At 38.7% G+C, this 72,089-nt stretch overlaps 3 protein-coding genes and 2 long non-coding RNA genes across 8 annotated transcripts in view; 1 reads left to right on the top strand and 4 right to left on the bottom strand.

The window, feature by feature from the left end:
- LOC147502356 (receptor-like protein kinase BRI1-like 3) overlaps positions 1-894 on the bottom strand; it is a 4,030-nt gene extending 3,136 nt beyond the window's left edge. The window contains exon 1 of the mRNA XM_086603872.1: positions 279-894. Coding sequence (XP_086459998.1) covers positions 279-684 — 406 coding nt within the window. The 5' untranslated portion in view covers positions 685-894. The remainder of the gene's footprint in view (positions 1-278) is intronic.
- A 17,279-nt stretch (positions 895-18,173) lies between these two features.
- Positions 18,174-24,808, top strand: LOC147502355 (uncharacterized). Of its 3 annotated transcripts, XR_015219978.1 has the most exons (6): positions 18,177-19,230; positions 20,435-20,462; positions 20,647-20,731; positions 20,997-21,163; positions 23,441-23,556; positions 23,918-24,808. It is a non-coding gene; the product is annotated as an uncharacterized LOC147502355 (long non-coding RNA). The 3 variants fall into 3 exon arrangements; XR_015219979.1 differs by having other exon boundaries at positions 18,174-19,230; positions 21,000-21,163; positions 23,441-24,808; XR_015219977.1 differs by having other exon boundaries at positions 18,175-19,230; positions 23,441-24,808.
- Positions 24,809-26,485: 1,677 nt separating this feature from the next.
- Positions 26,486-31,607, bottom strand: LOC147502354 (gamma-soluble NSF attachment protein-like). Its single transcript, XM_086604516.1, has 9 exons — positions 31,288-31,607; positions 30,459-30,526; positions 30,270-30,367; positions 28,133-28,202; positions 27,921-28,036; positions 27,302-27,373; positions 27,074-27,232; positions 26,658-26,733; positions 26,486-26,581 (listed from the first exon to the last, which is right to left on the bottom strand). Exons 6-9 carry the CDS (start codon positions 27,343-27,345, stop codon positions 26,486-26,488), a joined length of 375 nt encoding a protein of 124 aa, XP_086460642.1. The 5' UTR covers positions 27,346-27,373; positions 27,921-28,036; positions 28,133-28,202; positions 30,270-30,367; positions 30,459-30,526; positions 31,288-31,607.
- Positions 31,608-52,265: 20,658 nt separating this feature from the next.
- LOC147502353 (uncharacterized) lies at positions 52,266-55,303 on the bottom strand. 2 transcript variants are annotated; one of them, XR_015221672.1, is made up of 3 exons: positions 55,109-55,303; positions 52,998-53,179; positions 52,266-52,921 (listed from the first exon to the last, which is right to left on the bottom strand). It is a non-coding gene; the product is annotated as an uncharacterized LOC147502353 (long non-coding RNA). The 2 variants fall into 2 exon arrangements; XR_015221671.1 differs by having other exon boundaries at positions 52,998-55,303.
- A 1,031-nt stretch (positions 55,304-56,334) lies between these two features.
- LOC147502352 (NAD(P)-binding Rossmann-fold superfamily protein) lies at positions 56,335-59,635 on the bottom strand. The gene is made up of 3 exons (XM_086607188.1): positions 58,994-59,635; positions 57,188-57,347; positions 56,335-56,865 (listed from the first exon to the last, which is right to left on the bottom strand). Exons 1-3 carry the CDS (start codon positions 59,328-59,330, stop codon positions 56,529-56,531), a joined length of 834 nt encoding a protein of 277 aa, XP_086463314.1. The 5' UTR covers positions 59,331-59,635; the 3' UTR covers positions 56,335-56,528.
- Positions 59,636-72,089: the final 12,454 nt, after the last annotated feature.

Here is a 72,089-nt window from a genome sequence, read left to right as displayed (position 1 = left end):
ATTAAACATTTAGTTCACTATCCTGTCGATAACTATTAAAAATAGGAACCAATTCTAGTTTTCGATTCACTACACCAAATGCTAATTTCATAGTAAAAAGTAGGACCATATGCTTAATAATCCTAACATAAATGTTATGTTAATTCTAAGCAAGTGGGTTGTGACTACTGAGTACTGACTGGACACGTATGTGCCGAGCTTAATTTCTCTAACATATAAATATATGTACTTTCCTATTTGTTGCTATAGATTTTATGAAATTCAAAATAAATATTTACCTGAGAACCTATTCGAACTGAGGTCCAAGGACTCTAAACTCCAAAAGCTGGGTGCGCCTACTCCAAGGAATGGCTGTCCACTCAGCTGGTTCCTAGCCATGCTTAAACTCCTAAGCATTCTCAACCCAGTAAGTGCGCTCAAGTTTACCTCCCCCACCAAACCCAGACCTTCCAATGTGACCCCAATTACTGAGAAGTTCCCATAGTTACAGTCGATTCCGTGCCAACTGTATGGACACCGAGTGAAGTTCCCAACCCAAGTATCAAATACTTGAGGGGCGTTTTGGATGTCTCGTTTAAATGCCAAGAGACATCCAATGTCTGATTCTCCCTCCTTCACAAGAATTGAACCACTAAATGAAATGGTGAACAACAAAAATAAAAATATAATAAATTTAAGAGCCATATCGGCTTCAGCTACCGTGGTAAAATGGAAAGCCGGCAGATTGAGTGGAACGTTGTGTAACAAAGTTTGGATCTTTTTTGTTGTTGGTGGTGATGGTGAAGAAGAAGAGTGTTGAAGGAGTAGAGAGAGAGATTAATAAATGAAGTGAAGAAGAAGTGAAGAAAAGAGTAGAGAGAACTTACTTAAGGTGCAACGTTTGAATTAACACTGTGCATTCAATAAACATATATGTATTGAGGGAGTGGTAACAAAATCCACATAATTATCCCCATAGTCTACATGGCCAATTAAAAGTTTCAACGGTTTGTTTTAGTTTCTAATTAATGAACACTTCTGTCACCAAGTTTTTGTTTTTATATATTTGATTTGTTGGGTAAAATACATATTAGTTGTTAAAAGTTAGTCAATTATAGACTTAAGTTTTGATGCGTAAGGATTTAGAAGTCTTTCCTATATACTTAGATTTTTGGATTTTAGTAAAGACTGTTAGTAAATTAAAGACTATGTATAGGTTAGAAATTTAACTTACATACTACTATTTCGATGGTATTATTGTTTAGAAGGTGATATATATTGGCACCAAGGCTTTTTGTTTTATGTGTAGCTATGTTTGTATAACTAGGCATGTGTAGTGATACCTGTTGGTTTTTGTTTGACTTGGTCTGACTTTATATGTCAGAATTTGGGCGGGCTTTTATGTTCAGAATGAAGTTATAAACTTAAGCTTAAGGTTTAATAGCTTCAAGCATTTTTCGGTCATTAATGATATTTGATATAGCTTCGTATCATCAAAAAAAAACAAAAAATGGAATAGCAGGTAACTTGATTTGAGCAAAGCGTATGACTTCAATTGTACGTGGAGGAAAATGCATTGCATACCTAAGATATGATGATCTTGTTCAGTGTATTTGTAACCAATTCATATAAATCGGGCCACTGGAATTTTTGAAAACAGAGAAAGAAGAGCAGGAAGAAGGCGTGCCTAGCTACGCAAACAAGTGATTTATCGTTGGAGTTTGGTTAGTCATCAATCGTTGTCTTGCCACGCTGACATGATTTTGACCGTCGGGTTATGGAGTATGTGTGTATAACACTCCTATTTTTATTCTCTTCTTTAATTAAATATATATAAAATTAAATAATAATAATAATAATAATAATAATAATAATAATAAAATTAAAAAATTAAAAAAAAAATAGAAACATAAAAACCTACAAAGTGGGATGAGTAGTTGCTGGAAGGATAAGTAGTTGCTAGAAATAAGAGAGGGGGTACGGTTAAAACCTTTTCCTATTGTTGGGGGTTTGGATATACAAAAGAAATGAAGAAAAGAGAGACGTACGCTTGAGAGGGTTGAGGAGGAAAAGAAAAAGGAAAAAGAAAAAGAAAAAGAAAAAAATGGGAGAAGATGGCTCGATCACTTAACGCGCCGACGGTCGATTTTCTTTTTGGATTAACAAAGTGAGTAGCCTAAACTCTAAACAGTATTTTTATCTTGATATTAATTAAAATATATTTTTATTAACAAATTGGTTCTTTGATTTTACTGGAAATCTGACGAAACAAGAATGTTAGTTATCTGGATCGCCATAAAGAGCATGCGTTACTAATGAACTTCTGTCACCAAATTTTTGTTTTTATATATTTGATTTGTTGGGTAAAATACATATTAGTTGTTAACAGTTAGTCATCATAGACTTGAAGTTTTGATGCGTAAGGATTTAGAAGTCTTTCTTATATACTTAGATTTTGGATTTTAGTAAAGACTGTTAGTAAATTAAAGACTGTATGGGTTAGAAATTTAACTTACATACTACTATTTTGATGGTATTATTGTTAAGAAGGTGATATATATTGGCACCAAGGCTTTTTGTTTTATGTGTAGGTATGTTTGTATAGCTAGGCATGTGTAGTGATACCTGTTGGTTTTTGTTTGACTTGGTTCGACTTTATATGTCAGAATTTGGGCGGGCTTTTATGTTCAGAATGAAGTTATAACCTTAAGCTTAAGGTTTAATAGCTTCAAGCATTTTTCGGTCATTAATGATATTTGATATATTGGTAGCTTCAAGACTTTTCTGAGACTGATGATATTAGATACTTGGTACTGTTTGATTTACTTGATGGCTACAGGTGGAATAACATACTATTCAAATAATGAAAGGTGAGCATAAATGGACTGTCATAATATAGATTCTACAAAAGTACAAAACAGTTATAAAATCCAAGAAAAAGTGTGTCCATATAGATCCAAGGAATGGATTACATGTGAGTATAGTTTTACTTCTGGTCTGACATGGATTCTCTTTACACTCTGGTATATATGGGTTTGCTTGTATTGTCGTTGGTGGTCTGTAGGGCATTGATTATTTGGAAGCCCTTAATATATATTTAAATCTTTGATTCTTATGAGTATGTAAAAGTTCGGTATAGCTATAACTGGTGTGAAAACATTATTGAATGTAAGAATAGATTTGCTGAAATTTTAAGAAAAGTTAGCGCTGGTATGATTTCGAGCTCAATTTTGGTTTAGTTAGAGTTTGAACTAGTTTTTTTTTTGAAAACACGAAAAAGTAAGGTCTGAAAGTCTGCTTTTCAACCCAATTGACCTCGTTGCATTGCGAGGTTTGTGGATATGGTTACGGTGTTCGTAAGTTAGCCTGTCAAAATTTTCTGATTGCAGAAATCCAGTCTGTGTCTGGTTTGGAATCGAGTTTTCACATAGTTAGAGTTAGATTCAAACTCTCGTCAAAACATGAAAAAATAAGTTTTATGTGTCTGTTTTCCAACCCAATTGGCCTTGTCGCATTCCGAGGTCTGTGGTGGTAGATATAATGTTTGGAAGTTTGGTTGACAGAAAACAGTGCGTCAGAAATCAGTTTCTGTGCACTGTGTTCAAGTCCAGTTTTAAAATAGTTAAGGTGAGAGTTAGATTTTTTTATAAAACATAAAAGAGTAAGATTTGGAAGTCTTCTTTCTATTCCAATTAGCCTCATCGCATTCGAGGCCTGTGGAATTAATTATGACGTCCCGGAAGTTTGGTGGCAGAAAGCAGGTCGTCAGAAATGAGTTTAAATGCGGTGTGTTCTAACCTAGTTTTCGTTCACTTAGAATGAGATTGAGTATTTTTGTAAAACATAAAAAGTAAGTTCTGTGTGTTATCTTTTCAAAACAAAAATTTGGGGTGTGACGGTGTGGTTGTCCATGCGAAAGTGAAAGTTGAAAGTTGAAAGATAGATCCAATGCAGATATCCAAATGAACAATCGGTGATCATCCATTCATAACTCAAAATATGCATATAAGATGAATACACAATTCAACTTGTCGGCTTATGTTAATTCAATAATCTGATTGTGATTTATGAACCAATTTTCTTCCTTTTGCATTTTATGGTAGGTACAAAATATGCATACCAAACAATCTATTTAAAATTGCACTACACACTGATAGCCAATCAAGTTTCCACTGGTAAACTTTCAAGATGCTACCAAAGAAATTAACTACTTGCACTTTCCCAAAAACCATAGATACAAGTATATAACACTTCTTAGGATGTTCTAATACATAAAAGAAATAAAATCAAGTACTAAATAAAACGCATGAACTTATTTTGTAATTAAACGACCATTTAGAAACTATAAAGCTTAACCTTCGCTTTAGGCGACAAACCGAGGGAGGCTTTAACATTTCATAGCCTTGCTAAGGATAAAATCTCTTATAGAAAGTGGCAGGTGATCTGGGGATAGCGAAACTGTGGAATCTTGACCATCGTGAACCATGCCGATGGATTTTTTTTGAGCAGCGTCAACTGTCTTTTAGCGAACTCTTCAATTGTGGTAGCATTCACATTATTGTGTGACAGGGTGGCTCTTGAATGAATGACATCATTAAATGGTTTATAAAGCCTCCACTCAGGCATCCGCTTGTATCTAGCTCGCGGAAGTAGTAGCTAAATTTGTTTTACTGCCCCGAGAACCACACTAATTACATCGATTCCAAAAGTTCAAGGTTCAATCTGCAAACATATGTTTGTGCAACCTATATCGATCTAAAAATTCAAGAATAGAAAAGATTTTTGGACTACAAAGATAAACTATAGACTAGACAAAGTTCATAATCTTGAGAACATCTCAAAAGATAAGATCCTATATCTGCAAACAGAATTGGTGGGACCTTACATGGACCAATTAGTCGAGGAGGATGAGAGGACTGTTATGAATTGAGGGAAAATAAGTATGAAGATACTGCTGAGAGAAGTTAATAAATACAACCACATGAGATATATTTAAAATCTTTTGAGGTAAAGAATAAACAAGGGAGAAAGCATTGAAACCTTAAGTTTGTCGATTAAGGCATGAAGAGCGACTTTGGAAGCAGAGTAAGCACCCGCCCGTGGTCCAGGAGCCAAAGCTAACACTTCCAATATTTACTATCTTTCCCTTTCTCCTAGTCGCCATGTGAGGCACGGCGGCCTGAATTAACCTCATTGGACCTGTAAAACATAAATGTAAATCTAAAGCGAGGATTTGAACACCATCCGCAATGTGTTATAGAAAGTTAGAAACACACATCATGTTCCTAAACAACTTTGTTTTGCATCATCATAGTCTCTCAAGTAACTTCGGGATTCATCACATTCATATGTTTTTCGACCTGTACATTCTCTCAATGTGATTCATACCTCTACGGACTACCAAACCAAGTTATCTTTCAGTCTTTTACTATGCTCACGGATGCCCTTTTAAAGACCTTGCACCAACCCACTTTTTCGATGTTGCAAATTCACATAACTACATAACTTCATATGTAGTTATTATTTTGATCGAATCTATGTTATATCCTATGGGGAAAAACATCTACACCGGGGAGGGTCGGCCCAAGGGTGAGTGGTGGTTCGGTTAGATTCCCCATTTTGCTTCGGAATGTTACTTCCTAGTGGTGATTCCAACAATTGACTCAGAGGGTGTTAGGAACCTTATTAGATGGAAGTCTACCAATCTATTTCCAATTTCAAGCTCTAAGTTGTTGGAATCTTCATGTGTATTTCAAATACTTGTGTGTTGTTTAGTCCCACATTGGTGAACCACCACTAGGTAGTGAGGTATTTGAGGTGAACCTCTAGCATAAGGGCGTGCCCTTAGGGTACAAATGCTTTTGTGTTAGGAGGGAGGACTCACCCAAAGCCACACACGCGCGCGCCCGCCCGCCCCGCAACCGAACCGAGCCGAGTCGTGTCGTGACGTGGGCTTGGGCTTGGGCTGGTTGTCTAGTGGGTAGTGGTTTACCTATTCCCTAAACTGGTTTTTTAGTGTTGCAGCAAGTTTCGGTTTGCTAGAGTTCTACTCCAAGTTGGTTTTGTGAAACCGACTTTGTGAGGTTTCCTTCTCCCATCTGGTAACCGGATCACCTCTATATAAACACTGCTGTGTCTATAGAGGGGATCAATTACAGAGAGAGAGAGAGGACGCAGAGAGATAGAACTTGTGTCTTTGCTCTTGCCTCGATATCAAGCCGAGGGAAGTCGTGCATCTTTGCCACTATAGAACCAGCAAAACAGAAGTTGTTGAAGTCGTGCTACACCCTTCTCTAACCTACACGAAACAGATAAGTCTTTATTGCTTCAATCTTCTTCTCTTCTTCCTGTCAGCCGCCAGAGAGAGTTATATTGCTGTTCTAGAGGGTAGTCTATTCTAGTGCAAAGTTAGACTGCTGTTAACCATTGAATCCTGTGAGGAAGACGCATGCTTGTTGCCTTTCTGCACCATTGGAAGGGGCGAAATCTTTCCTTAAGGACAGCCTAATCCGCGCCTTGGTTATTACCTGTTATTCTGTCCTTGTCTTCTATTGTTTTCTTTTATCTGCATACAACATAAGTATCATGTCAGATATGTAAAGAAGCTGATAAGAATTAATGGACATACTAAGGTAAGCAAACCGCACAATTCACGATGGGAACGTTCAACTAGATGTGTTTGTAACTCCTTGCAACAATGAGTACAAAACCAAGGACCACGAAAAAGCGTAATATCTAAGCTATCACGGAATGCAATGTCGGAGATCATCTTGCGGGGAAGCAGACGTCTAGAGCAAAAGAAATCAGCATAGGTGACAATTATTGATGTTGAATATATATTAGGCATGACCAAGGCTTGAAAGAGGTTGTTATAGTAGTATAACACTGCACTGGATATATTAATTATCGCCTCATCCCAACTGAAAGCGATGTGTAAGTAATAAAAGAGGATTTCTTTTGCTATATAAATGGGAAAATAAAATTATTTTCCTCATTCTTTGTCTAGAGTCTAGATAGCTCAAGATGCTACTTGTTATTATTGGTTTTGAACCTTGCTTATGACCAATATGCCATTAGAGAGTGGCCCCGTATTTGAGGCCTCTGCCCCGCTCGGAAGTCGAAATAACAAAATGAGAAGTTTCTTGGCCACCTTCCCTACTTAGTAGTACACAACAATGTGACATACAACTTAAGGAAGAAGGTTCCTCAACAATAGAAAATAGCATTGTAAAAAATCAAAACAGATGCTTCTCACGAAAGATTGTTCAGATTACTTCTTTCATATATGTTCCTTCATTCCACATACTTGGAAAAGGTTATAAACAAATTAAATTTTTTTGTAAGCTAAATACTAGAGTCTACTCTCACAAAAAAAAAACTAGAGACCAGTGTTAGGTCATTCATAATTCCTAGTTCAGGTTTGGACAACAAGGAAGACCAGGTTTGGACACTCGATCAGTTGTTGTACTGTAGGAAGTTCATAGTTTCATGGAGATATGTGTGCTTAATTAACCAGATATGTGTGCTTAATTTAGAAGGTATACTTGTAACAACCAAGGCTCTTAATTAGGTGAAGTTCATTAGTATATATTTGATTAAGTGCATTACTAAAAGAGAAACAGAATGTATACTTTGGCAATACTTACACGGGAGAGCGGGAGGCGCGGGCATCTTGCCTATATAAAGAGGATGAGGAACTGTTGGAATCTTTTGTATTTCGAATGACTATGCAAATGGAGGAGATGAACAAAGAGTGTTTTCTCCACTTTAGTGCATAGAAGATAGTCCCACATTGGTTATCCACCACTAGCAAGTGGAGTATATGAGGAATTCCTCTACCATAAGGGCGTGCCCTTAGGGTACAAATGATTTTGTGTTAGGAGGGAGGACTCACCCAAAACCACACCCGCCCGCTCCGAGCCGGCTCGGGTTCGGGACTGGCTTACAGTGTGTGGGTAGTGGCTTGACCAATTTCCTAAACTTGTTTTTGCTTTAGCAGCAAGAAACCGACTGCTGTCATTGTCACTTCATTGTTTTCTTTATTCACATACTTCAATCTTAAGGAAAGAATCGAGATGTCTACACCAACAGACACGCCGAACAAAGAAACCAATTCAGGAGTCATGGAGGTTACTTCGAATATGAGGGATGTTGTACTGAATGCTTGCAACTTACCCAATGTGTTAAAGATTGAACAAAAAATACATAATAGAGGATGCTAGTACTCAAAAATATGTTGTGGGGACTTTTCTAAAGTTCCAGATGAGAGAGGATAGAGATGTAACGTCTTAAATCCATGATTTTCATGTGCTAGTTAATGATTTGAAAACTGAGGGTATTGATTTACCCGAGACCTTTGTTGCTAGATGTTTGATTGAGAAACTCCTCGAGTCTTGGAAATACTATAAGAATAGTATGAAGCATAAACGCAAACAGATGACTCTTGAGGATGTGATCATTCACATTCACATATAGGGAAAGAACAAGACTCGAGATGAGGTGTTGTCTAAGGAATTATATTCAAAAGCCAATATCATTGAAGGTAATCCCAGCAAATCCAACAAACACTCTAAAAACAGAAATACAACAAAAATAAGAATTTCAAGGTCAAAGGCACTTCTTTTAAAAGGAGTGGTACTGGCAATGGTAATTGTTATGTTTGTGGTAAACCGGGACATAGGGTTTTTTAGTGCAGGCACAAGAAGGACACTGATGATCATCCCAATGCTAATTTAGTTGAGGGAGATGATATAATTGCTGTTGTAGTGTCACAAGTGTTCATGGCCACTGGGAAGAAGAACTGGGTACTAGATTCTGGTGCCACCCGCCACGTCTGTGGTGATGTTTGAAGCCTTCTCAGACTACATACTAATGAAAGATGAAAAGGTCTATATGGGTGACTCAAGGTCTGTTCCTGTTGAGGGAACATGCAAGATTCTTCTAAAGTTAACTTCAGGAAAAACGCTTTCACTTAGTAATGTTCCTGAGATTCGTCAGAATCTGATTTCTGTGTCATTACTAGGAAAAGCTGGCGTCAAAGTGACTTTTGAAAGTGACAAGTTCGTTCTGAGTAAGAATGAAAGTTTTGTTGGGAAAGGTTATTGTAATAACAGTGGTCTTTTTATGTTAAATGTACTTAACAACATTATTATTAATGAGAATGAATCTGCTTCTGCTTACTTGCTTGACTCTTTTAATATATGGCACGGTAGACTAGGACATGTGAATTTTCAGTATATGAAACTGATGAAAGCATGTGGTTTATTGTCGAATATTTCTAATTTTTCTAATGATAAATGTGAGATATGTGCTGAGACTAAAGCCACAAAGAAATCTTGCAGAACTGTTTCTAGAGATAAAATTGGATTACTAACCCGTATTCATACGGATTTTGGTGAATTCAGAAATACCATGTCTAGAGAGGGGAAGTTTTATTATATTACATTCATAGATGACTTCTCTAAGTACACCATGGTATATTTACTTAGAAACAAGCATGAGATAGGTGAGATGTTTCTCAAGTACAAAGCTGAAGTTGAAAACCAGCTTAACTATAAGATTAAAAGACTTCGGTTTGATAGGAGTGGGGAATATGAGTCTAACCCCACCCCTTCCAGGACTTTTTTTTGACAATAATGACTTTATTCATGAGACTACTCCACCATACTCTCCTGAGTCTAATGAAATAGCAGAACGGAAAAATAAAACATTAAAAGAGATAATGAATGCTATGCTTGTAAGTTCTGGAGTTTCCCTAAACTTGTAGGGGGAAGCAATCTTATCTGCTTGCCATATACAAAATAGGATACTCAATAAGAAAATAAGGAATAAGACACCATATGAATTATGGAAAGGTCATGTACCTAACCTGAAATACTTCAAAATGTGGGGGTGTCTTGCAAAGGTTCTCGTGACCGAACCTAAAAAGAAAAAATTGGGACCTAGAACTGTTGATTGTATGTTCATTGGTTATGCTCATAATAGTGCTGCATATAGATTTTTAGTAGTAAAATCTGATAATAACCTTATCGATGCTAACATTATTATATAGAGTAAAAATGTTGATTTGTTTGAGAATATGTTTCCTTTGAAAATTGGCATTGAGAGGTTGGTTGCTCCTAGTGAACAACAATCAACAGATCCCGATATTTCTGAACAAGAAATTCGGAAGAGTAAAAGAGAGAAAATCCACCAATTTTAGTGATGACTTTTACACGTTTCTCGTTGATGATGATCCTGTGACGTATAATGAGGCAATCAGTTCTAGAGATGCACCTTTATGGAAAGATGTTATAAACTCAGAACTATATTCGATTATATCTAATCACACATGGGAGATAGTTGATCTACCTCTTGGGACGAAACCTATATGTTACAAGTGGATCTTCAAAAAGAAACTGAAACTAGATGGTTCCATTGATAAATACAAGGCTAGACTAGTAATCAAGGGATTCTCCCAGAAAAAAGGCATTGACTATTTTGATACTTATGCTCCTGTAACTAGGATTTCTTCTATAAGAGTTCTAATGGCTCTAGCTGCTATTCATAATTTATTTATTCATCAAATGGATGTAAAAACTGTATTTTTGAATGTTGATCTTGATAAAGAAATATAGATGCAGCCTGAGGGTACTATAGTACCAGGGAATGAGCAAAAGGTATGCAAATTAGTTAAGTCTTTATATGGGTTGAAACAAGCGCCAAAACAATAGCATGCAAAGTTTGACAGTGTCATGATGTCCAATGGATATCAAATAAATAATGCTGATAATTGTATTTACTTTAGATTTTTTGAAGTGAATACATATGTGATTATCTGTCTATATGTAGATGACATGTTAATCATGAGTCCTAGCATTGATATTGTGAGAAACACCAAGATGTTCTTATCCTCCCAATTTGAAATGAAGGATTTGGGAGAAGCTGATGTGATTCTTGGAATCAAAATCATCATAAACAGTGATGGATATACGCTTTCACAAGAGCATTATGTTGAGAAGTTTTTGAAGAAGTTTAACTATGATGATAGTAAGCCTGTGTCGACACCTTATGAGGCAAATAATGAACTTAAGAAAAATAATCAGCATAGTGTCCTTCAGTCTAAATATGCCCAAATTATTGGTAGTCTCATTTACTTGATGAATTGCACTAGACCTGACATTGCTTATGCAGTTAGCAGGTTAAATAGATGCACTCATTGTCCTAGCAAGGAACATTAGAGTGCGTTAGATAGACTAGCCAAGTACTTGAGAGGAACAATGAATTATAACATACGTTTTAGACAAACTCCACCTTTGATAGAGGGTTATTGTGATGCAAACTAGATATTTGATTCTCATGATATCAAGTCCACTAGTGGTTATATATTCAAGGGTGGAGGTGCAGTCGTTTGGAAATCTTCTAAGCAAACCTTGATAGCTCGTTTAACCATGGAGTCCGAGCTTATTGCTTTAGATAAAACAAGTGCTGAGGCTGAATGGCTTAGAAACCTCTTGGCAAATCTTCCTATTGGTACAAAACTGCCGCCAGCTGTACCTATGCATTGTAACTGTCAGGCCGCAATAGTAAAGGCAAAGAGCAAATTGTATAAGCAGACATATACGTCTAAGATTACAGTCTATAAAGCAGCTGCTAGAATTTGGAGTTGTGGCTCTAGATTATGTGAGGTTAGAGTTAAATTTGGCTGATCCTCTGACCAAACCACTTAGCAGGAGGCAAGTGGTTGAAACATCAAGGGGGATGAGACTTTTGCCTAAGATAGAGGGCGACACTGACGGCAACCCCACCTTATGTGATTGGAGATCCCATGAAGTAGGTTCAAAGGAAAAACAAGTCACCTAGTCGCTCTGGTATACTATCGTCTTTTTTTAGACGTCCCACCCTATGACGAGATAGTATTTTTGTATACGTTGTATAACTTGAATTGCAATGAGTAAGGATGAGTTATTTTACTCTTATTGGTATCCATAGTCCATTTTATAATGAGATAGTGTATTTTAACTGCAATGTACACTTGATGGATATCCACCTATATGAATGTAGAACTAGGTCGGTTCTTATGAATATTTAGGCTTGTATCCTAGAGCATTCATGAAACACAGGTAGCGCAAGGCCAAAAAGCCCAACACCGCAGAACTGACATATAATGAAAGAGTAGTGTGGGTGCATGTGATCTATTTTACTATAAGGGAATGTTGGTTCAAAGATTTTTTAATCCACCACTTTCACGTATTATAAGACATGTTACCCTATGACTGGTTCAAGCCCGTAAAGCACCAGTATTTTAGGCATTACTTTTTCGATTCTCTCTGGCATTTCGTTAACCTATTTCTTTTGTAATATCCTATTCCAAAATAGTGGGGGACTATTAGTATTTTGAAATAGTGGGGGTTTGTTGGAATCTCTTGTATTTCAAATGGCTAAGAGTATGTATGCAAAGTGGAGGAGATGAACAAAGAGTGTTCTCTCCACTTTAGTGTATAGAAGATTGTCCCACATTGGTTATCCACCACTAGCAAGTGAAGTATATGAGGAATTCCTCTGCCATAAGGGCGTGCCCTTAGGGTACAAATGTTTTTGTGTTAGGAGGGAGGACTCACCTAAAGCCACACACGCACGCGCCCGCCCGCCCCGAGTCGCGTCGTGTCGGGCTTGGGCTTGGGCTTATTGTGTGTGGGTAGTGGCTTGACCAATTGCCTAAACTTAGCCTCTTCTCTTCCTCTTCTTACTATAGCCGTCAAAGAGAGTTATACTGTCATTCTAGAGAGCAGCCTATTCGAGTGCAAGTCAGTTTGCTAAACTATTGTATCCTGTGAGGAAGACGCCACTGCTACCTTTCTGCACCACTAGAAGGGGCGAAATCTTTCCTTAAGGACAGCCTAATCCGCACCTTGATTGGTTGTTCCCTGTTACTGCTGTCCTTGTCACTTCATTGTTTTCTTTATTCGCATCCTTCAGGAACTACGTTTGACCTCATTTAAGTTCCCCTGAGAGAGAGCTGAGCTTGATACGTAGGCAGCTCATCCATACGAACTCAATCAATTTAATCCACAAACTGCCTATATTGGTAAGGTTTACCAAAAACAACCTTTACAACCTGTATAACTGTATTTCGTAAGTTCATTTCATTTAAGAAAAGTAGTGCACTTATAGGAGTAGTAAACAATGTGTACAAATGTGTGGATGCTGATTAGAGGCTCAAAAACGATGTTGATGGCAATTGCAATACTGCATACTTACTCAGGTATACATGGAAGATTGAATTTGTTTCCTCGAATGCCACAAAACCATCAGAAGAAGGCCCTATCCAGAATTTGTAAAAAGAAAAATTGTACTCAGAGACTCAGAGTGACACTAATGGTGGTTGCGTACGATTGAAGCAGTAAGAGAGCTCGTTTGGTAATAGCTCTGTTCCTTGCTAGCTCAAAAGTGACAAAATTCCTTTGTGTGCTTCCTTTCGAGTTCAAAAGTGTTATAAAATTGACACTAATGACAATCTCCCCTTCCTGCTGTCACACCCCGAATTTTGACAGAATTCAGAAAAACATTATTTGTTCCCAACTCTTCAATCTCCGAGGTGCGACGCACTCTCCACTTCCAAAAACCCATAAACAATTTAAATATGCGGATAATTAAAAACCAATAAAATTTTAACTTAAACAAAAGTCCTCTTCATTACAAAAATTCACAAATAAGATTAGGTTACAAATCTCTTTTCAATAACTCTTTAATTAAATTTACAAATGAAAATAAATACAAAAACATTGTCTAGATTGAAAATCTATATCACCTCAAGGAAAAACAAAACATATCCTGAAATGCAACGCTAACGCAAACCACAAGCAGCAACCAATCTTCTTCAATACTAAACCTGTCAAGACTTATCAACTATGTTCATTTAATGAACACACCCGATAAGCAAACATGCAAATCGGGTCAGCATTATAAACAATGCTGGTGTGAGTAGCCCTAAAATACAAATTATACTTATACATATATTTATACAATAAATAAGGCAGTTAGTTCCTCCACCGAGGCGCCTTAACTTTCAACGACTAATACAACATCCTTAAGTACAATAATTAAGGCAAGTAGTTCCTCCACTGAGGCACCTTAACTTTCCACTAACCACACAACAAACTATTCGCATAATAAATAAGACATGTAGTTCCTCCATCGAGGCTCCTTAGGTTCTAACTAAACAAATAACCAACCAAGCATATTATACGTACCGCATTTCATGCTCAATTACAGAGTGGGTCGTCTCTGCCCAAGTAATTAGTTTGACCCACCCTTCTGCAAAACCAAATACAATCATCTAGCTAAAGATATATCATTACCCAACATATTACCATAATTATATTAATTAAGGCTTTCTTTGCGTGTCTCTAAAATCACGTCGTATCTATGTCTTACCTAGTTTCCCTGGCTACCATAATCGCTTCCCAACGCCGAACATGTACATCCACAGGCCTCCCCTTACATAATGAACCACTCCGTGCGTAACTACCCTGAGCGGGATGCCGCACACCAGGTAACCCTCACACGAAAGCCATATATGTAAAAATCGCCCACTATTCGGCATAAAATATCGCCAAGATCTCGTTCTATTTTGTGAACGGAATAATCAAGCCACCATTCGGTTATGCCAGAAGGGCCATTCAGCTTTACTGAAACGCCAGAAGGGCCAATCACATTACTTACGCTAGAAGGGCTATTCAGATTCACTGAAACGCCAGAAGGGCCAATCAAATTGCACACACCCACACAGGGCAAATCACATGAGTTGTGGTAGCTAGGTTCTAGGATTTTTAAGATTCGTAGTTTATTCAAGTGTCATACATTTATGACTCATAATCATTCCACTATATCACGTGCAGGTCAATTACCTTATTGCACTAAGCCACAATATTTAGAAATATCTCAATTATATCTCATAACCACTTTCATTCTTTCACGTGCCAATATATTATTGCACTTCGCCACACTCCCGTGGAAAATATCCACAAATATTCTACTACCTCCTAGTAGCATTTCACAGATAAAATGATGGAGTGTTTATACATTTATTTCTCCAAAACTATTGCATTTAATATATATATCCCAACATATTATACTATGTCACAATTGCTCCAAACGTATCGCATAATATTTTTATTATAGCGTTTTAGGAATATAATGTCTCATAACATTTCAATATCGTCACGTGTCAAAAATACCCAACATCAACGTCAAATCTTTCCTAGATACTGACAACCAAATTTATACAAGCTTCCACAGTATTTTAGCATTTGATTTGTCCATACAATTTAATATATAAAAACGTAACACAATTAAACAGTCAACAGTCCATAATCAAAGTCCATGAATCTAAGTCCGTATATAATTTAATGCTCATAAAAATATATATATCAAATTCTTATTATCAGAATTCCCCTCCAATTACGTGCCAAATATTTATATGCCTTACGTATTACTCACGTCAAATCTTAATTAGATAATGACAAACCAGGTTATACAATTTTCGACAATATTTTATTACTATATTTGTCCATATAATCAAATATGTGAAAATCTAGAAAAAGTCAAAGTCAAAGGTCAATGGTCAACGATCAAAGTTAACGGTCAATGGTCAAAGGTCAAAGTCAACACATCATTGTCAAAGTCAAACTGTCATTTCCAGGTTCGACAGGTTCAGGGTCATAGCCATGGTTCATGGCTAAGGTCAATGTGCATGGCTCATTGGCTCATGACTAAGGTAATGGTTCGGACCCAACTGGCCAAGCCCAAACCTTAGAACCCGAAAGTCTAAATGTTGAAAAACCCAAATAGTTCTATTTTAAGTCCTATGGACAGGCCCCAAGAAATATTAGAAACTGGCCCAAAAACTTTAGACTGAACTGGCCCAAAACACAACTGAGTTCGGCCCGAAAATTTGAACTGAAACCGGCCCAATCAAAACAAATGAAACTGACCCAACAAAACAAATAGAAAAGGGCCCAAACAAAACACTCTAAACTAGCTAAGGCCCAACCACTTAAATTAGATTTCGGCCCAGCAAGAAATAGAACCGGCCCAATATAAATATAAAGTTTTGGCCCAACCAATTTAAACTTGCTAAGGCCCAAGCCCAACCCAAAATTACTGTTCATCTTCTCCAACAGCCTCCACCACCAGCCCAAATTTCGGCCACCACAAGCTCTCCTCCTCCTCCAACTTCATCACATCGGTTTGACTCACAAACAAAAACCCTATAACTTTAATTAAGGCATAAACCTCAATTCCTTAAATCTAAACTTCCCCAAAACTAGATCTGGACATAAATTTCGGCCACCATTAATGGTTCTTCAAGCTCCACTCGACAGCCCCCACCCAATCCAACATCAAACCAAGAAATACAAAGTCATGGCACAAGAGTTCAACCACCAAAATCGACCAAAAATAGTTCAAACTATATTACTGCAGTGTTTGGGCAAGCCACCATTAACAACTGTTCAAGCTTTCTCCAAGCTTCAACAGCCTACCCAACTCTCCAACACCAAATCGACAGCCCTCATTCCAAACTCAAATCAACAAAGATAACACAAACTAATAGTTCAAATAAAATCATAACGCCCCCACAGTATCACAGTACGCATACAGAGGAGGATTCTTTTCTTTGGGGCTTTAGCCGCCATTAACGGGCCCAACCAGTTCCTTCGACAGTTCAATTACAATTCCGATATTTCACTAAAGTTTTAACAACACGACGAACACGACGCCGAATAAAACCAGATAATGAGCAGTATAAAAACAGAAACCTATACACCGATACACGAAAACTATAACTTCGGTGAAATAGCAAAAATAGCTACTCACCTATAATAAAACTCAACTCGACGAATTTCTCTGGTCTGAGGCGTCGGCTCCAACGCTCGAGCAAACAAGCTTCTAGCTCTACCTCCATTTTTATTATTTTTTTATTCTCTAAAAACCCTATTCTCTAGAACAATGTGATTATATACTTGGGTTTGAAACCCAAGCCCAACACAGACTCGGGCTCAGAAATCAGACCCACATGTCCTGAGTCCAATCCAACTAATTTTAAATAATAATTAAATTAATAAATTAATAACTAAATACGTATTTTAAATACGGGCGTTACACCTGCATTGCTCCTAAGAAACGAAAGTTATATAATAAAAAGGCTTAACCTGGAGACAGAGCGCCTCAACAAATTGAGAACCATCTAGTGATAGGTTTCTTTTATAAATTGAGGTGTAATAAATTATTGAATTTGTATGGATAGTTGAATATGTCAACCTTGCACATGAGCTTGTGGGTCACTAGTGCGGGTTTGAAACTCAACGATATCTATGGAGTTTGCATTTTGTGCGCACTCGTGCAATTATTTTAAACATTCTTCGGCCACGGTGGCTATAGCTTTTCAGTCAAATTTCTCTATGGTGGGTTCTTGACTTCTTGCTCCTTGCTCGATTAGGACGATTAACCTTCACAATTTGGTAATGATGGATTTCGGGCCAGGTGGACACAAAACGCGTGGCAACTTAGGTGGACGGTCCAAAGCGAAAACAAGTCTTCGTGTAGGTGTCTCTTTTGTATGATGTAGAGGTCATAAAACTTTAGATATCGACGTGATTCATTCTGAGGTCTTGGACCTATTTCCTAACTCCTAAGCAACATCCCTCGTCCCCTGATATATAGAGGCTTTAAATTTATTCAATGAAAATAGATTATATCTACACAAAACATAGATAATTTTATCATTTATAACACATTGGAACGTACCAAATATAGGCGGTTGATTTTCATAGATTATTATCAACCTAACAAAACAAAGTTGTTTTCGACTCGGCTGGGATTGAGTTTAGGGGTATAAATCAAGGGTTGCCATGTTGCCCGCGTTGGATTAGGAATTAATTAGAGAGGTTAATTGTGAAAACTCATCGTCTCTTGGTTCTCACTTAAGAAAAAAGAAAAAAAAACCCAAAGGTTTTTCAAAACAGCGAAAACATTATGGTTTTCCTTCGTTCTCTCTTCGTCCACCTCTTATCCGTGGGTGTTCTCAATTCTCAACTCTTCATTTTCGTGCACCGAACCAGGTACCTTCTCCATATCTCTTCGAAATCATCTTGCTTAATCATCTTATTCCGTTTTTTTTTTATTGTTCTTTTGTGTGTTTGTGTGTTTGCAAATTCAATCATATTATTTAGCAAATTATTATTATTATTATTCCATATTCACATTTTTAACGATTTGAGAATTATCTGGCCAGAAGAAAAGATTTAAAAGAGTTCACAGATGAGGTTTTTCTCCCTTTGATAGATCTGACAAAGCTTTCGTGGAGCATTTATTGACGTTGCTTAAATGAAGTCTTGCTTCTCCATACAAAACGGATGGGACCCCTCCACTGATTCGTTCGAATACATCATATAATAAACAAGGGTAGATTGGTTGAAAACACCTCCAAGCAAGAGGGACTGGGCCAGAACCAATTACCGCCGATCAAATGAGTGAACTTTCTCTTCTTGGGTCTATTCATTTGGCATTGTCCTAGGAGCAGAAAGTCTTTCCTTTTCTGTCTCACTACTTGATGGAAGAAGATTCAGTAACTGGATTAGATAACTTTACAATAGATATGGAACCTCCATCTCTTTCTTCATTCACCACCTTTAACCGATTTTACGTGGGTATATCATATCGATTGCCCCTTGCTGCACCACCTATCTTTCAGAAGTGAGACGCACAAAGATCTACACTGATTTAAGAATCGTAGCACGATGAGTGAGCACATCCAAGTCCGGAATTGAACCTGCTGATATCGCATCGGCGGAGTGCCCACAGCCGGACGAGAACCAGAACATTCTTTTTCAGAACCATCACTTGCCCGGATTGAGATGATCTTACAAGGCTGCTACATTGGGAGTGGAATCAGCCAGTTGTTTACTAATGCTATTGGTCTAAAGTTCTTTTTGTCAATTGTTCCACTGAGGGCCGATATGTTATTCACTATTAGGTCTTCGAAAATATATGATTTTCGTCATCTTAGAATATGGCTACTTAAACGCTAACACGTAAATTTGTCTTCTTCTTCTTATTTATTGAATTATCAAACTTCCATTGTTTTTTATTTTTGACTTATCACATTGTTTGCATTCTTAGCTTACTCTGCGGATGAAGTGGATTCAATCACCAAGGATATTCGTAATTTTGTCAAGCAGAAGAAAAACCAAAGATGCTTCTTCTCTCGAGGTAAGTCTCTTAAGCTGTTTACTTTCCTTTAGGTGTATGTTTGATTTCTCTTCAAAGTAATCAAATCTAATGGAGAATTTCAGAAAAAATAAAAATAAAAATTGGTGGAAGTTTTATGACGGATTTTCTTCTTCCTCGGGTCAATTTGTAAGATGGGGAGGGGGTTGATCTGGACAAATCCATAGGGTAAGATTCTCTATGATTGGACTCCTCTTCTCCCATCGCCTCTTAGATTAACTCTAAATTTTGTTATAGTATTCCATGTATCAAACATACCATTGAATTAGTTAAATCTTAATAGTATGTGATGGTTTTGAAATTATAGTTGGTTGGGACTGTTTCTGCCATTGTCTACCAAGTATTTTTGTCTAAATGAAAACTTAGATTGGAGGAGCCATTGTCTACCAATGTTTGGTAGAGTTTGTTGGCTTACTCAAGCTCAAGAAAGGTTGGTGTACTCTTTCATAATTATGAACTTCAGTGAGTGATTTCCAAATGGTGTTATTGGCAAGTGGAGTGATTTCCAAATGGTATTATTGGCATTGGTGAGGTCAAACATTGGGAGAAATCACATGAATGGAAATATTAGCTTCTGCTTTCGTGTGTGAGTGTGTGTGTGTAGGGGACCGTGAGCATTTGAACAAAGAGGAATTTGTGTGTGTGTGTGGGGGACCGTGAGCATTTGAACAGCGAGAGGAATTTACCTGACGAATAAAAGCAACTTAATTCTATGTTAGGTGAAATCAAATTCTGTTTCCTTAGTGTAAACTCTTTGGGTATGATTGATCTACGGAACAAGTCATATGGAAGAGGGATAGAAAGAGTCGAACAAAAAAAAAAAAAGGTTGTGTGTACTTAGAGATTTGTATTATCCCCGACTTATATATATCAAGTCCGATGGAATCATGGAAGAGGGTGGGTAGTAAATGTCTAGCAAAAAAGAATGTATCTGGAGAGTAATCATTACTTTGTGTGCGCTTTTTTGAAGACAGTGTCTACTGTTGAAATTGTAATTTGTAATTAAGGCTATCAATAATATTTCTTATCAATAAAAATTATCAATAAGGCTATCAATAATTCATGAATTATCAATAAGGTTATCATAAAAAATTTAATCATGAATTACAGTTATCAATAATATTTCAATGATTTTCTTTGGTTTGGAGAATTGTTCAAAGTGGGTTTTCTTGGTCTGATTTTTCAGGAAAATTCAACCTCTTCTTCATCACCAGGTATTCAAACCTCTTATTGCCCTCTTTTTTACTATTCAGTCATCTAATTAATATGTTTTTTTGGTTTTATGAATTGTTGTGGTAACCTCCCAAAAATTATACGAATAAATTTGATAAATTAGTGGTTGATTCATCTCTCATAACTTCTCTCTTAATGCGCATCATTTATGGCTGCCATTCCCAGTTGAAGCCCCATTTTCGGTGCACTTTCTCTCCAGCAATCTATCTCCCTCCATCTTCCTCTTTGTCTTAGAGCTCACTTATTCAAGGTAACTTTCAATTTAACTGTTTGTTCATTTCTACAACCTATAATTCACTTATGAAAGCAAATTTAGTTTGCTACATAGAACCAAAAAATTATAGTTTACGCCGAATAGCTATTAATAGTCAAATTTCTGTTCCTGCTGAATTAGGACAATGAATTATAGTTTAGGCCGAATAGATAATATCATTGAGATGCAACAATCCAGTTGTTAATAGCACGTTTCTGTTTGTGCCGGTCGTCCTCACTTTAGTACTTCATCTGTCGCCCAGCAGCTACTCCTACATTGGCAATGCAACCTTACCAATACCTTGATAAGCTATGCAGAGGCTCCAACAACTGGAAGGCAAGGGGTCCTTTGACAAGACTGTGGAAATCAAACAATTTGAGAAATTCAAAGCAGCTTCTTGGCATGGAATTTTTGTTTCTGGATTCTAAGGTAACCACAACGACTTTATTGCACGTATTCACATGGTGTTCATACAGATTAGGGATTCCAGAAATATAACCAACTACATATTTAATCTAGAAATATGTAGTTAAACGAGACATTCCAGAAATTTGGTGTTCATACATTATACCAGATATAAAACCTCCACAATTAATTCATATGTAAAAGAAGGTGTTGTGGTATAATGATTTCTAGAATATGTATAATTTTATATCACACTGATTTCATGGCATCATATGTTTCTTTCATACCAACAATTTCCTGACTCGCGGCTGGGATTCAATTTCCTGACTCGCGGTAGAGATCCAGGGTTAAGACTCAAGACACGTGTGGGAAAGAAAAAAAAAACTTAATGACGTAATTAAGCAATTAATTCGGTTCCAATAATCTTTCTCTTTTCCAATAAACCTTTCGGATAAATCAAGGGTCTGGCCATTCACTCGCCATTGAGAGAAAATAGTCATTAATTGTGAGAATTATGAAAGAAACGCATTCGCTCCCTATCCCCTTTCCCCACACCCCGAGAGCTTCCTCTCCCATAAAATTTTCTTTTCTCCAATCTTTTCGGTTCTTTCTTGGGTCTCTTAATATAGATCAAACTTTATGGTTCTATCCCCTGACAATGTCTTCAGTCTTCTGAACTTAAATTTATCCTTAGCAAAATTGATTTGACTTACATCAAGCGCCTAAATATATACACCATGTTATTTACTTTGTAAGGAACGTTCAAAGTTGTTGTCATGTGAGTTGACGTGACTTTTTGTTTGATGGGAATAACACTTGAAATAGAACTATACAACTACTAATTATAAACCAAAATGTCCCCATGAGTTTTGGATACAGCTTTGTGTGGATTGATCAACTAAACTAACCAAACCTTTGTATAAAGTAGCACTAAATTGCTATTGATTGAGATGTAGTTAAGTTTTGCCAAAGGTGTAAGCTGCTCCATACAGTGAACCAAAAAGGTATAATAGAACATGCCTAAATTACTTGAAAAAAATAGCTACACATGTTTCTTTAATTGCAACTCTTCATTTGTTAGTTGGGTACTGGGACCTCTACTCTCTATGCAGTTGAAGGAGTAAGTTAGGGTTTGTGAGTGGTGATATTTAAGTTGTTAATTATCTGTACATATCCTTATATAAGCCCAAATCCATTTAAATTATGTTTCTTTTTATGTATATATGGATGTTGTGGCATGAGAAAAAGGAATAGGGTCAGGTCAACAAATCTTCTAGCATCTGTAGTACCTTATATTCTAAACTACAATCCAAAGTAAATCATACTGAGATAACAAACTTGACTTATATAGAGAATTAGCTAGAGTTGTAAATGACGGATTATGTGTTGATATGATCATTCATTGATACGTGGTATCCATGCTTTTCGTTCTTTCTTTTGTTATTTATTCCACCTTTACATTCAAATGCTACTGTGGAACTACCAAATTGTTCGTCTTGGACATGGGTCTAAGCATCAGGATTAGTATAAATATGCATGTTCATATACCTTTGTAAACTTTGGCACATATTCATTTCTTTACAAGCTATAATCTACTATGCATGTTTGTTGTCTATTGTGACGAGCAAGAAGCAATGAAAACCACAAGCATAGTCTATCGTGCATGTTCGCATTGCTTTATAAACTTTGGCTGCCATCTCTCATGGATGAGCTTTTGTATGCTGCGGGCCTTAATTTCTAAGTTTATATGCATACCGTATTTTGAAAGTAAATTATGCATATCTTCTCAATCAGGCAATTAGCACAGTTGACGAGGTTTTTTGTTCCCTGTTTGAATTTAATTGTTAAGTAGTAGATACAGTCATATTTTAGATGTTCCTAACCTTATTATTAGCGAGTCTATCAGTCTATGTCATCTTTTTTACTTACACCGCACTTCACTTCTCTTAAATGTTTTCATTTGGTTTGATGGCTATTAGATTCACTATCTGATGATTCTGAATGGACGAATGTTTTTTGCACCTTGCCATAAATGTACATGTGCCATAGTTTATTTGATTCAATCCAGACCCTTGGTATTAAATCTTGATTACCGTTACTTTCTTTGATTTTATGGGATCGTGATTTTTGTAATAGAGGAATGGTTTCTTCTCCTTTTCCATCCATTGGTCTGCGTCTTATTTTATTCTATTTCTTTGTTTAACTCTTTGTTGATTTTTTGAAGAGGAGTGGGTAATTGGTGATTTTGTATAGCTAGTTGTTTGACTTTTTGTTTATCTAACACGATTCAACTTTTCCTAGCTTGGCATTTCAATTAAAAAGCTATGATATCCATCATGGAACAACAAACGGATGTAGAAAATGATCGCGCTAAAGTACAAAACAAGTTGGAACTCAGATTGTGGTTGAAGCCTCAGGTATGCAAAGTTGGTTTTCTTTTGTTCCCAGAAGTTTGGTAATAATATGCAGATTTCTTGCTACATTTTCAATCTCTGATTTCCATGATATGCATCCTAGAGTGTCACAGGTTGATATGCAGATACCCTTTGTAACTTTAAACTTTGTGCATGATAAACCACCATATCCATGATCTTTTTATGTTTAGCTATCTAGGAGTATTTACTAACCTTTAGCTTTTTACATGTTGCGACCAAGCTTAAATGTAGTCAAAACATACTAGGATCTAAAATTTTCAGTTGATTTTCCGTCAATACACCCTAGAATCCAAATCTTGCACAATTGGTTAATAGTCATGTCATGGATGGTCTTCATATGCAGATTAACAACTCAGTTTCAGTCAAATGAGTTCTTGGCTAATACTTCGGTGTCATCGCTCAAACACTTGATGTCACGAATTGAACCTCCTTACTTATCTATCTCTTGCTCTCATCTAACGGTTTATTACTTATAGAATATGTTGTAATGGGATTCCATTGTATTCGGGTACTTTGATTTTTCCTTTTCAGGGGTTCTCGGATCCTTAGACTTGGTATATTACCCTAAAAGTTATAATCACCAATTTGTGAGTTTGTGCAATACGGTAAAGGGATCCGTATGACCAATTTCTTAGTCTTGCAATTGCAATTGTTTCAAGTATTTGAGGGTATATAGGAATTGCCTCCATGAGCCTTGGCAGCTGATAGTCCCCACATAGTACTGAATCCAAATCCATCACCATTCAACTTCAGAAGGGTACAAGTCCAAGTTCCTACTAAAGCAATAGCTGACATAGCATTGGATGCCCCTTTTGTCAAGGACATTGACCCCCAAGACATGGGCGGTTTTGGGGTTTGTCTCGAGGGTTGTACCTTTACCTGTTTCAAGTCCTACTGAATTGCCAAAGGCCGAGAGATTCAAGCTTGCATTTGTAGAGAGAGATGAGAGGTTGGCGCCAAAAAGAGCAAAAAATGTGAGGCAACATCGTCGTCGAGCGGAGAGAGAATTGGTGATGAGTAGTACTGAAGCAAAGGCAGTCACTCTTGCCTCAAGACAAGGCAAGCTTCTACAAGGTCAGACCTGATCATGGGGTTTGTCTGTACATTAATCATTCAATAAGTACTTCATATGTGTTGTATTATAAACCACGATCTAGCTCTCTTTTTGTCTCATATTTTCAATAGTGTTATATTATAAACCTTAAGCCAATTTGGTGTGTAATGAAAAGAAGAAACTGCAGTTCTTTAGACTTAGATTCTATGTTAAGTAGTTGAATTTTTTTTACCATCATTCTCATTGTTAATCGACGATCCTGTAGGACGTTGTTCCGATTATGGTTTTAGCCCTTTAGGACTGTCAATTTCTTCCCCAATATGCATCCTCCAAAGAGAGGATTTTTATGGTAGTATCCTTAAATTTATTGGACTGTCTTTTACCAAAAACAAAGCAAATAGTCACGGCTACCAAATTGACTCATAAAGTTAAATACATAGGGGTTTTTCCACTTCCAAGCTTACTGGCGTACCTGCAACAAACAATACTCCACCTTCCAAAACCAACACTTCAAGTTGTTATTATTCTTCAGTATAATGAAACTCATTTGTACTGATGGTAATAGTAACTCATTTGATATGGGGTTACACTTTTAATTATAACGTTACGCTTTGTCCACCTCTATAAATTGCATGGTCCACAAAAATCAAGTGAATTGGTCTGAAATGTATGGTTCTCTATTAATTTTTTTTTTCTACTACTGTAAAGCATCTTCTCTTCAATCTAACTTTTATTTATGTACTGTTGTGCAGAATTTAGATGCACTTCATCACAATTCCAACATAATCAATTCAATAACTTCCTTCATCCTAACAAAGCCAATGGTTTTCCATTTTCTTATGTCTTTTTTTTTTTCTTCTTATCATACATATTGCGTACAATATATATACCTTATCAATTTACACTACACCATAACAGGCTATTTGCAACGGCAAAAAAGCGTTGCTAATAATTTTTGCAACGCTTTTTAAGCGTTGCAAAAATATGGCGTCGGTAAAGTGTTGGAAATTTCTATTTGCAACGCTTTTTAAGCGTTAAATAGAAATTTCCAACACTTAAAAAGCGTTGCAAACAGAAATTTCCGACGCTTAAAAAGCGTTGCAAATAGAAATTCAAAGCGTTGCAAACAGAAATTTCCAACGCTTAAAAAGCGTTGCAAACAGAAATTTCACAAACACTTTTTAAGCGTTGGTAATTTGTTAAAATTTTTACCAACGGTTTGTAACCGTTGCAAAGTTGTTAGTTAATTTAAAAAAAAATAATTTAAAATTCATTTGTAACGGTTATAAACCGTTGCTGATGGGTTGCTAATAAAAAAATAATAATTTCTCATATTTTGTAGCGAGACCAGCTAAACCTACAATAACCAATGAATACAAGAATCCAATGAATACAAGAATGGTTTAGACAAATATATATATAGCTACAAACTCACTCCAAACTGAAGCAAACAAAATTAAGGACAGAAAGCAAACTTCCCACGAAACAAACCACCCTTGCTTTCAAAATCTTCCTTTCACTCTAGGAAGTCCTTGGCATCTTCAAACCCAAAAAGCTCAACGCCTTCGCATTCCCCTTCCACGGCCACAGAAACCTACCCCGCCACGCCCTCAACCCATCGCTCTAGCAGTAGCATCTCCTTGTGCACTCTCCATTTGGATTATCAATACAATGAATAGCCATTAGAAAATAACAATGCAAAGAAAAATTAAAAACACTTGTGACTACCAAGGATGGCGCGGTGGAATGAAAAAAAAAGAAATACCGTATGAACAACTGAACTCTTCGGATATGAAGACAGCGAACTTTTGGTCGAGTGTAACATGTTTGATAGATAACACTACAAACGCCATACAACTAATTTGGAGAAAACCTTACCTTTGGGTTCTTCACGGTCTCGTCCACACTTAGAATTAGGCAAGCTGCCTCTGTTGTCGCATTTATAGCATTTATCTGAGACATTTGCAATCACGACCAATGTAGGTAAAAAGAAACTGAACAAAGCAACATGAGAAAGAACATTGAATACCTTAACAACAGTAGGTTCCCATACAAAGTTGGCAAATGTATTTATGATTCCACCAGTGTTTATATCGACCCCGTAGCTGTTGCAACTTTTAATTTCTATTAAAATCACAAATACCTAATCTAGCAACATGTAATGAAAGCAGTAAAACAAGATAAATGCTATTTTGTTATGATAGACAAAATCAACTTTTAACATAGGGGATAGATCATGTTGTGGCACACATCTTCTCAGTGAAAATACTGACAATATAAAACCTCTCTATAAATAGAGAGAGATAACTTAAAAGACGTCATTTTTCAGTGATGTGGGATAAAATCCGCTAATAAACTAAATACAAACATCTAACCAAAAAAAAATGTAGTAAAGTTAGCAAATGTAATTCAGACTTCAGACCAAAAAAAAACTAGTGTGCATACCGAGCACCCTTTGCAAGAGAATCTGATGCAGGTTGACTTCTTCCACATTCGTTGTACAACTCAGATGCCCTTCTGTAATAGTCAAGAACATGACCCCATTTTCCTAGCTCCTTGGATATATTACCACAAGTCTCCATATGCTTAGCAGCATCCCATGGTCTGTTAAGCATGTAAAGGATACATCCACAAAACATGTAAACACTATCATTTCAAAGTATAAAAGGATACGATGACTGCATTTCATGTCCTTTGGAAGCCTTTTCTAATGCCATCAATGCTTTCTCATTATCTCTTTTGTTCCTGTACTCACATCATAATAGTCACTGACTAGAGTTTATACTGAATAGTAAGTAGTTCTTTGCTCAAAAGCTGTTAACATGAATTTAGATCCAAATGAAATTGCATTTATGTAGCAGTGATGTCAATCGATATAATTGGGTGATTTGTGGTACCGCCTTTAGTATTTGATTACTGCATCTTTTTCTACAGCATGCCATGGTTAAGTCAATTCTAGAAAAAAGTCATTTCCAGTTTGAAATTTGAAGGGTGCAATTGCAGTAGAAAATGCATTGAGTTGCAAATTTATAGAGACATACCACTTTTTTTTTTTTTTTTGGTAAGCCTGTTTTAAATGAGATCAGTAACTCTTTGATGCTGGCGGGATTCGAACCCCAGACCTCTGGTATCATCACCCAAAGGTTTTACCGACTTTGCTAGTCGACACCTGCACATACCAACTTATATACATTACACGTTTATCATCAGACACAAGTTTAGCAGACCTTAATTCTAACTAGCACAAACATATTAGAAGTTTAAAGGCTCTACATCTTTCATCATCTGGTACCTCCATATGCAAAATTAACTTCAACTAAGAGACGATATCTTTAATCCAATATCAACGTTGGCTGCCTCAAGCAGAATTCATCTTTTGTAACTTAGCTTTGTCAGAATCAAGATATCCTGGTCATTAACAGCACCAATGAAATAAATAAATTATCATTACACGAGTAATACATGAACAAGTAGGATATAAAATACACAGAAGAGATTTCTTACTCTGTTCACTTGCAGTTGCTTTCTGGATACTCGTACGGAAGTAGATATTCCCATTTTTCTGGTAGACTGGCTGCATAAAAGCGAAAAACAACATATTTTTTTTACTGAAACAGTAGTGATTTTTCTTAGCAAACACTGATAGTTGCTGGATAGAGTTAAGGTCTCCAGGAAAGAGATCGCACGCTGTTGAACCCCATTATTATGGGTAGGTGGTGGGGGAGTGTCTGGGTAGAGCCGGGGAAGGAATTTTCCATCAGCTTCATTGCAATAAAGAACTTAACAGAAACATTTCTGCATCCCTACAGTCTTTCATTACATGTTGCTTATTAACATGTGAATGGGTCTTTAAGCAATGGCCATGTGCTGTCTATAGAGTAGGCGATAAGCAGTAAAATCTTAATCACAAAGTCACAATTTTCCTTTCTCCATAGCTACTACTTTCTTTTCAAATAGTTGTAGACAAAATGTTTGAACTAATACCTGAAAATTCTTACAAGCCTGTAACTAAAAGGCATCCAAACACAGCCCTCCTCTCCTATTCTTTGCACTGAGTTACTATAACCGTACAGAAAGAACACAACACATATTATGTGTTTGTGAATGTTAACTTTACTATATGTCTTTATCGAAGGAACTATATCCTAAATCATATAATTCAAAGATGTTTGAGAGACTCAGTGCAAGGAAGCTATATCCAAGAGTCAAAAGGTACTACTATTTCTTATCTATTTCCAATATAGATATATTACCCCATATTCACCAACCACATAATCGATAATGCCGATAAGAGGATTTCATCTTCTAAAGATAGTATCAGACACTATCTTTTAGTATTTTAGAATCGCGTGTTATGAATGAAAGTATGAAACTAATCTCCGTATTACTTAGGTAACATAGTAAGCCAAAAATGTCAATGAAGTAGATTTTTAACCAAAATCAATATAAATCTATCTTCCTAGGGTTCAGGTTCAGCCATGGATTCTTGTAATTCCAAATAACTTTCAAACTTAAATATGTAATCCAAAGCATAGGAAACTTACAAGTGGGGTGTACACAAACAGAATATGGACAGCTCCTATACACCAGTTGGACAATGGAGAGATGCGGAAGTATAAAAAAGTTCAGAAACAATCAAACACGAGACTTACACACAAGACCAACAAAGGAGGAACTGGTAAAGGTCCAAAAACTCCAAACGACTTATTACAAGTCAGTCAAAGAAAATGACAAGTATCTCTAATATTAGCTTAATAACATTATTTCTTAACCAATAAAATAAAACAAAAAAAAAATAACCTTACTTCCTGAATAAATCTACTCAACTCTAGAATCCCCATGAGAAGATGACATCAGTATACATGTCCATAACGTTATATGTACATTAGTATACCTATTTCGTCAACTGCTAATGGTGACTCATTCCAGTAAAGGAACAAACTTCCCTTGGTCCCTTCATTTTAAACATGATAAAGGCTGTCAAATGAGACCTTGGAGACAAAATTAAGGGCCACTGAATATCTGACTTCTCATCCACTGTTCCTCTGGATAGTTTTTTCCAGTACATCAAAATGTCAATTGTTTGTATATGCTAAAGTTTGGAGTTGTTGGTCACAACAAAAAGATAGAAATACTGCAGTAAATGGAGTCAAGGGGTACCAAAGAAAAATTGACGGAATAACACAAAGCCTTGCACCTCGCCCCTGACTACAGAGCTCCATTGCTATGTAGTCAGGGGCGATCATCCCTCACTAGTCACCAATGCTTTAAGAAAATTCGAATCTAATTGGCCATGCATATTTTAGTGGATACAAATCTACTGATTGTTACTGACGTTCTCCTATAACACAGTCCCACTTGAAAGAGAAGAAGAAAAATTAGGCAGCCAACAAAAACACCAACCACCGGATCAAAGAAGAGGAATTAGATACCAAGTGACGCTGCAACTTGAGACAAAATATGGGCTGTGGACACTAACTAAAACAACCACTAGCTAAACATCCATTTCTAAGACACCCATTTCTTAGAAATATCGCTAAGAAAGGAATGAAAAAAACGGAATTCATCCATTTCTTGCAATGTCGATAATCAGGACTAGTTAATTAAGTTAGTAACTAGAAAGAAAATGAAAGATTATTACCTCAAACTGCAAGAAAATACGACTGTGTCAAAACGGACTTCCAATGTCAGACGGGTCTCACCAAAGCTGGCTGACACCAATCGCCCATAGTCAGCCACCTGAAAATAAAATGATCCAAGACCCTCAGATGACAAAGTAACAAAAGTAATAAGAGCTGCACTAAATCACTAATGCCGAAATATAACTGACCTGCTGAAGTCATTACTGCCTAAGCTCCGATCTTCTTGCCTAGCTGCTACTAGATCATCTTCTATTATCTGAAAATTTGGAAACAGGATTTACGCTTACAATCACTTCCAAATATCAATCACAATGAAGGTCCCAGTATTCATATAATGTTTTTCACAATTCCACCAAAACTGGGAGCAAAGCTAACTTCACTGTTTCTATGTTAATTAGAGTCATGAATTTTGTCCAAACTGTTTCTATGGTGTGAGATACGGTCGTTGACATCCACACTTCATTCTACAAACGTGTGTGTGTGTGTAGATATAGTTTTTGGAGGATAGTGTCATTTTCAATCAAATCAAAGGAGAACAATTCAAAAGTGCCAGCAAATAAATCTTCATGAATGCCCCCCGCCATCACTTGCATACTGCAACTACATCCAAACTTTCATTTTCCTTAAACAGAACAAAAGCTTAATTATATGTAGTCAGCATTGTTTACAGGTGAGTTAAAGCTACCATTCCAACTTTCTCTTCTTCTTCTTCTGGGTATGGTATTGCTACTTCTTCTTCCCCTTGATTTTCATCTTCTATTATTATAGCAGCTATAATAATAGTTAAATAATAGTTAGGAGCAATTCCAAATTCCTTTGGTAACATTCCGGAATTGATTGTGATTAGATAATAGTTAGGAGCAATTCCAAATTCCTTTAGTTCAAAGAATATTGATTTTCGCCAATTTTCGAACCCAATTTAATAAAAAAACGCACAAAAACAATTTGGGTTTTTGAAAAACGATATCATGCCAATTCACAAATGAAACAAAGAAGAACAAAAGAATAAGCAATTACCTGTAGCTGTTGTTAATTTCTGTTTTTCTTCTTTGGGGTTTGTTTGTTTGGATGTGTTGAGACAAAAAACCAACTAAGGACGAATTTTGTGGATCTGGAAGGTATTTTTTTGTTTTTGGATCTGTTGTACAACAACACCGCGATACCATATGGAGGAAATGAGTTGGATTTCAAGTATGTGGTCTAAAGAATATTATGATTTCTGGGTCGAGGATGCATGTCAACAATCCATTTCTTGTTTTCTTTGATTGAGGAGTGCGAAAATTAGGGATCTTGAGATAATGCGGCGGTGAGAGAGAGAGAGGAGAGAAAAAAAAAATTATGTTTTATATTTCGATATTTTTGGTTTTTCTCTGTTTGCAAAATTTTTCGAGAAATTTTTAAGTTTGTAACACTTCTCCAACGTTTTTTAAGCGTTAGCAATTAATTCCGGAAATTCACCCAAATAAAGCAACGCTTTACAACATTACCAACGCTTATTTAACGTTGGAAACTTACTAACGCTAAATAAGCGTTGCAAATAAAAAAAGGTGCGTGTTGCAAATATCCTATTATGGTGTAGTGTTAAAGAACATTACACAATTTGTTTTTTCTTTATTCAAATAATCCATACCATACTTAATAACAATGCTCAGGTTTGTACAATATTTACTTACTTTTTTTGTTCAATCTCAACCTAATAAATCCTTCCTTTGTATATTGTATATATCATTTCCCAATGTAACTATGTTGCTTCCACTATAGTTAATATTGCTTATTTATTTATTTTATTTATTATTTATTCTTTTTGCAGAAATGGATAGTCTGTCAAACACCTCTAGAGTTACAAACAAGACAACCACAACATCTTTTGAAGATAGATTTCCAATTTATATTACTCAAAACACCTCAAAACATAAAGTGTTTCTATATCTTTATGACTACATCTACAAGTCCCACCTAAAACCAAAACTCGCCATTAGAGAAAACCCTAAAAAAAAGACGGATACTAAATTATATTCGAACTGTGTGGACGATATAGATTAAGTTGTTGTACATCACAGAGTTAACATCACCTCGGTAGTCGCTTACCACAATTCCTACATGAATAATTTAGTTATTATTACATTTTCAAATCATTTTGTATTGTACATTTCCCTTTTCAAAATGTTACACATTACTATCCTACTTCAAAATGCTTTCAATTAATTTGGCACAAAAATGATTAGAGTTACCTAATCTACATCATTCAATCATTTTTTGTTCTGTTTTTTTTTTTAATTATTTATTTATTTTTTTTGTGCGCATTAATTAGACTTCTTCATCGAGTTGGCCTACTTATCAATTTTTTTCCCCCTTACAATTAGGGAAATAGTCAATAGCATGTGGAATTTTAAATCACATTATTAATGATACTTCTTTATGGAATCCGTGCCGAAAGCAACTAGTCAATATAACAAAATAGAGCTATTTCATGACTCGCGGCTGGGATTCAATTTCAGCGAGTATAAATCGAAGGTCGCCATGCCACCACGTTGAATTAGGAATTAATTAGAGTTTAAATTATGAAAATGAACAAAAAAAAACCCTTTGTTTTCCAAACTTCAAAAATCCTTCGCCTAGGTCTGTCGTTCCAAGTTCCCATCAAAAAAAAAAAAAAAAAAAAACTTATTCTCCCCATTAGCATGAAGGCAATCTTCACTCCTTTCACTCCTACGTCTTCTTCTTTCTCTTCGAATAGTGTTTTTTAATATGTTCTCCAAAATGGGGTTAGGAGACTGCCATTGTTCATGTTAACAGTTTTAGCCTGGCTTACTTCTCCTCATTAATTAAGAAAAAAATAAAAGAAAACTTACTTCTCCCAGCGGTGGACTTCACATTTTGAACAATGAAGAAGAAAACAATTGCAGTCGGCCTAATTTGACAGGTATCAACTCCTTCGTCTTCTTCTTTAAATTGCATTTTTTTTACTTATGGGTAAATCATAGTTTAAAAAAAGAGAAGAAAACTTCAGTTATTGAAAATCATGTATCTCTGTTAAATCTCTCAATAAAGGAGCAAGTTTTACAAAGTTGATTATTAATACATTTAGTCATCATTGAACCCAACATGATAGATAATGACCCAACATGTTGATTACTTAGTCATTTGTTGATGGTTAGTAGTTCATCTGAATAAAGACCCTTTGGACCAACGTGTAATCCATACCAAATGGGCTTCAAAGCTTCTCCTAATTGGTAAGGAATTTTTAGGCTTTGCTTTGTACTATTTTCTCATTGAATTTCAGTTATATTTCAGAGTTCCATTTTTTAAGTTCTATTTCCAACTTCAATTTGTTTCTTCATTCATTCTTATTTTTCACTGCCTCAATGTTTGGTTCTTTTAAGTTCATTCTTATTTTGTTACTCCTCATACAAGTATGCCGGAGCAAGCTGAAGCGCACAAGGTGGCTGAAGTCGAGGTATGCATATAATTGTTGACTGATGTTAAAGTGTGCACATATTTTTAAATGTGTTGTATATTCGGACAAATTTATCACTTAATGTTTTTTAAGGTTGTCATTTCATTTTACTATGCAGAGAAATTAATGTAGAAATTCATCGGGCGACAATGCTTAACAAAGTTCGAACTTAAATGGTCAAAGAAGTTGAGGTACGCATATTATTCTTATCTCGAAAACTTTGTGGGGTATAAATCGAGGGTCGGGACACGTGTGTGCAAGCTTAGAAAATGTGAGGCAGCCACAGCTAGAATTTATTGCTAAACAGTTACACCAAAATTCAAATCTCTTCGTCTCCCCACTCTTCCTCTCTAATTTTCCCTTTACATTCATTCATTGGTTTATTTGCCAAACGAAATAAAGATGGCAGAAAATTGGAAGTTACAATCTCTCTCTCTCTCTTTCATTTTCCCCAAGCAGATAAAATTAACTTCATCTCCCTTTGCTCTTTCTCTTAGCATTCATGGTCAGCAAGTCAATTGAAGAAAAACAACACAGTCATAAACAAAAGAAAAAATAATAATAGAAGCCAATTAGAAGAACTTCTAAACCGTCTTAGATTCTCCCTTTGCTTCTTTTTCTGTTTGTAAAATAAAAGTCAAAATTATTGTGTAGAATTTTTATTTCTTTTAACTTTCCTTCCATGTCCAGTTTTTTTCTCCAATTTCGATCAACGAAAGCTACGCAAGTATGCCCTCTTCTCCGTTCATTGCTACTAATGAAGTTTTCATCTATCGTAGTTTAGTTGTTAAGTATTTCCTATCTTGATTAAGTTTTTCATTTTGTAAGAATCAGATTTTTTTTTTGTGATTTAGTTTTTATTAAAATTTCATTTAGGTTCATTTACCCCTTACTGCTTGAATTATACTGCTTGATTTGGCGGGTTTTGAAAATCCTATGACAATGATGTCATACCACATGAGGTTTGTTTCCTCCCTGATGTATATGTGGTATATTTAGCAAAAAAAAAGATGCATTTTCTTTGGTTTATCTGATACTTTTTGCTTAACATTACATATAGAGAGAGAGGGCAACATAAGCAAGCAGGTGAGCATTTGCAATTTTCGAATCTCTTCTTAGTGTTTGATTTTATTTTATTTTTTACTATTTTCATTTATTTATTTATTTTAAATTTATTTTATTGTGTTTTGTTTTTTTGTGTTGTTGTTGTGATAGTTGCATTCCGGTGCACTTATTTTCCCTAATTAAGTTTGTTTTTGGGTTCTTAATGCAAGTTATAGTTGCCGTCGAGATCGAGTGCCATGGAAATCTAGGTCCATGTCTTAGTTCTGTATGGACTTGGGATATCCGATTCATTAGTTAATTATAGAATTATAAAGTAAATGAAAGAAAATTGTCTTCGTTGATAGTGTCTAGGATCCTATTTCTCTCTCTTCCATCATGTTTTCCCTTGAAATCCCATATAGCAAAGAATCTTTTGTTCTCTTATGCATGCTCTATTCAAGTAATTGGAATGGCGTACTTATGCATGCTCTATTCAAGTTATTGGAATGGGGGTAACAGTACGTGATTTGTTGGAACAAAGTTTTTAGTTGTTGCTAACTGTTTCAGCAAGATTTGCCAAAACACACCAGTTGAGGGTCGGAAGTAATGTTTTTAGAGATGGTTGTTGGGGAAAGATGAGACTGGACTTCAGTGTGAAGTTGCCTACGTACCCAAATGTATTGTTTGGGATCAAGTCTCGATGGCGTAGTTCTGAAAAAATGACGAAGGTTGGATTTTATAGGTAGGATTGGTGATAGTTACTTTCTCATTCTCCAATATTCCAATCGTGGGATGAAGTTGGATAACTGGCGGGAGAACTATCAAATCGTGGGATGAAGTTGGAGAACTGGCGGGAGAACTATCCAATCGTGGGATGAAGTTGGTGAACTAGCGGGAGAACTGTCCAATCGTAGGATGAAGTTGCAGAACTGGCGGGAGAACTGTCCAATCGTGGGATGAAGTTGGAGAACTTGTGGGAGAACTGTCTAATCATGGGATGAAGTTAGAGAACTGGCGGGAGAACTGTCTAATCGTGAGATGAAGTTGGAGAACTGGCGGAAGAACTGTCACACGATATGAAGTTGATAGAAGTGAATCTTGAATGTGGACGAAGTTGTGGAAGGTGTTTGACTCGCAAAACATGTGCGCAATTGATATTGATTTTACGTGTAGGTATGTAGACTTTGAGCATAGGCTTTGAACATGTACTCTGAGTGTGGGCTTTATTGTAGATAAGCTCTGAGCATGGGCTTTGAGAGTGGGCTTTTTTGTAGATAAGTTTTGAGCGTGGGCTTTTTGGTAGATAAGCTTTGAGCGTGGGCTTGTTGGTAGATAAGCTCTGAGATGGGCTTTGAACGTGGGTTTTTTGGTAGATAAGCTCTGAACATGGGCTCTGAGTGTGAGTTTGTATTGAATTGGGTTTTTATTGGGCCACATTTGTGGGGGCCGGAACATCGCCCTCTCTTTGTTATATGGGCAAAGACCGCGTGGCAAAGAATAGATTTTTTGATAGGTTTTAAGAAATTGTGGGATAGTTAATATATTGGAGGAATTCTTGTATGTACTTGGACATTAATTGTTCTAGAGTACATTAATTGGTATTGAAAATAAAATGATCGAAAAATTTGAAGTTAGGATAGGTAAAAATCAGAGTTGGGTTTATGGTTTTCTTGTAGCTTATAAAATTTAATGGCAATTTGGTAAATGTAAAAGAATGTCAAAGTAAAGTAAAATGATTGGAAGGGCTAGTAAAAAGAATATGAAAATGTGATGGGCTATGGGCTATGGGCCTCTTTTACAGTTTTATTTGGTTAAGCGGACGAAATCTAAAGGGATAGCTTTTAATAGTAGTTTCTAATGGGTTAAATTTGATTAGATGGAAGGATTGTTCACCAAGAGGATCGGTAAAAAATTAGAGGATCGGCAAAAAATAGGAAAGTACATCATATAAGGGGCGGCAAACAACTGAAACAAGTATACTGATATTTCTTTGAAAAGTAATTGGGATAGGACACACATACATTGGCTTGTTGATAAGGGATGTTAACTTAACAAAAGTTGGATTGGGCACGCTTTTATTGAGTTGCTCGGCTATCAAAGATTCAACAAAGAAATATATTAGGGGATGTTGTTTTGTTGAGCAATAGAAACACTTGGGTTTTTCTAAATGTAAGTAATTGTTGGTGGATCAGCAAAGATATAATAAGAGAAGGATTGGTATTTATGGGATCAGCAATGCAAGCGGCGTTATGCGAGCGACAATGCTAGCGGCATTTTTGGGATTGGCAATGCGAGCGATGGGCGGCATTTATGGGCTCGACAATGTGAGCGATGCGGGACAAAGACATTAAAACTTTTGTCTTTGAACTTGTATTCTTAACAGTGCCCAGAATCCAGATTTTGTTAGGCTGAGAACATTCTACGCTTTTGGGTTGAGGAAGGGTTTAAAACACTCCTTGCTGCTACCACCTTGCTTACTAGCAACCTCCACCTTGTCTCATCCTTTTTGTTTTGCTGTTGCATTTTATCTTTGAAATGCCTATACAATGGAACTTTGCAAGTAGCGAGCTCATTGCACATCCTGGAATGCAGCTCAAGAAGTTGCTCATGCGTTAAGCAGAAAGACATTCAAGAAGGTTGCTCATGCATTAAGCAGAAAGAAAGTGCAAGAAGTAGTTAGTGGCTGCGGGTGAAATTTTTTTATCAAAAGTTGCAGCTGCAATGCAAGTGAAAGAGGCCCAGGTCGGAACCCGATAACTATCCGAAACTCGAGTTTAACATGCAAAAACATTGTTTATCGATTGAAAGAGAGTCGGCACAAAATTTTGCTCGTGGATTCAAAGTCAGCAAGTAAATTTCATTGGTTGGATAAAATGAAATTGGTTGATGACTATATACGAACTGGTTAGCTATTGTAACTGGTCGGTTTTGTTATCGGTTTTTCTTATTGACAAAGATGGAAAGGATAGGCAGTTTGGATTTAATTTGATCGGCATAATAAGGTCAGGCTAGACTAATGGAATATGGATTGATCGACATACTCTTATTGTTTGGAGGCAAATTCAAAGGGATCGGCAAAAGAACTACAACAGTATACAGCGGCAATGCAAAAGGATCGGCAATGCAAAAGAAGACGCATTCGAAAAAATAGCAGATTGTTCGAACTTTTTCAGCGGCAACTCAAACCAGCGGCAATTAAATTCGAAATCAACAGTACAGCGGTAACTCAAAGTGATCGGCTGTACCAGTGACAATTCAATTCGAAATCGGCAGCACAACGGCAATTCAATTAGAAAGGATCGGCAGTACCAGCGGCAATTCAATTCGAAATCGGCAATACAGCGGTAATTCAAAGTGATCAGCAGTACCAGCGATAGTTCAATTCGAAATTGGCAATACAGCGGCAATTCAATTAGAAAAGATCTGTAGTACCAGCGGCAATTTTTATAGTAGATTTTATAAGGGTTCGGGGTAGACTATGGACAAATCGGTGTAAGGATGGACAACATGATTGATCAGGCTGTAAATTGATTGACTTAGGAATAAGTTTCAAACTGATTTGTATATAAAACTGATTTGTCCAAGTATCAAACTGATATGTATATTAACTGTAATAATACCCATTAGGAAACTAAAGTTCAAATTGAATAAGGATTGGACTTGTCATAACATCAAGAGCACTGAATAAGGATTGGACTTGTCATAACATCAAGAGCGGCAAGATTGTATTGAGACCGAACCAATGAATTTTATTGTTTGTGAAACAAATGGAAACCTATTGGTTTATGTTTCTTATGAGTCCTTGGATATAAAAAGAAAGCAAGTCGGCTCTTCATCAGTCATAAAACTGAGAGAAAAGTTCGGTTAATCAAAAAGTTCTAATCGGCAACTTAATCGAAATTCATTTTTCGAAAACCGATCGGCTTAAATGTTTGATCGGCAATAGTATCGAGCGGTAACTTGATGATAGGCTTATATGATCGGTGTTTATATGTTGAATCACTCTATTGATCGATTTGGATATTATTCGGTCATTGATCGGCAACTTAAAGTGGTCGGTCAAGTCTTTTTAGGGGTCCGCACTTGAAGTGGGCTTTTCCTAACGTCATTGAATAGCTAAAATAGATTAGAGGATCGGCAAAAATGAGTTACACAAATTGCAAGGCTCAAAAAGAAAAAGCCAGTTCTCTATTGCCTTTGGTCGAGATATATATAACTACCTATCAAAGGGAAGTCGGTAGTTATAGGGGATTGGGTAGAAAACAGAGCAATTGGAATTCAAATTTAATTTGAACAAATTGATTGAAATAGTGATGTGGGTACTTTGTTGAATTTTTTTGTTTCAATCGGGATTGGTTATTAAGTTCAGTCGGTATCTTATGGAACTTGATCGATTGTGTACGAAAAAACATAGAGATTTTAAATTGGATTAATTGACAATATTTAGCTAGATTGGTAAGTTTTCTTTATACTGTGATTTGATTGGTTTTGTTGAGATTAATCGGCAACTTACAAACTCATCGACAAGTTCTCGATCAATTATACAAATTGGGCTATAGGTATATAGAGATTGATCGGCAATGATACAAACTAATTGGATTCGATAAACTGATTGGATTGCACTTTATAGGCAATTTGATTGGGAACTGGATTTTTATTATTGGTTTATTGAAACACAAACTAGATAGATTGGCGTAATGAAATTTGGGGTGTTGCCGCCCCCAAAGTGCAATGATAACGTAATGGAATTTGGGGTGTCGCTGCCCCCATAATGTAATGATAACGTAATGGAATTTGGGGTGTCGCTGCCCCCATAATGTAATGATAACGTAATGGAAATTGGGGTGTTGCCGCCCCCATAATGTAATGATAACGTAATTGAATTTGGGGTGTCGTTGCCCATAATGTAATGATAACGTAATTAAATTTGGGGTGTTGCCGCCCCTAAAGTGTAATGATAACATAATGAAATTTGGAGTGTCACCGCCCCCATAATATAATGATAACGTAATGAAATTTGGGGTGTCACCGCCCTCAAAGTGTAATGATAACGTAATGAAATTTGGAGTATTGCTGCCCCCAAAATGTAATGATAACGTAATGAAAATTGGGGTGTCACCACCCCCATAATACAATGATTAAAGTACTTTGAATGAAATGCTATATATGAATGCTAATTTAAATGTATGCATGTATGAATAATAGATAAATTATAAATGTAAAATGATATTTAAGATGCCCTTATGTATATATGGTCTTTCATTTTGACTATGTGTGTCCCACTTTTGTAATAAAGTGAATGTCGTCATTCTTATAAATTGCAATATTTTTTGCAATGAATCAATATGACTTTGAGGCAGAAGAATTGTAAGTATCATCATTTTTTGAGTAGTGGTAAAACACTTCTTGTTGTATGGCTGATCCATTCTTTATTTAGGCTATAAACAAAAGAATATCGATATTATCATATTGGACTGATCAGCATGTCGATAAGCCATAGGCTTGGCATGTTATCAATTGTGCGAGTTCTTTGACGAGATCAATCACTTCTTGTTGTATACCAATCCATTATTCAGTGAGGCTATAGACAGAAGAATATCGACATCATCATATTGGACTGGTCAACATGCATGTCGATGAGCCATAAACTTAGACGACCACTGTGCCATGACGAGGTCAATCACTTCAACTATACGCCGATCCATTCTTCAGTGAGGTAACAAATAGAAGGATATCGACATCATCATATATATGGACGGATCAGCATGTCGATGAGCCCTAAGGTTTGGGCTACTATCGACTGTGCGAGTTCCATGACGAGGTCAATCACTTCTAGTTGCTTTGATCCTTTCTTCAATGAGGCAACAAATAGAAGGCTATCAACATCATCATATAGACAGATCAGCATGTCGATGAGCCCTAAGGTTTTGGGCTACTATCAACTGTGTGAGTTCCATGACAAGGTCAATCACGTACTTCTAGCTGTATGCTAATCCATTCTTCGGTGAAGCTACAAATAGAAGGTTATCGACCTCATCATATTGGACAGATCAGCACATCGATAAGCCCTAAAATTTGGGCTGTTATCGATTGTGCGAGTTCCATGATGAGATCATCCACTTCTAGTTATATGCTGAGCTATTCTTCAGTGAGGCTACAAATAGAACGATATCGATATCATCATATGAAACAGGTCAGCCACGTCGATGAGCCCTAAGGTTTGGGCTACTATCAACTGTGCGAGTTCTATGACCAGGTCAACTACTGTCCTTGTTATATGCCAATTTCTCGTAGTTATATCTTGATGATCGAGTTAGTCAATATGAATTGATGGCAAATAGATCGGAATTGTTCAACTATTGTACACTGGTCATCAAATTGAGTCTTTTTTCTTGACGACCAAATTGAAAGAGCTTTTCCAAATAAAATTCTTGGAGCACCAAAATTGAAAAAAAATCAATTATGACAGATTTTTTTTCTTGCCAATCATTTGGATCAGCAAAATATTCTCTGAAACATTTGGTTTGGAAAGTTTTTTTTTTTTTTTTTTTTTTTAAGGTAGGTAAAATTAGATATTGTAAATTGGCAATGAAAAAGACCGAGCCAATTATGAAGATTGGTTATTTCTTCACCTAGGGTGAACATTTGGAGTATATGGATGGAAGGTTAGGATCCAATCATTTTTTTTGTGGTCCTCTGTAAGTGAGTCACCATTTATAAAACTACTATTGTCAACTGACATGTAATGTGAAACATGCATTAGTCGACAATGAGCTTGAGGGTTGGGACCACGACTTGTAGAGGGGCCTTTCAGAGAGGTTGAACTACTAAAGCATGGTAAGTGATATATTCACATAATTTCTTCTAGGAGAGAGCCGATCTCTTATAGCCTTTTGGCTAGGATTGGCTACACCAACATTATTTTTATTCATATCTTTGATGAGTTGTCTATCCCTCCATGAGTGGTCGACAGTAAAGTTAGCAGAAGAGTTTTTGAACTCACTCACGATCACACTTGAAACTATGCGTCTTCATATTGTAGTTTTGTTTGTTTCGTTCCCTTAATCGCACGATTCTTTTTGGTGCGTGAGGAAGTGCTTTGATTATGTAGTTACTCCGCCCGACAGCTATACATATATCTGTTTCTTCAATTTTCGGAGACGACAGTCGACTTGAGTTGTTGAATCTGCAATATGAATACTCACTCTCTCAATCGCAGATAGCTGAGAACCGTCGGACTTGGAAAGGGAATTCTCATTCGCAAAAGTTGAATGTTGAACTTGAGCGGCAAGAAGAGAGCCTTCACCATTGCTTGTTCTTTGAGAAGCTATTGACGCAACTTTTTTGTGATTGAGGGTAGGAGCACAGACGGTGCCAAATATGTTTCAGCAAGATTTGCTAAAACACACCAGTTGAGGGTCGGAAGTAATGTTTTTGGAGATGGTTGTTGGGGAAAGATGAGACTGGACTTCAGTGTGAAGTTGCCTACGTACCCAAATGTATTGCTTGGGATCAAGTCTCGATGGCGTAGTTCTGGAAAAATGACGAAGGTTGGATTTTATAGGTAGGATTGGTGATAGTTACTTCCTCATTCTCTAATATTCCAATCGTGGGATGAAGTTGGAGAACTGGCGGGAGAACTATCAAATCGTGGGATGAAGTTGGAGAACTGGCGGGAGAACTGTCCAATCGTGGGATGAAGTTGGTGAACTGGCGGGAGCTGGCGGGAGAACTGTCCAATCGTAGGATGAAGTTGGAGAACTGGCGGGAGAACTGTCCAATCGTGGGATGAAGTTGGAGAACTTGTGGGAGAACTGTCTAATCGTGGGATGAAGTTGGAGAATCGTGGGATGAAGTTGAGCGGGGAAGAACCTGTCACACGATATGAAGTTGATGGAAGTGAATCTTGAATGTGGACGAAGTTGTGGAAGTTGTTTGACTCGCAAAACATGTGCGCAATTGATATTGATTTTACGTGTAGGTATGTAGGCTTTGAGCATAGGCTTTGAACATGTACTCTGAGTGTGGGCTTTATTGTAAATAAGCTCTAAGCATGGGCTTTGAGAGTGGGCTTTTTTGTAGATAAGTTTTGAGCGTGGGCTTTTTGGTAGATAAGCTTTGAGCGTGGGCTTGTTGGTAGATAAGCTCTGAGATGGGCTTTGAACGTGGGTTTTTTGGTAGATGAGCTCTAAACATGGGCTCTGAGTGTGAGTTTGTATTGAATTGGGCTTTTATTGGGCCACATTTGTGGGGGCCGGAACACTAACAAAACTTTAATTTCGCGTGTTGATGATTTCACTGATCAAGTTTATCAAGTTTTTATTGCTGTGTGCTTAGAAAATGATGGAAGAAAAGAAAAGACTTATTGAAACTCTTCCAGGTAATCTCGGCGAGTTCGGTATGTGCCGAAGCCATATATATATATATATATATATATATATATATATATATATATATATATTGACCTTTGTTTTCCGTTGCTAAGATGTACATACTGTAAGACAACAATATTTACTATATAAAAGTTAATTTGAAATCTGTTGATAGGAATACGTTATGCCGAGGTTTAGCTTCTCCATGCATCAAGTTTAATCTGTTGTCCAGTTTCTTTGTTAGTCTTGCATTTCATGATGACCAAGTTGATCCTCCAAGACGCAATTGTAAGCGTTCCGGAATACGCTACCTCAAACCATCTATCTTCTGCTCTACACTTAATTTTATGGTTTACATATTATTCGAATGATTGTAGTGTTTGAGTCATAGAGATATAATGTGGATTATCATCACAAAATTTGATGTCAGGGATTAATGCTACTACCCGAACTTCTTGATCCCCACCCCTTTCTTCTTTGGATGTTTGTTTATAATGTGGTTTTCCCTTACCTATTCCAATTTTTAAGTTCGGGAGCTTAAGAAATATTTAGAGGTGCCTACGATCAAATGTTATGTCTATTTGTTTGAATGTGTGCTTCTACTGTTTGAACTTTGAATGCTCTCTTTCACTTTGCGTTTTCTTTGCCTGTAATAGTCCTTTGGTTACAATATGCCACTTTCTAACGCAATATCTAATCTTTTAATCCAAATACTATGGGAATATATGGAACAAACAAAGGTTAGTCAAAGTTGTGTTCGGTTAGCATTGGATTATTATTAACATTTATATTTTTGTTTTTAATTTGTTTTAGAATACTGTAATCTATATCTTTCCAAGATGGCCTTTGGAATGAAAGAATTGGATAGTATGGGATGTGGCTTCTGTGAAATACCGACTTTGCTGTAAAATGTCATGAATAATATCACATTCGTTTGCAGAATTGTATTTACATAGATTTCATCAATATCAACGCCAACGGTAAATATGTTTATATTTTATCTTACCATAAAAGGGGGTGACCCTGTTTTTAACTACTAAACACAATTTTTTGCAGTTGATGCAATTACTACACCTCTGCCTTTTAATATGCAAGTGAGTGTGATAGGTTGCTACTTTCTCTAACAAGATGTTATTCTTTCCTATGTTACTACTAATGCACACAGGTTATGCTTCCCCCTTATATTTTAGCTTAGTTCTTCGGATCATTGAGTAATTTTCAGCCTGGATATTAATTTTTTGTATGGAATGCATTGATATGAATTTTTTGTGTACTATATTATATACTATGATGGTTTAATGCACGGAAGTTTTGCTCATTCATATAATTGTTAGTGCATCTAATTCAGTATTTATGAAGTTGGTTTATAGTGGTGTTCTTTTTTATGCCACCTATTGTCGTGGTAACGTTAACCTATTTATTTTGTAATGCAATATCAGAAGAGGATTCTTCAGTCCTTTATGTATGGCCAGCAAGTGGTGCTTGATGTGTATGGTGCATTGTTTGATATGTATGGACATCATTTTTTCCGTAGTATAGGATGGGGAGTTACAACTGGTTGGGTTTCAAGAGGTTAGTCTCCAGTAGATACCGCGTTTGGAAATTCCCCTTATCTAAATTAATAATTTAACGGGCCACTATGAGGAAAGCTAGAAACTCTTGGATGTGATATTACTATTATAATATTACACTATTATTGCATGTTTATATATGTGATTATGCTTTTGCTCGCTGAATCCTTCTTTACTCTAATTAATATGTTTATGTTTAGGGTTTGTAAGGCATCATATAAGTTACCAAGTTCCTCATTCTATCTACCCCCTCAAGTATTCAATTGACATCTCATTTTTTTTTCCCGAATCTATTGAGTGTAGGCGAGTTGTATTATTAGAGTGCTTGCATTTTGGACTGAAAGGAAAACAATATGGTTTGGAGGGAAAAACTAAACGGCTTTTATGGTCTAACATAATATATTATTGGACATGGAAGGGTACATTTAAAGGCAGTTCAAAAAATGTTTTAGAATAAATTGTTTGTCTCTTGAGAAGGGGAATAATTAGAATAATCAAGAGACAAAAAGATGATGGCTTTTGCACACAATCCCTCTTCTTCGTTTCAATTGTAGTTTCTATTTTAGTGTTTAGTGATTAGTGATTTCATTTTGCAGTTTATTTTCGCATCTGCTCCATGCTACTTTGGAGGAATATTTTCGTTTCAAAAGTGAAAACTTATTCACGTGTTGGTTCAAAAATATCGTTTTAACCATGTTGATTTTCCCTCATTTTGTTGTTATGTTTAGAATTTTTCTCAAGCTAGAGAATGCACAAATGGATACTTCCTCAAGGGAAGAACAATTGAAATTAGTACCTGTAGAGGGCTAATCCTGGCCAGGTTGGTGTGAGGGCTATTTTTCAGAGACAAAAATGGTGCAAGTCAAAAATGTCTTTCGAATTTTTGATGGCCCAAGGCAACAAGAACTATGCGGAAGTTATTGGTGACTTCAATATGCATATAAGGCAACGTATCAACCAATGCAACAATAACATAGGCCTCTAGAATGACTCCTCGCACTGTAAAGATTCGAGAGGAAGACCTAATCGGATTTTGAGATGGGTGAACCCTAATGTAACATAGTATTTTAATTGGTTGTGAGTTGTGACCATCATCATGTTGACGGAAGTCGATTAGACACAGATATGAATAAGTAATGTAGAATGTTGTTACTACACTCACTAAATTTATAACTTGCCCGGCAGCAAAATAGAAAGGATATTCGTTTATTTTTTAGTTATAATTGAAACTGAAGTGTAATTGTGATCCTTAGGTTCAGGCCTCATCCCTTTCTTAGAATATCCCATCTTCTTTTTCCATTTACAAAAAACACTAAGTATAAGTGGATCCAAACCGTGTGTGGGTTGATTAGAATGCAAAGCAAAAACAACCGTGGATAATAATATACTAATATCTGTATGAATTGACGTGCTCAATGCTATCCTTTTTTCTCATTTGTCCAACATCCATAACTTAACTGATAAAAAAAAAAAAAAAAAATTAAGATATTTCAAAAACAATCCGTACAGAAGGCACGGGCAATAGCTAGTTTATAAACAAGGTAGAAGAGGAATTTATGTTTGTTAAAAGGTTTGAAATAACGAGCACACATGTCAATTTCAATTAGAACTTTAGACGGCCCCAACTTTAGAAGTCAGTCGCGGTCTCTTTCAATAAATGTTCAACAAGATTTATAAATAGTTGATTAAAAGAGCCCCACTGTTTCACTTTTCCTGTTGTAAGCAGATAAAAGAAAACAATAGAAGACAAGTACAGAATCAAAGGTAATAACCAAAGCGCGGATTAGGCTGTCTTTAAGGAAAGATTTCGCCCCTTCCAATGGTGTAGAAAGGCAACAAAGTGGCTTCTTCCTCACGAGGATTCAATGATTAACAGGCTGACGACTTTGCACTAGAACAGACTACCCTCTAGAACGGCGATATAACTCTCTCTGGCGGCTGACAGGAAGAAGAGAAGAAGAATATGGGTGTGTTACTGTTTCTGTGAAGTGGGATGATGGGTTTATAATAATCACGATTTCGTTTTCTCTCTCTCTCTTTCTGTAAAGGGTTGAATACGCTGGTTTATGGAGACAGCGAAGAAAGAGACGATTTCTGGCTCTCTCTACTCGAGTTCTATCTCTCTCTGCCTCTGTATATGATCCCCTCTATAGACACAGCAGTGTTTATATAGAGGTATGATCCGGTTACCAGATGGGAGAAGGAAACCTCTCAAAGTCGGTTTCACAAAACCAACTCGAAGTAGAACTCTAGCTAGTCGAAACTTGCTGCAAAAGTAAAAAACCAGTTTAGGGAATTGATAATCCACTACCCACTAGATAGCCCAGCCCAGCCCAAGCCCGAGCGACTTCATTTCGGTCTGGGCGGGTGGGCGATGTGTGGCTTTGGGTGAGTCCTCCCTCCTAACACAAAAGCCTTTGTACCCTAAAGGCACGCCCTTATGCTAGAGGTTCACCTCATATACCTCACTTGCTAATGGTGGTTCACCAATGTGGGACTAAACAACACACAAGTGTTTTGAAATACACTTGGAGATTCCAACAATCCCCCACTATTTCAAAATACTAATAGTCCCCCACTATTTTGGAATAAGATATTACAAAAGAAATGGGTTAACGAAATGCCAGAGAGAATCGAAAAAACAATGCATAAGAGATCTTTGGTGCTTTTAGGGCTTGAACCGGATCATAGGGTAACATGTCTTATAATATGTGAAAGTGGTGGATTAAAAATCTTTGAACCAACATTCCCTTGTAGTAAAATAGAGGACATGCACCCACATTGCTCTTTCATTATATGCGTTTCTCAAGGGTGTTGCGCTTTTTGGCCCTCTTGTTTTTGTGTTATGTGAATGCTCTAGAGTATTTGCCTGAATACTCATAAGAACCGACCCAGTTCTACATTCACGTAGGTGGATATCCATCAAGTGTACATAGCAGTTAGAATACACTATCTCATAAAAATAAGGACTATGGATTCCATTAAGAGTAAAATAACTCATCCTTTTCTCATTGCTATTCAAGTTATACAAAGTATACAAAAAATGCTATCTAGTCATAGGGTGGAACGTCTCAAAGAAAGACAATAGCATACCAGAGTGACGAGGTGACTTGTTTTTCCCTTTGAACCTAATTCATGGGATCTCCAATCACATATGTGGGGTTGCCGTCAGTGTCGCCCTCTATCTAAGGCAAAAGTCTCATCCCCCTCGACGTGTCAACCACTTGTCTCCTGTTAAGCGGTTTTGTCAGAGGATCGGCCAAATTTAACTCTGACCTCACATAATCTAGAGCCACAACTCAGATTCAAAGAAATGCTTTATATTTGTAGTCTCGCATTTAATATGCCCGCTTTTTCCATTATACAATTTGCTCTTTGCCTTTGCTATCGCTACCGACAAAACAATGCATGCATAGAAATACGGTGGAGGCGGTTTTTTGTACCAATAGGAAGATCCGCCAAGAGGTTTCTAAGCCACTCAAATTTCAAGACTTGCTTTATCTAAAGCAATAAGCTCGGACTCCATGGTTGACGAGCTATCAAGGTCTGCTTAGAAGATTTCCAAGCGACTGCACCTCCACCTAGGGTGAAAATATAACCACTAGTGGACTTGATATCATGAGAATCAGATATCCAGTTTGCATCACAATAACCCTCTATCACGTACAGGTGGAGTTTGTCTAAACCGTATGCCGTAATTCATTGTTCCTCTCAAATACTTGGCTAGTCTCTCTAATGCACTCCAATGTTCCTGACTAGGACAATGAGTGTATCTGCTTAACCTGCTAACTGCATAAGCAATGTCAGGTATAGTGCAATACATCAAGTACATGAGACTACCAATAATTTGGGCATATCTAGACTAAAGGACACCATGTTGAGCATTTTTCCGAAGTTCACTATTTGCCTCATAAGGTGTCGACACAGGCTTACTATCATAAAAGTTAAACTTCTTCAAAAACTTCTCAACATAATGCTTTTGAAAGCGTATAGCCATCATCGCTTTCGATGATTTTGATTCCAAGAATCACATCAGCTTCTCCCAAATCCTTCATTTCAAATTGGGAGGATAAAAACATCTTGGTGTTTCTCACAACATCAAGGCTAGGACTCATGATTAACATGTCATCTACATATAGACAAATAATCACATATGTATTCACATCAAAAGATTTAAAGTAAATACATTTATCAGCATCATTTATGTGATATCCATTAGACATCATGACATCCAAACTTTTCATGCCATTATTTTGGCTTTGTTTCAACCATATAAAGACTTAACTAACTTGCATACCTTATGCTCATTCCCTGGTACTATCGTACCCTCAGGCTGCATCATATATATTTCTTCATCAAGATCACCATTCAAAAATGCAATTTTACATCCATTTGATAAATAAATAAATTATGAATAGCAGCTAAAGCCATTAGAACTCTTATAGAAGAAATCCTAGTTACAGGAGCATAAGTATCAAAATAGTCAATGCCTTTTTTCTGGGAGAATCCCTTGATTACAAGTCTAGCCTTGTATTTCTCAACAGAACCATCCAGTTTCAATTTCTTTTTGAAGATTCACTTGTAACGTATAGGTTTCGCCCCAGGAGGTAGATCAACTATCTCCCATGTGTGATTAGCTATAATCGAATCTAGTTCTGAGTGTATAGCATCCTTCCAAAAAGGTGCATCTCGAGAACTGATTGCCTCGTTATACGTCACAGGATCATCATCAAGAAGAAACGTGTAAAAGTCATCACCAAAATTGGTGGATTTTCTGTCTCTTTTACTCTTCCGAATTTCTTGTTCGGAAAATTCAGGGATCATTGATTGTTGTTCACTAGGAGCAACCAACCTCTCAATGCCAATTTTCAAAGGAAACAAATTCTCAAAGAAATCAGCATTTTTACTCTCTATAATAGTGTTAGCATCGACAAGGTTATTATCAGATTTTACTACTAAAAATCTATATGCAAAGCACTATTATGAGCATAACCAATGAACATACAATCAACAGTTCTAGGTCCCAATTTTCTCCTTTTAGGTTTATTTCACAAGAACCTTTGCAAGACACCCCACATTTTTAAGTATGTCAGGTTAGGTACATGACCTTTCCATAACTCATATGGTGTCTTATTCCCTGTTTTCTTGTTGGGTATCCTATTCTGTATATGGCAAGCAGATAGGATTGCTTCCCCCCACAAGTTCAGGGAAGCTCCAGAACTTACAAGCATAGCATTCATCATCTCTTTTAAAGTTCTATTCTTTCGTTCGGCTACTCCATTAGACTCAAGAGAGTATGGTGGAGTAGTCTCATGAATAATGCCATTCTTGTCACAAAAGTCCTGGAAGGGGTTAGACTCATATTCTCCACCCCTATCAGACCGAAGTCTTTTGATCTTCTGATCAAAATTTGGTTTTCAACTTGACTTTGTACTTGAGAAACATCACCTGCCTCATGCTTGTTTCTAAGTAAATATACCATGGTGTACCTAGAGAAGTCATCTATGAATATAATATAATAAAACTTCCCCTAGACATGGTACTACGAATTCACCCAAATCCGTATGAATAAGAGTTAATAATCCAGTTTTATCTCTAGAAACAGTTCTGCAGGGTTTCTTTGTGGCTTTAGTCTCAGCACATATCTCACATTTATCATTAGAAAAATCCGAAATATTAGACAATAAACCACATGCTTTCATCCTCTTCATATACTGAACATTCACATGTCCTAGTCTACCATGCCATATATTAAAAGAGTCAAGCAAATAAGCAGAAGCAGAATCATTCTTATTAATAATAATGTTATCAAGTACATTCAACATGAAAAGACTACTATTATTACAATAACCTTTACCAACAAAACCCTCATTCTCAAAAGTCACCTTGACGCCAGCTTTTCCCAGTAAAGACACAGAAATCAGATTCTGACGAATCTCAGGAACATGAAGAACATTACTAAGTGAAAGGGTTTTCCTTGAAGTTAACCGAGAAGAATCTTGCCTGTTCCCCACAACAGAACGGACCTTGAGTCACCCATATAGACCTTTTCATCTTTCACTAGTATGTAGTCTAAGAAGGCTTCAACATCACCACAGACGTGGCGGGTGGCACCAGAATCTAGTACCCAGTTCTTCTTCCCATGGGCCATGAACACTTGTGACACTACAGCAGCAATTATATCATCTCCCTCAACTATATTAGCATTGGGAGGATCATCAGTGTCTTTCTTGTGCCTGCACTGAAAAGCTCTATGTCCAGGTTTACCACAAACATAACAATTTCCATTGCCAGTACCACTCCTTTTAAAAGAAGTTCCTTTGACCTTGAAATTCTTATTTTTGTTGTACTTTTGTTTTTTAAAGGTTTTGTTAGATTTGTTGGGATTACCTTCAATGATATTGGCTTTAGAATGAAATTCCTTAGACAACACCTCATCCCGAGTCTTGTTCTTTTCCTCTATGTGAATGTGAATGATCACATCCTCAAGAGTCATCTGGTTACGCTTATGCTTCATACTATTCTTATAGTGTTTCCAAGACTCAGGGAGTTTCTCAATCAAACATCCAACAATAAAGGTTTCGGGTATCTGTCCTTGTCTTCTATTGTTTTCTTTTATCTGCTTACAACAATCTTAAGGAAAGATTTCGCCCCTTCCAATGGTGCAGAAAGGCAACAGTGGCGTCTTCCTCACAGGATTCAATGGTTAACAGCAGCCTGACTTTGCACTAGAACAGACTACCCTCTAGAACGGCGATATAACTCTCTCTGGCGGCTGACAGGAAGAAGAGAAGAAGAATATGTGTGTGTTACTGTTTCTGTGAAGTGGGATGATGGGTTTATAATAATCACGATTTACATTTTACGTCTCTCTTTCGTAAAAAGGGTTGAATCTGTTGGTTTATGGAGACAGCAGGCAGGGACGATTTCGGCTCTCTACTCGAAGTTCTATCTCTCTCGCCTCAGATATGATCCCCCCTATATAGACAGCCGGTGTTTATATAGAGGTATGATCCGGTTACCAGATGGGAGAAGGAAACCTCTCAAAGTCGGTTTCACAAAACCAACTCAAAGTAGAACTCTAGCTAGTCGAAACTTGCTGCAAAAGTAAAAAACCAGTTTAGAGAATTGATAATCCACTACCCACTAGCCCAGCCCGAGCGCGATGCGGCTCGGTGCGGGTGGCTTTGGGTGAGTCCTCCCTCCTAACACAAAAGCCTTTGTACCCTAAGGGCACGCCCTTATGCTAGAGGTTCACCTCATATACCTCATTTGCTAGTGGTGGTTCACCAATGTGGGACTAAACAACACACAAGTGTTTTGAAATACACTTGGAGATTCCAACATTTCTTTCCCTGCTGGTTTTTTTTTCTAAAAAATAAAGAGAGAGAGAAAAAGATTAAACATATTTGAATTGGCTGTCCAAAATGAAAACTGACAACCGCTTTCTCAAATGGCAGGATTCGTCTGCCTGAGCCTGTGCAACCCAATCAGTATCACCCAAAAAGAAACAGTATAAATGCAACTTTTAGAGTTTGGGTTTCCCAATAATTGATGAAACTTTTATTTAATTTTTATTCAGAAAGATGATACAATAATTTCTTCAGTGTTTTCTTGAGATTTTTTAAAGCGATACTAATAAGAAAGTGAGAAACAACCAATAATAATGAAAGACCCCAATACGACAGGCACCACTGTTGTGACTGTAGGGGGATTATTTCTTTCCGTGGAGTTGGAATGACTTGAAGAACCGTGAGAATCACGAGCTGAAGAATCTGGGAACCTCAGCATACCGTTTCCTGGATGAAAAGAACTGCGAAATCTCTTTAAACTGTGTGGTATTGTTCCACTGAACTCCTTTTTTGTTAAATCAAGTGTCTCCAAGTGCGTGAGCATGTTAAGCTCACTAGGTAACTATTATTTCCCAAGTTCAGTGTCCTTAGGGACTGGTAGTAACCTATAGATTTGGTTAGCGGTCCCGTAATGTTGTTACAAGAAACATCAAGTATCGGTAACGGAAAAGATCGATCTGGACCTACGAATTCACCAAGAGAAGGTAACTCCCCAGTTAAATAGTTGTGCGAAAGGTTGATTGACCGTTCACATTAAATAGGAAATGGTGAACGATCGTGGAATAGCTCCTGTGAACTGGTTGTTACTCAAGTCCAATTCGACCACCACACGGAGAAGTAAGACTGGCAGAGCACCTGTAAAGGGACACAAATATTAGCAAGCTTATTTATGGTGCTGATAAGCCTGATATCCAAATAGCAAGAAACATGCCTGTACCACATATCGAGTTAGTAGTACTGTAGTAGTACTCTAAAATTCCTGACTCCCATTTAATATCCACTGATGCCCGTCTTTGTTGAGCAATAATTAGGTACACTTGCTCAGTTGCTGGTCAATTCCACATGTAAAAAAACTAGCACTTGCAGTCTTGCAGATTAAGTACAACTGACAAACTAATTCAAAAAAAAAAAAAAAAAAAAAATAATAATAATAATAATAATAATCCACCAAAATCCACAGAAGGCAGATAAAATAGAACGATCTTTCAAAGAATTAATTCAAAGCATTCAGTATCCCGCTACTTAAAACAAGTAAAGACTTTTGAGTGCAGTTCTAATTTCATTTTGTTGAATTAGGTTTTGTTAGGGCTTTCTTCATATAGATTAAATAAATTGGTAAGAGTACTCAAATGGTAATAATGAAATTTTGCTTCGGAGACAAAATATAGTGGCAAGGCAAAATAAAATTGGTTTCTTGCAGGCGTAATCTAGTTCAATCAAAGGGGCGTAAGAGCTTCTAGCTAAAATGATTGTGTACTCTTCTCTTTATAGGAGAGGTTGCACGTTCGAATTCCACCAAATATTGGTTGGGATTTCTTCCTTGTATAATTATGTGATGGGTCTTTGGGCCAGGTGAGCCTTCGGGCTAAAGACATGGTGTTGCTACGATAGGTGGGCCGAGGAAGCGAAAATAAGTCTTCTTGACAAGGTGGAGGTAGTTGGGTCTACTCAAAGTGGCGCTTTCGGACTAAAGACATGGTGTTGCTACGATAGATGGCCGAGGAGCGAAAACAAGTCTTCATGATAAGGTGGAGACGGTTGGGTCTACTTAAAGTGGCGCATCGGCGAGAGCATTCGGGCTAGGTTCCCTTCGGGGCTGATAAGCCATTCGGGCAATATAAGCCTTTAGGCTAGGGTCCTTCAATGTATCCGGTGTGAGCGAGTTTGTCTTTACTCTCGAAATATTTAAAAATAAAAATATGTGTAATTATTCTAAAATGGTGATCTTGGACACACCCATAAAAACACTCTCGTACCCCCGAACTTTAAAATAAATAAATTAAATAATTTTAAACACATTTAGATTCCTAATTTTTTTTATTAGGTGTACTCAAGACAAAACAAGTCATTTATTTAATATACATCGTGGGACTCCATACATACTAAACCCTAGATACTCTACGTTCTTCACTTGTAATTGAAAAAGAACGTGTTCATCTTCTTCTTGTTCTTTGTGTTAATCAAAAGAAAAAAGTGCTCTTAATTTCTTCTTTCGATCAAAAGAACGAGTACCCAAAAAACGTATTGTTATTTTTCTTTAGTTTAATCATTTTGCCCTTATTGAAAATACCCAAAATTAATTTGGAAAATGTTATTGGATTGTAGCAGTTATTGGGGTATATCAAAAACTTAAGTTAGTTATAGGTACGGGAGTGTTTTTATAAGTGCGTCCAAAATCACCCTTCTAAAAGCGGTACAGTGAATAATACAATGAAGGTTGACATGAGATGGTACCACTGATCGTAGATTCAATTTCGTTAAACCAATGTTAATAATCAAAAGCTTGCTTATTCGATTTATTGCCCATTTAGTTTAAAACTTAATCTATAAAAAAAAAGTTTAAAACTTAGCGAGTGGGTCGGCGTTAGCATCAAATTTATTGTTACTATTCAGACGGTATATGTTAGTCAACCACTAATTGGTAGACATTTGCTCTTTGAAATGGGTTTACTTAATGTTACGTATGTATTATAGCAAAGAAGAAGGCATTTTATAGATTAAACATTTAGCTGACTATCCTGTCGATAACTATTAAAAATAGGAACAAATTCCAGTTTTCGATTCTCTGCACCAAATGCTAATTTCATAGTAAAAAGTAGGACCGTATGCTTAATAATCCTAACATAAATGTTATGTTAATTCTAAGCAAGTGGGTTGGGACGACTGAGTACTGACTGGACACGTATGTGCCGAGCTTAATTTCTCTAACATATAGGCCGAGCTATCCCAACGCCATCTTAGAAAAGATTCTATCCTAAAATAAATATATGTACTTTCCTATTTGTTGCTATAGATTTTATGAAATTAAAAATAAATATTTACCTGAGAACCTATTCGAACTGAGGTCCAAGGACTCTAAACTCCGGTGCGGCTACTCCAAGGAATGGCTGTCCACTCAGCTGGTTCCTAGCAATGCTTAAACTCCTAAGCATTCTCAACCCAGTAAGTGCGCTCAAGTTTACCTCCCCCACCAAACCCAGACCTTCCAGTGTGACCCCAATTACTGAGTAGTTCCCATGGTTAGGGCATCACCAATGGGGCCTGGATACGGGCCTCTATCTCCAGATTTAACGGACTTTAGCAAAAAACTGTTTCCAACGCAGCCCCTAAATGGACCTCCAATTTAACCATCCTGGATATTTGTCTTCATTTCTACACATGTTTATAAAAGAACCTGAAGCCCAAAACTTTGCACATGACTTCGGTTAAGTCAGCACGTGACTTCACTTTTGATTTTTCAGTCTTCTTTCACATGTTATAAAGGAGCAGTCATCTTCTCCGTTGGAACACCCATGATATAGAGTTTTAGGTCCTCCTTATTGACCTCCAAAACGCTGACGTGGCCCTCCAAAATGCTGACGTGGTCCTGGGTTTTAAAGGCCTGCATTGGTGATGCCCTTACAATCGATTCCGTGCCAACTGTATGGACATCGAGTGAAGTTCCCAACCCAAGTATCAAATACTTGAGGGGCGTTTTGGATGTCTTGTTGAAATGCCAAGAGACATCCAATGTCTGATTCCCCCTCCTTTACAAGAATTGAACCACTAAATCAAAGGGTGAACAACAAAAATAAAAATACAATAAATTTAAGAGCCATGTCGGGCCACTGGAACTTTTGAAAGTAGAGAAAGAAGAGCAGGAAGAAGGCGTAATTTATAGGTGCATGTTATTGGAGTTTGGTTCGTCATCAATCATTGTCTTGCCACGCTGACATGATTTTAACCGTCATGTCATGGAGTATCGTGTGGTTGTCCATGCGAGTGAAAGTTGAAACTTGAAAGATAGATCCAATGCAGATATCCAAATGAACAATCAGGTGATCATCCATTCATAACTCAAAATATGCATATAAGATGCATAAGGAAATACACAATTCAACTTGTCGGCTTATGTTAATTCAATAATCTGATTGTGATTTATGAACCAATTTTCTACCCTTCTGCATTTTATGGTAGGTACAAAATATGCGTACCAAACAATCTATTTAAAATTGCACTACGCACCTGATAGCCAATCAAGTTTCCAGCCGGGTAAACTTTCAAGATGCTACCAAAGAAATTAACTACTTGCACTTTCCCAAAAAACCATAGATACAAGTATACAACACTTCTTCAGATGTTCTAATACATAAAAGAAATAAAATCAAGTACTAAATGAAACGCAAGAACTTATTTTGTAATTAAGCAAACATTTAGAAACTATAAAGTGAACCTTCGCTTTAGACGACAGCTGCAGGAGGCTTTAACATTTCATAGCCTTGCTAAGGATAAAATCTCTTATAGAAAGTGGCAGGTGATACAGGATAGCCGAAACTGTGGAATACTGACCATACGTGAACCACGCAGGTGGATTCCTTTTCAGAACAGCGTCAACTGTCTTTTTAGCGAACTCTTCAGCTGTGGTAGCATTCACAGTGTGTGACAGGGTGGCTCTTGAACGAATGACATCATTAAATGGTTTGTAAAGCCTCCACTCAGGCATCCGCTCATATCTAGCTGCGGAAGTAGTAGCTAAATTTGTTTTTACTGCCCCCGGAACCACACTAATTACATCGATTCCAAAAGTTCGCAGTTCCAATCTGAAAACATATGTTTGTGCAACCTATATCACAGTCTAAAAATTCAAGAATAGAAAAGATTTTTGGACTACAAAGATAAGCTATAGACTAGACAAAGTTCATAATCTGCAGAACATCTCAAAAAGATAAGATCCTATATCTGCAACCAGAGTTGGTGAGACCTTACACTGGACCAATTAGTCCCAGAGGATGAGAGGACTGTTATGAATTGAGGGAAAATAAGTATGAAGATACTGCTGAGAGAAGTTAATAAATACAACCACATGAGATATAATTAAAATCTTTTGAGGTAAAGAATAAACAAGGGAGAAAGCATTGAAACCTTAAGCTGTCAGTTAAGGCATGAAGAGCAGCTTTGGAAGCAGAGTAAGCACCCGCCCAGGGTCCAGGAGCCAAAGCGCTAACACTTCCAATATTTACTATCTTTCCCTTTCTCCTAGTCGCCATGTGAGGCACGACGGCCTGAATTAACCTCATTGGACCTGTAAAACATAAATGTAAATCTAAACGAGGATTTGAACACCATCTGCAATGTGTTATAGAAAGTTACAAACACACATCATGTTCCTAAACAACTTTGTTTTGCATCATCATAGTCTCAGTAACTTCAGGATTCATCACATTCATATGTTTTTTCGACCTGTACATTCTCTCAATGTGATTCATACCTCTATGGACTACCAAACCAAGTTATCCTTTCAGTCTTTTACTATGCTCTGAATGCCCTTTTAAAGACCTTGCACCAACCCACTTTTTCGATGTTGCAAATTCACATAACTACATAACTTCATATGTAGTTATTATTTTGATCGAATCTATGCTATATCCTATGGGAAAAAAACATCTACACTTCAAGAGGGTCGGCCCAAGGGTAGGTGGTGGTTCGGTTAGATTCCCCATTTTGCTTCGGAATGTTACTTCCTAGTGGTGATTCCAACAATTGACTCAGAGGGTGTTAGGAACCTTATTAGATGGAAGTCTAACAATCTATTTCCAATTTCAAGCTCTAAGTATCATGTCAGATATGTAAAGAAGCTGATAAGAATTAATGGACATACTAAGGTAAGCAAACCGCACAATTCACAGTGAGGGAACGTTCAACTAGATGTGTTTGTAACTCCTTGCAACAATGAGTACAAAACCAAGGACCACAGAAAAGAGCGTAATATCTAAGCTATCTGGAATGCAATGTCGGAGATCATCTTGCAGGAAGCAGACGTCTAGAGCAACAGAAATCAGCATAGGTGACAATTATTGATCAGCTGAATATATATTAGGCATGACCAAGGCTTGAAAGAGGTTGTTATAGTAGTATAACACTGCCTGGATATATTAATTATCGCCTCATCCCAACTGAAAGCGATGTGTAAGTAATAAAAGAGGATTTCTTTTGCTATATAAATGGGAAAATAAAATGGGAAGATGCTACTGTTATTATTGGTTTTTGAACCTTGCTTATGACCAATATGCCATTAGAGCCCCACTCAGAAGTCAGAAATAACAAAATGAGAAGTTTCTTGGCCACCTTCCCTACTTCGTAGTACACAACAATGTGACATACAACTTAAGGAAGAAGCATGGTCGGTTCCTCAACAATAGAAAATAGCATTCTAAAAAAATCAAAACAGCTGCTTCTCTGAAAGATTGTTCAGATTACTTCTTTCATATATGTTCCTTCATTCCATATGCTTGGAAAAGGTTATAAACAAATTAAAATTTTTTGTAAGCTAAATACTAGAGTCTACTCTCACAAAAAAAAAAAAAACTAGAGACCAGTGTTAGGTCATTCATAATTCCTAGTTCAGGCTTGCTAATATTACAGAGGATAGATTGATAATATTTATAATAATAATAACAAAAATAATATATATATATAAAAAAACAGTATTTTCACAAATTTATCTCCAAGAAATCACTATGAAATATTCAAGAATAATGTTACCTATTAGTCAGTGTTCAGCGTGTTGCCAACCAAAAAAAAACAGTGTTCAGCGTGTCAGATCAAATATCTACATTCACTATATTCACATTCCAAATTCACACATTGAACACCACCATAGTAAAATTCAGACAAATCAATTAATTCAAGAAAGTAAGCAAATATTGAATGATGAGTTGAACAGATTACCATAGACATTGGTATTGAAAGTGTGCTCTAATGAAGAAAGAGGGATTTCAGCCAAAGGAGCAACGCAATGAACACCAGCATTATTGACGACGATATCGATACGACCAAACTTATCAAGCACACTAGTTAAAACATTTCTAACACTTTCATCAGACTGAACATCCAGTTCATGAAGTGAAAATCTAGGATCACTTTCAAGGTCTTTCATTGAAGCCAGAGATCTAGTTGTTGCTACAACTAAACATTTCTTTGAAGCAAAAGCTTGTGCTAGGGAGTGACCAATACCTCCTCCTGAACAACCAGTTATCAAAACCACTGGTTCATCTGAAACATCCATTGCTCTGAACAATACCCAAGTTTCAAAATCTAATCTTTCTTTTGTTTTCTAGAAATTTTTGGGTCGCTGTTAAAAAAAGAGTGAAAAAGAGTGGCAGAATATTCAGTACGTTTGATTTTAGGAATCTGAGTGAAAGCCCAGGATATATAGTTTTTACCAAAAATGAGAATTTGGTGTTCACCCAGTTATGCAGTTGGGTACTAATAAAGATAGAATATACCATGTAGCATCAGTCCATTAAGATGTTTTAAATGCATTGAAGAATCAGACAGTTACATAGTTACGTGTTTTTTATGTTATTGTTTACAACGTTTGGAAAAATGCCGCAATGGTACTGGGACATCTTCATTGAATGGTTTCGTCATTGTCCCTTGGTGCAAACGGATGGAGACAAAGGTGGCTGTGAAGTGGTTCAGATTTTTAAGAGGCATGGGTCATGGGTGCGGCTAAAATTGCATCGGTCTACCTTAATTTTATATATTTTATGTGTTGTTTATTTCGATCCAAAAAAATATACTTTGCTCGTATTTTCACTGTTAACATAATACCTCGTGACAATGTAACAATTCAATTCCATGTTCCTGTGAAATTATTTTGCAGGTAATAAACAAATATTTAGAAACTACAAAGCTTAGTTGGAACCAGACCCCATAACGTTTCATTGCCTTGCTAAGGATGAAACCTAAAGACACGACTCAGATCACTTCGACTAATGAACCAAGGATATAATACAGAAGGTAAGGTTCATTTTCCAAAAGTTGGGATCCTCGCACATTTATAAAATAGATGGAAGAATCTTAAACAAAGAATTTGGGATTGAAAGAGAAAAGGCGCACGAAAGAGATTAATATGTAATAAGAGCATCTCTAGGTGTCTTTTTCTTCATATTTGAAAGAAAAGTTCGGAATATCTCGGAATTCCATCTCTAGGTGGTAGCAAATCTGGTCACATCACCTACTTGTTTGCATTCTTGTTCGCAAATTTGGCAATTTGGATGCAGATGCGGAACGACATTGGTAATGTCGCCCCACTTTTTTTTTTAACTTTGACCAGTATCACGCGCTAGTAGTACTGTCGCGCGCCACTCCTAATGTCACGTGGGGTTTTTGTTTTTTACTTTTGGAATGGTTGTGCGCCACTCCTAATGTCGCGTGGGTTGTTCTGGAATTGTACTTGGATGACACTCCAACTGTCGCGCGACAGTGGTAATGTCACGTGGGTTGACCTTTGCTTATCAAATTTGCGACCACCTAGGGTTGGTCGAAATTTGCGACCAGCTTCTTCAAATTTTTTCTTCAAATATGAAGAATATGCTACCACCACCTAAAAATGCTCTAATTACTTTTTGAGCCAGAATACAAAAAGGATTTGGAAATCTTAAACTGTCAGCTTGTCAGCTGCTTTAAAAGCAGAGTACGCCCAGAGTCTAGGAGCCAAATCGCTACAACTTCCAGTAGCAGCCATGTGATGAACCACAGCCTAGATTAACGGACCTATAAACAAAATCTATATAATAAAAAGCAATGGTGTGGGGGCCGCAGGGCCTCCATCCAGTGGTTGTCATTGTCTTTTAGTAAGTTGTGACATGGCAAATCCAAGTGTTTGGAGAGTTTGTGTAATTTTGTTAAGTGTAATCAATACTATGGGATCTGTCCAAAAATCAACCAAAAGTCAACAATTGCGGCTGGGCTTATAAATTATTGGGATAGCCCATAAACTGTTAGGCCTCCAATTGATTTAGGCTTATAGATAATGGGTAATTGGGATGGCCTTGCGGCTGGACTTATAAATTGAGTTGTTTCAGCTGGTCTTGTGCGAATATTTTGTGCCTAAGATGTGTGTACGCCTTGGGACGAAGGCGCGATGAGTTGTCGGGATAGTGCCGCAGGCACGTCGAGGTCTCGCGGGCCATAGGCACGGGCATACCCTAGTTACAAATAAAGTATGATCAAGGAGCTTCACTCCACTAGCCACAGTTTATAAAACTATGACATCGCGTTGATTAAGAAAATGTAAGTTGTTTGAATAGATGGCATAACTTGACTTAGGGGGTGTTTGTTTTTTGGTTTTTCTAAGTGCTTACTACTTAAGAAAATATGTGTAAAGGTGTGATTTCCCTTTACATACACAGTTGACTGGGAACTGAGATGGATTATAGATGGGACCGAGTTCGGTTTTGGGAGCGAACTGCCTACGTATCTTGCTCTCAGGTTTTTCTGAGGGGAGTCAAGAATCAAGTTTGGCGTAGTTCATAGGAGAGGTATTTATAGATGTTGAGAGTGTATTCTTGCCCACCACGTGTAAAGGGCATCACCAACGTGGGGTGGAGATTAGGAAAGTATGTGAGAACTGTCTTCATAGGTCTGCTGTGGTGATGTGGATTAGCAGTGGTCAGTAGTTGACGAACAAGATTTGTGCAAGTGTACCTTTATTCATGATTGCTTCTGGAAGGGGTATCTGAGTCACTTCCTAGCATAGTTCGCGTGATACTGCGAACTGTCTGTAGCGTTCTCCTAGTTCGTAGGTGCGACCTAGATCCATAGGTCAATACGTTATTTCCACCATGCTAGGCACGTGCTGGATAGAGAATATCACTCCCCTACACAGCCCCCTCTCAGTAGGTTGTGAAAACGACCTGCTGAGAGAGATCGGTAGCGCGTGTGGAGCATGCTAGAGGTGGAAATTTCCAACGATATGTGGGAAACGGCCCGTGTTAACCATGTGAGCTGGTGGGTGTAGATGTTTGACGCGTGTTCAAATGTGTGCGGGATCCGAAAGCGATTCTGAGAAAACGCGTGCCCCATTTTTTGGGATTTGAAAATACTGGGACGACTGTTGGAAGTAAAGGTGTCTTGGCGGGTGGCTAGGGTGTAATCATGATACATTGGAAACTGGAGGGGTGGGTGTTCAAAGATTTCGCTTGGTCCTTGAAGCGTCATTTTGCTGCTTCACCTTGTAGAAACCACTTCATGAGAGCAACATCCTTCAGGTTAGTTTTCTGCCATTGTTGAACTCCTGTTTCTTGCTTCGTGCTTAGTTTTTGGTGTAGAGCTTGTTAGGACACTCAGCTAGTCAGTGTTTGTTAGGTCTGTGAGAGGTCAAAGAGAGATGTCTGACTCAGACGACACGCGATCTGATGAGGTTCGCGAAGTTTCTCTTGGTTGGGAAGATGAGGAAGATGAAGACGAGTCAGTTTGTGGGGTGAGTGAGGGTGATAATGGTGATGGTGGTGTTGATAGGGCCAGAAGTGGGGAAGATGATGCTCGATCTGCGTCTGCGGCTGCTGCCCCCAGCACTTCAGGTCACGGTGAGAGGTCGTCGTCTAGTGGGCTGCCCCCTAGAGTTGTAGACCGAAGTGCGTTGGTGGTGTTCCTCCACTTGAGGGAGACGTATGGTATAACCGTAGGCGGTCTGGAGATCCACGAGCCCGATCAGTATGCACGGGTCTTTAGCGATCTGTATACCCCTCCGAACTATGGGGTTATAATCTGTGAGGGGCAGTTAAGAGTGCACCTGACGATCCCCTTTTCTAAGTTGGTTCTGCCAGTATCTGAACCGCTGTGGCAAGGCGCTGTTCAGTTTGTGGGTAACACTTGGCGCTTGTTCAAGGTGTTCAACCTGTTAAACACAAGTGGTGAATACCGAATAGAGGTCGATGATGTTATCGAGCACTACTTGTTAAAGCGGTCCCGGTCGTATAACTTTAGCTTGCAAACGCGACCTACTCTTTCGAGTGTTATGACCGGTGTGAGTAACAAGTCTTGGGATAAAAGACCGTTGTTGCTGGTTGGGAACTTCTGTGCTAGGGGGTTCAGTGTGGAAAATAAGAAATGTGACTTCACCGGTGGGTGTCCGTTCTGTACTTGGGTATTCTGATATTCCGTTGGATGATCTTTGTATTAACCTCTTTATTTTGTTATGTCTGCAGATCTCTCTCTAGAGAAGGAAACTGATCGGCAGGAGATCGAGAGGTTCGCGTGGTTGAGTCGAGCTGAGAAACAGGCGAAATTGCCAGAGATCGCGCATTTCTTTAAGGAATGGGAGGCCCCGCCATCAGGGAGAAAAGGGTAGCGCAGAAGGCGAGAGCTCGGAGTAAGGTGAAAAAGGGCGTGCCAAGGAGGCCTGTCATGGACAAGCGTAAGAGTGACTTGGTGACCAGGGAAGATAGAAACCGAAGGCGTCTTTACGGCGACTTCGAAGTCTTTGGGTCGTCTGGAGTTGGGTTGGGGAGAGGTGAGGAGGACGCTCCCTACGATCTGGATGAGGTGCTCTTTGAGATCCCTGAGAGGAGTCGCCTGCCAAAGAGGAAGGGCAGCGATGCTGAGACCCGGTCTGCTAAGGTCGCTCGGGTAGTGGAGACCGTGTTTGGGGGTGGTTCTGGAGCTGGTGGTGAAGGACGAACTAGGGGGAGGGCAGCTCGCAGCTCGAGGGCGAGGCCGATGCCTGACTTCAGCATTCTGGGTGAGGAGAGCACGGAGGTCGCTCCGCCCGAGGTCGCTGAAGATGTTCCCAGCAAGATGAAGGGGAAGGCTGTGGTGAAAGGTGCTGGCAAAGGTCACTCCAGTGGTGGGAAAGATGAACTGGAGCGCAACCTAATGTATGTGAATGAAGTGACTGGTAAAAAGCGTTGTGTGAGGAGGTCGGACTGTAGCTACAAGTCCGCACCGATAGCTGCTTGCTTGCTGGAGGGGATGACGCTGGACGGTGATAGGAAAGACCTAGATTCGAAGGAGCTAGAGTCGAATCTGAGGGGGATGGATAAGGCGATATGCCTGGTAAGTAACTCTTATGCTACTATATGTGCTGCTTTGTAATGTATGCTGTTGTTTAACGTTATTGTGATATTCTGTGCGAGTTGTCGCAGCTGATTGCTGGGTACCAGAAATTAAAGACGGCTGCCGAGATCGCTGAGTTGGAGAAATCGGAGGTCGAGTCCTTGAGGGACGAGCTCTCTGATCTTCGAGCGATAGCACAATCGGAGAAGATAGAGCTGGATGCTGTGAAGGCGCAACTGATAACTGTCTCTAGAGAAGACGTCAGTTGTCAATGAGGCGGTCGGACTGAGGCTTGAGGTGGATGACCTGAAGAAAAAAGCGGCGACCGCGAATACGTATACTGAACGTTGTAAAACTATCGCGCTGCAGGCGAAAGAAGCTTATCTTGCCATCCGTGCCGAAATAGAGGAGCTGGAGAAGAGATATGACGATATGCCCGAGGAGCAGGCTCATGGAGCGTTGGGAGAACACGGGGTCAATTCGCTTGAGGATGGTAGTGTTGCTCCCCGTGGTTAAATCTTGCCTCCCCTTTCTTGGGGTGGGGTGGATCGACCAGCCTCGGTTTGGTGAAATTTGGATGGGACGTTTCTTGAGGGAGTGGTGGCGCCTCTTGGTGATCCGAGCTCTTCCCAAGTGTTGGACGTCCCTCTTGTTGAAAATTTTGATGATGTTGTTTGAGGCACCGTGTTTGTTTCTGTGCTTATACTCAGCCTTTGGCCTAAAACAATAGAGCTGGTTTCCTGGGGTGACCTGGGCAGTTCGCTCTTTTCTTTGCTTGTGGTTACGATGACTGAGGGCTAACTGGGCTAGATTTCCTGAGTAGACTCAGCAACTTGGTTAGTCAGCGAACTGAGGCTGAACTGTGGTCGTCAGTTCGCTAATTTTCTTGTGTGAAGAGCGTGTTGCTAACTTTGGTTTATTTTCCTTGCGTAATGTATGCCTCCTTGCATTGTATGAATTTGTGTCTATTACTGTGGTTGGTTGTTAGAGTGATATAGGTTGCTCGACCTGTGCCGCTGTTGATCTGTCTTGCGTGTAGTTGATTTAAGCGTTCTCGATTGAGCTGGTTACGGGACGCTTCTAACGTTCTATAAGCTATAGTCACCTCAGCTATAGTGCGTGCTTGGCACGTGTACAAATATGAGCGGTTGTGAGATATGAAATGATGGTTGCTAGGTGGGTTGGCGTTTGGCGTCTCGATGCCATAATGACTTGCCTTGGGAAGAGACGTTTCGTGGGCATAAATATGAATGGTCCTGGGAGAGCAACGACATTTGCTCTTCCTGTTGTTGCAGCTTCTTCTCTCTTGGTTTTGCTTCGCTTTCCTTGCCTGTTTACTCAGGTATGTTTGTCCTTTCTTCTTTTGAACATGAAGACGGTTACTGATCTCTCTAACCGGCTTCCTTTTGTTTTCTGTGTTTAGTTTCTTTATGGCTAGGTGCTGCCAGTACGTTAGGGGAGAAGGGAGTTTAAGAGAGAGCTCCCCTCTGCTAATGGAGGAGATGGAGTTTCGTCCGCATGTGCATGGGGATCGTGGCAAAAGAAAAGCTGTGGCGTCAGGGGCCAAGAAAAGCAAGCGATCCAGGAGATCGGGTCGCTCGACTGGCAGCATTGTATTCAGGTCGCCTCAACGGGTGGAAGGCACCCATCGGGCTGCTGATGGAAGCGACGACCTGGGGCAAGGTCATCACGTCACTGGTGAGAGTTCGCTCCCTCATGTTGGGGATGTGGGGAGCGAATTCTACTACGTGGGGAAAACGGGGAAGAAGCGTGCTGTAAAGCGTTCTGATTACAGCTTCCACTCGGCACCCATAGCGACTAGTCTTCTGAAGGGGATCGTGTTAGACGGGGACAAAGCTGAGGTCAAGGATGAAGATATGGCGACGCTGTTGGGGACCATGGACATGGCTAGTTGTTTGGTGAGTGTTTATCTATCAACTTTGCCGCTGTGCTTCTTGAGTGATTCTGATTATCATTTTGTACTTGTAGTTTCTGGCTGGGTATGACAAGTCGAAGAACGCTGTTCAACATGCCGATACTGACGTCAACTCCCGAGTCGAGCTGGGATGTCTACGAGCTGCATGGGGGGTTGACAAGAAGAAGCTGGATGCGATGACGAAAAAGTACCGTGCTGCTGCTGATGAGAACGCTAAACTGGTTGCGGCGATGGCTGAGCTGCAAGTGGAGGTAGCAGAAGTCACTGAGTATGCCAAGCGATGTCAGGGGGTTGCCCGTAAAGCTCAAAGTGCGTATACCACGGCCTGTAGTGAGTATGCCAAGCTAGACAAGAAATATTACCCGCCTAAAAAGAAAGCGACGGGGCTCAAAGGGATGGGTATATGGCGTTGTTCGTGGCTCGCGAGGCCGCGTTCGCCGACCGATCTTTGCTCCCGGGATAAACATGTGGTGGCGGCTCCTTGATGGTGATTTCTTTTCTTGGTCTTGATAACAACTGGGACGACTTGATGGTTAGTTGTGTATGTTCTTCTCCCCTATGAGGGTTAAACATTAGAGCTGTGTTTTCAGGCTTGCCTGAGCAGTTCGCCTTTGTTGATACAGAGAACTGGTTTCCACAAAAGTGGCAGTTCGTTAATTTTGCTCCCCTTGTTCACCGACCCGATCTGGATTTTCTGGGTAAACCCAGCAGATCGGTGGGTTAGAACTGGTTATCTGGAATTGGCCGTGTAGCTCTTTTGGTGAATGTATGCTTAATGTTATCTTTTGCTTGACTGCTTGTAGCTATTACTCTGTTTATGGAGCTTGTTTCTGAGATGTATTCTCGTAAAGCATTATGTTTGTGTAGTATTGCTCGGGAAAGCGATCTGAGAGATGTCGGTGCCCGATTAGTTTAGACTTAGGGAGGTCATGACCCTATAAGCTCCTGAGAGCGTTATGCTCGCGGAGAGCGTTTTTTGCCTCTGAGGGTGTGTTGCTCCTTGAGAGCGTTCTCGCGGAGTTGACCCTAGGAGTATAGGTCCTCATCTTAGTGAGATCTGGAGACGCTGTGGGCCTGTAAGCTCCTGAGAGCGTTCTACTCGCAGAGAGCGTGTGTAGTCCCTGAGGTCGTTCTGCTCGTGGAGAGCGTATGTAGCCCCTGAGGGCGTGTTGCTCGTTGAGAGCGTTCCCACGGAGTTGATCCTAGGCGTATAGGTCCTTAACTTAGCGAGATTTGGAGAGGCTGTGAGCCTATAAGCCCCGAGGCGTTACGCGGAGAGGCGTGTAGCCCCCGAGGCGTTACGCTCGCCGTGGAGAGCGTATGTAGCCCCTAAGGGCGTGTTGCTCGTTGAGAGCGTTCCCACGGAGTTGATCCTAGGCGTATAAGTCCTCAACTTAGCGAGATTTGGAGAGGCTGTGAGCCTGTAAGCTCCTGAGAGCGTTTTGCTCGCGGAGAGCGTGTGTAGCCCCTGAGGGCGTTCTGTTCGTGGAGAGCGTATGTAGCCCCTGAGGGCGTGTTGCTCGTTGAGAGCGTTCCCGCGGAGTTGATCCTAGGCGTATAGGTCCTCAACTTAGCGAGATTTGGAGAGGCTATGAGCCTGTAAGCTCCTGAGAGCGTTCTGCTCGTGGAGAGCGTGTGTAGCCCCTGAGGGTGTTCTGCTCGTGGAGAGCGTATGTAGCCCCTGAGGGCGTGTTGCTCGTTGAGAGCGTTCCCGCGGAGTTGATCCTAGGCATATAGGTCCTCAACTTAGCGAGATTTGGAGAGGCTGTGAGCCTGTAAGCTCCTGAGAGCGTTCTGCTAGCGGAGAGCGTATGTGACTTTCGAAAATGTTAACAATGCATGTGTACTGCTGGTGCTTGCGGTGCGAGTGGTGTGGCTTGGCGATGCGAGTAAATGGAGTCAATTGTAATAACAAACATGTGTAAACTAAACTTTGGATTTACAGCAAACGAAAACATGGAAAATACAACTAAGTAATGCTAATGATAAAACTTCTTTAACAAATACGTGTTCCAAGGTCGTGGCAATAACTTCCCTTCTTGGGTTTTGATCCAGTACGCTCCAATGCCTACAACGCGTTCCACTATGTAGGGGCTTTCCCATGTTGGCGCTAGTTTGGAATCATCTTGAGTCTTTTTCAGGACTAGATCCCCAGGTTGAAAAGATCGAGGATGTACTCGTTTATTATAGGACCGCTTCAAGATTTGTTGGTACGATGCTACTCTGATAGCTGCTATGCCGCGGCGTTCTTCCAGGAGATCGACCTCTCGAGCTAGTACTGAGTCGTTATGTCCTGACTCGACAAGCTCAGATCGAGTTGTCGTAATTGTCAGCTCGGTGGGGATAACAGCTTCTGTGCCATAACATAAGGAGAACAATGATTCACCTATGCTGGAGCGAGCTGTGGTGCGGTGGGCCCATAAAATGTTCTCAAGCTGGTTTGGCTATTGGCTCTTGTTTTTTTCAATCTTTTTCTTCAAATTCTCTAGAATGGCTTTATTGCTGGCCTCCGCCTGACCATTGCTTTGAGCGTACTGGGGAATGGAGAATGCATGAACGATCTTCCACTTGGCTAGGAACTCTCTGACTGTTTTGCCCTTGAACTGGGAACCATTGTCCATCACCAGTGTGTGTGGTAAGCCAAATCTGGTGATGATATGAGTCCAAATGAAATTCCTGACATGTGATTCTTTGACGTGTGCTAATGGAACTGCTTCGACCCACTTAGTGAAGTAATCTTTTGCAGCAAGGACAAAGCGGAAACCGGTGCTTTTTCTGAGGGATGAATGGTCCCATAGTGTCCATGCCCCACATGTGGAACGGCCAAGGGCTCACGATGTTGATCAATTCGCGGGCTGGCTGAATGATGTTGTGCCCAAATGTTTGACATTTTACACACTTGAGGACATATGTTTTGGCATCGATCTGCATGCGGGGCCAAAAGTATCCTTGGGAGATCGCTTTATGGGCCAAAGAGCGACCTCCAGCATGGTTTCCACACTCTCCTTCATGAATCTCAGCAAAAATCAATTGACCTTGTTCTAGACTAATGCATCTCAGATGAGGTCCCCCAGCGGATTTGCGAAACAATTTGTCATTTAACAAACAATAGCTACGTGCCTGGTGCGGAATCTTCCTGGCCTTGGTACGCTCTTCTGGGAGTGTACCGTGCTGGATGTACTGTATGATGGGCTGCATCCATGTTTGACTCATCTGATCTCCAGAGAGTGGGCACAGGTCGCTGATTTCTAAGACATGATCTGCTTGGTAAGCTGGTCTATTGACCACCCAATGGTCAATTGTCTAGGGGGCACGCGATTCGGTGTCCGAGTGGCGAGTGCACGCTAAAGTTATCTCGTGTGGACGGTTCTCGTCCACGCGAAAAAATGGTATCGTGAGTAGCTCTTACGAAGAAGGAAGTAAATTATTAACAACTTGAAGGTATTTGGAAAGGTTACCTTCGTGGGTAGTGTACTCTTTTGCAATCTGGCGAACAACCAGTTGCGAGTCACTAAAGATTTGGAGTTCCTTTACATCGAGTTGGATTGCCGCACGTAACCCCATTATTAATGCCTCGTACTCCGCTTCGTTATTGGAGGTCGCGAAGTCTATACGAACTGACTTCTCTACCATAGCTCCCTCGGGGGATACTAAAATGATTCCGATACCACTGCCTCCTGGGTTACTGGAACCATCTACGAAGAGGGACCAGACTGTTTTGATGTTTGCTTTTGTGGGTGCGACCTCTGCTTCTGATTCCCAATTTAGGTCATTGACTGGAAAATCTGCTAGGAAATCTGCGACGACCTGGCCTTTCTGAGATGTGCGGGGGACGAATTCCATGTGGTGCTCGCCTAACTCTTCGGCCCATACCGCCATCCTAGTAGTCTTATTCTCCTTGTGAAGGATTCGCTTCAATGGAGGATTGCTAAGTACTTTGATTGGATGAGCTTGGAAATAAGGCCTGAATTTTCTTGCCGAGTATAATAAAGCAAGTACTGCTCTTTCAATGTAAGAATAATTCTTTTCAGCTGGAGTGAGCGTCTTACTTGTGAAGTAGATCGGCTTTTCTGAGTTGTTTTCCTCTTTGAAGAGAACCAAGCTGATGGCGAAGTCTGATACTGCCAGATAGAGCCCCAGTGTTTCTCCGTCTGTTGGCTTGGCTAAGACGGGAGGAGTTGTAAGGTACTCTTTGAGAGTGGAAAAGGCTTGGTGACATTGATCGTTCCACGAGAACTATTCGCCTTTTTTGAGGAGTTGTAGGAACGGTCGGCACTTGTCTGATGCCCTCGATATGAATCGGTTGAGTGCAGCGACCATGCCTGACAGCTTCTGTATCTGTTTCTTTGTCTGTGGATCGGGCATGTCTAAGAACGCCCAGATTTGGTCCGGATTTGCTTCGATCCCACGCTGTAACACCTGATATCCTAGAAACTTTCCGGAGGACGCTCCAAAGAGGCATTTCTCTGGGTTCAGCTTCATTCGAGTTCGGCGTAACCTGGAGAACGCTTGCTCAAGGTGGGTGAGGTGGTCGCCTGCTTTCTTGCTTTTAACAACCATGTCGTCGATGTATACCTCCATGGTATCTCCTAACATGTCCTGGAACATGTCGGTTACCAGTCATTGATACGTCGCACCCGCGTTCTTGAGGCCGAACGGGAGGACGTTGTAGCAATAGATTCCTTGCTCAGTGATGAAAGAGGTCTTTTCTTGGTCTTCCTCAGCGAGTGGTATTTGGTTGTACCCGCTGTATGCGTCCATGAAGGAAAGGAGCTCATGACCGCAAGTCTGATTGACAAGTCGGTTGATTCTATGTAGCGGAAAGCTGTCTTTAGGCATCTCCTGGTTGACGTTGGTGAAATTGACATAAAGGCGAACTGTGTTATTCTTCTTTGGAACTGCCACTATGTTTGCTATCCAATCTGGGTAATCGACCTTTCTGATGAAACCGACTTGCTTGAGCTTGTCGACTTCATCATTAACTGCTTTTTGAAAGCGTAACGACACTCTCCTCGGTCGCTGTCGAACTGGTTTGGCGCCAGACTTGACGTTTAACCTATGGCATGCAACACTAGGGTCGATCCCTGGCACATCAATATACGACCAAGCGAATACGTCTTTATTCATGGACAAAAAGTTTACAAGGTGAGCTCTGAGTGTTGGGTCGAGGCTAGCCCCTACATAGACGAATTTGGGGTCGTCTTTGGTTCCCAAGTTCACTCGCTGCCTTTCTTTAGTTGGTGCCTTAGCTTGTGTTTGTTGAGCGTCCTCAGGGAGGCTGCGCTCTGTAGATGTTTTGGCTGCCTCCTGCGTGACTGGAGGGGCAGTAAGGACGGAGCCTCTTCTGTGGTTACGACAACAGGGTCAGAGGTGACTTCTGTGGTCGTGACAACAGGGAGGCTGGGTTGATCTTCTGAGGCTGCGTTAGCTGTACGGGACCTGGTGGGGCGACCTCTGGGGTCTGAACGTGCGAGGTGCTGATTGAAGGAGCTACCTCTAGGATCTGAATTGCTAGGTCGACTGCTGCCTTAGTGGGCTCTGGCATCTTGACTTGTGGGAGGTGCTTCATGCTGGAGCCCCCAACGCTCTGTTTTGGTGCGTTGGCTCTGACCTCGGCTACTAAGTCTTTGGCCATTGTATAGCTGGTGGGCTCGTTTCTGATGTTGACGGGAGACTCAGCGGTCTTGTTCGCTGTGAGGACCTGGTTACAATAATAGGCCTCGAGCTGGTTGCTCCGAAGCTCCAGCATTCCCCTCGGGCCTGGAAAACGGATCACTTGATGCAATGTGGAAGGCACTGCCTGCATTTGATGGATCCATCGTCGTCCTAGAATGGCATTGTAGGACGACTTGGTATCGAGGACGCTGAAGCGCGTGTTGAAGCTGACCTTGTCTTCTCGGGATCCCACCGAGACTGGGAGTATGATGTCTCCTATTGGGTCGGCCCTGGAGCCATTGAACCCAAAGAGAGGTGCGATCGGGTCTATGAAGACCGATTTTGGCAGGTTCATCCCTTGGATGGTATGGTAGAACAAAATATCACACGAGC

Source organism: Coptis chinensis, chromosome 4 (genome assembly GCF_015680905.1).
Source record: "Coptis chinensis isolate HL-2020 chromosome 4, ASM1568090v1, whole genome shotgun sequence".
Taxonomy (NCBI): Eukaryota; Viridiplantae; Streptophyta; class Magnoliopsida; order Ranunculales; family Ranunculaceae; genus Coptis; species Coptis chinensis.
The sequence above is the reverse complement of the archived record's forward strand: the minus strand, read 5'-3'. Positions and strand labels throughout refer to the sequence as shown.

Coding starts and splice junctions, on each gene's coding strand:
- LOC147502352 (XM_086607188.1), bottom strand. CDS start 59,330: ATGGATGTTTCAGATGAACCAGTGGTTTTGATAACTGGTTGTTCAGGA. Junction 57,348..58,993: donor TTTCAATACCAATGTCTATG/GTAATCTGTTCA, acceptor TATGTTTTACAG/GTCCAATGAGGTTAATTCAG. Junction 56,866..57,187: donor GCCTTAACTGACAGCTTAAG/GTTTCAATGCTT, acceptor ATATGTTTTCAG/ATTGGAACTGCGAACTTTTG.
- LOC147502354 (XM_086604516.1), bottom strand. CDS start 27,345: ATGGCATTAGAAAAGGCTTCCAAAGGACATGAAATGCAGTCATC. Junction 26,734..27,073: donor TCTCTTGCAAAGGGTGCTCG/GTATGCACACTA, acceptor AAGTTGCAACAG/CTACGGGGTCGATATAAACA. Junction 26,582..26,657: donor GGGAACCTACTGTTGTTAAG/GTATTCAATGTT, acceptor CAAATGTCTCAG/ATAAATGCTATAAATGCGAC.